The sequence below is a fragment of the Haliotis rufescens genome, unplaced genomic scaffold (genome assembly GCF_023055435.1).
Source record: "Haliotis rufescens isolate VD_foot unplaced genomic scaffold, xgHalRufe1.0.p SCAF_1, whole genome shotgun sequence".
Taxonomy (NCBI): Eukaryota; Metazoa; Mollusca; class Gastropoda; order Lepetellida; family Haliotidae; genus Haliotis; species Haliotis rufescens.
In genome coordinates, this window is record NW_025963779.1 from 51,370,165 (window position 1) to 51,442,253 (window position 72,089).

The 72,089-nt window shown below is 41.5% G+C and overlaps 3 protein-coding genes across 9 annotated transcripts in view; all 3 read left to right on the forward strand.

Moving 5' to 3' along the window:
• Window positions 1-9,645: 9,645 nt before the first annotated feature.
• Window positions 9,646-31,526, forward strand: LOC124131360. Of its 3 annotated transcripts, none has more exons than XM_046494593.2 (7): window positions 9,646-9,775; window positions 15,978-16,133; window positions 21,440-23,047; window positions 23,263-23,664; window positions 23,960-24,562; window positions 24,955-25,557; window positions 25,866-31,526. In XM_046494593.2, the coding sequence occupies exons 1-7, from the start codon at window positions 9,765-9,767 to the stop codon at window positions 29,881-29,883; spliced, it is 7,401 nt and encodes a 2,466-aa protein (XP_046350549.2). In that variant the 5' UTR covers window positions 9,646-9,764; the 3' UTR covers window positions 29,884-31,526. The 3 variants fall into 3 exon arrangements, with proteins under 3 accessions (XP_046350549.2, XP_046350551.2, XP_046350550.2); XM_046494594.2 differs by lacking the exon at window positions 9,646-9,775 and adding an exon at window positions 11,203-11,307; XM_046494595.2 differs by lacking the exon at window positions 24,955-25,557.
• Window positions 31,527-38,507: 6,981 nt separating this feature from the next.
• Window positions 38,508-54,779, forward strand: LOC124131359. Of its 3 annotated transcripts, none has more exons than XM_048397477.1 (18): window positions 38,508-38,880; window positions 39,380-39,476; window positions 40,541-40,689; window positions 42,346-42,476; window positions 45,360-45,495; window positions 45,927-45,995; window positions 47,500-47,612; window positions 48,519-48,600; window positions 49,669-49,836; window positions 50,553-50,639; window positions 50,976-51,070; window positions 51,450-51,557; window positions 52,243-52,303; window positions 52,657-52,764; window positions 52,901-52,965; window positions 53,321-53,392; window positions 53,652-53,821; window positions 54,192-54,568. In XM_048397477.1, exons 2-18 carry the CDS (start codon window positions 39,386-39,388, stop codon window positions 54,209-54,211), a joined length of 1,725 nt encoding a protein of 574 aa, XP_048253434.1. In that variant the 5' UTR covers window positions 38,508-38,880; window positions 39,380-39,385; the 3' UTR covers window positions 54,212-54,568. The 3 variants fall into 3 exon arrangements, with proteins under 3 accessions (XP_048253434.1, XP_048253425.1, XP_048253428.1); XM_048397468.1 differs by having other exon boundaries at window positions 38,512-38,880; window positions 54,426-54,779; XM_048397471.1 differs by having other exon boundaries at window positions 38,512-38,880; window positions 39,380-39,437; window positions 54,426-54,779.
• A 2,843-nt stretch (window positions 54,780-57,622) lies between these two features.
• The window catches only part of LOC124131358, a 17,224-nt gene continuing 2,757 nt past the window's right edge, over window positions 57,623-72,089 (forward strand). Inside the window, exons 1-15 of one of the 3 annotated variants that reach the window (XM_046494584.2) lie at window positions 57,623-57,692; window positions 58,311-58,422; window positions 59,424-59,572; window positions 60,467-60,597; window positions 61,849-61,984; window positions 62,747-62,815; window positions 63,230-63,342; window positions 64,256-64,337; window positions 66,338-66,505; window positions 67,488-67,574; window positions 68,048-68,142; window positions 68,869-68,976; window positions 69,440-69,500; window positions 69,994-70,101; window positions 72,054-72,089. The exon at window positions 72,054-72,089 is cut by the window's right edge and continues 29 nt beyond it. In XM_046494584.2, the coding sequence (XP_046350540.2) occupies window positions 58,371-58,422; window positions 59,424-59,572; window positions 60,467-60,597; window positions 61,849-61,984; window positions 62,747-62,815; window positions 63,230-63,342; window positions 64,256-64,337; window positions 66,338-66,505; window positions 67,488-67,574; window positions 68,048-68,142; window positions 68,869-68,976; window positions 69,440-69,500; window positions 69,994-70,101; window positions 72,054-72,089 (1,395 nt within the window). In that variant the 5' untranslated portion in view covers window positions 57,623-57,692; window positions 58,311-58,370. Of the gene's footprint in view, window positions 57,693-57,813; window positions 57,849-57,945; window positions 58,051-58,310; window positions 58,423-59,423; window positions 59,573-60,466; window positions 60,598-61,848; window positions 61,985-62,746; window positions 62,816-63,229; window positions 63,343-64,255; window positions 64,338-66,337; window positions 66,506-67,487; window positions 67,575-68,047; window positions 68,143-68,868; window positions 68,977-69,439; window positions 69,501-69,993; window positions 70,102-72,053 lie in introns of those variants that run through there. The other 2 variants (XM_046494586.2, XM_046494585.2) reach the window with 2 other exon arrangements.

A 72,089-nucleotide genomic window follows, 5' to 3' on the forward strand; every position in this document is an offset into this window, starting at 1 on the left:
AGAAGGGGAGGTGGAGGCCATTGTTTAGTTAGGCTAGTAGTTTGTATACAGTGTGTAAATAAGCTGAAGATCGGTAAACATTAAAATGAATTGCCTACATTATGTATTTTCTTAATAAAAAATCAGTAAAGGTATTCATTCATACCATGTTAAGGTCAGTTCTAGCATGTCTAGTACAGGAGGTGTAGGCGTGGCTAGAAGGGGAGGTGGAGGCCACTGTTTAGTTAGGCTATTAGTTTGTATACAGTTTATAAATAAGCTGAAGATCAGTAAACATTAAAAAGAATTGCCTACATGATGTATTTTTATTATGAATATTAAAACATCGATAAAGGTTCATTCATATAATGGGGTGTGAGGGTTGCTAGAAGGGGAGGTGAAGGCCACTGTTTGGCTGGACTAGTAGTTTGTATACAGTGTATAAATAACCTGAAGATCGGTTAACATAAACTGTGTCAAATAAATTGTTTGATAGGCATAACTTAAAAGTTGACGAATGACAAGATAGACACAATGTTATGGATAACAACTTCTTTTATACTGTATTAAAGAAGTTGTTATCCATAACATTGTGTCTACCTTGTGTCAAATAAATTGAAAATAGGATAAATTTTGTTATAAATATCAAAACATCAATAAAGATGGAATCATAATTGTTGAATGAAAATATAATTGCATCTTTCTGTTCATTTATGCTTTAAAAATATAAATGTTTCAGAGAAATATATCATAATACTTTTATCTTTCTCCTTTGTTCATTCGTGCTTCACAAACAATCTGTTCAGAAAAATAAATCCTAATATCTAAAGTCTGTGTCTTTTGTTGTCATTGGTGGCACATAACAAACATGTGCTCTGGAGTGAAACTTGTGGTTTATTCCTCTTTTTGACCATTCAATCACCAGAACTGTCGTTTATTGTTTGTTTGTTTGTTTGTTGTATAACCACTGTATCAGTCCAGAAGTCGGCTTCACACACTGTACTCCCATGTGGTGAATCGGCCATCGGCCATCGGCCATCGGCGTGAAGAGCAAACGATTTAACCACCATTCTACCCAACCGTTCTTCTGGCTTTGTTGGCTTCAAGGTGTCCATTTGGGTACCAAGAGTTGTCTCCCTTTAAACTTGCCCCAGTGCGTTTGAGACAGGACATCAGCCTCTCCGTCGACGCAACTTGTCGCGGATGGAATCGGGTGTTCAGGAGCGTGAGAGTATCAGAAGCTTTCGTAAAATCCCATGTGCACGCCTCTCAGGTTTATATTCTATAATTGGTTTATCAAATGCTTATGGAATAGGGTATTCATAAATTAATGTGCTGATATATTACCCAGAGGCCCCTGAGGAGGGATAGTGATATTACCGAAACACCGGACCTATGATATAACTTATCATGTTCCTAACAACCCATAAAATACCTGTATACAATGTACTTGTTTAGTGAAGCAAACCTAGATTAGTCGCTCCTTGTTGACACAGCCGGTCAGGCCTGCTTTGATTCGCGACAGTGCAGTAATGCGTTTGCTTCTCCATCCGTACTCAAGTGAGAACAATCGATTCCAGCAATATGTCCTAACGGCCACAGTAACAACAAGCGAAACAAACAAACGTTGGAGGTCACCGAACTCGGAAATATTCCATCTTTAGACTGGCTTCCTGCTAATTATGTGGGCCTTATCTAGTGGTCGATAGCATTATGACAGTCAGGGATAAAGGGATGCGACATGATGGCTTAATGAGTTAAGCATTGGGCTACCCCACTGCCCCAAAGTTTCATGTTCAGTAGCCACAGTGCTCAGAAACTGCCTGGGATGGGTGGGCACGGTTGGCCCAGTCGTCTAAGACGCCGCGATTAGCTGTGCAGAGTTGCGTCCCTTGGGCACGCCAGAAACCTATGAGTTTTGGTTCGAATCCCGGTTCGCCCCGATTGTGTTTCTAGGTTTGTCAGCCCCATACCCGTGCTCGTGGGTTTCACCGAAGTGGTAAACGTCTGAGACCTGCATCACTTCGGGCTTTCCTCCCACATTTAGCTGACACGCCGCGATATAACTGGAATACTGTTAAAAGCGGCGTGAAACCCAACTTCCTCACACACACTCACTCATGAACTGCCGAGCAAAAGAAAGTATACACTTGGGAAAAGGTGGAATGTGGTTTAAAGTCGCATTCAAGATTGTTGTACTTATATAGCGACGTGCATGCATGTGTGTTTGTGGCTGCTTGTACTTGTCTAGTTGTCTGACTAATTCCGATTTTATAGTGCTAGCTCAATGAGATACCATGCCGCAGTTCATGAATACCCCACTCAGTACACAGTATACTGACTCTGAGCCGATCAGTCCTTGATTTAGCCCTTAATGCCGAGTGTCCGGCAGGGTAACAAGCAGTACCATCTTTTAACGTCTTTTGGGGATCGAACCCCGGACCTTAATTCGGGCGGACGCTCAAGCACTAGACCACGGAGGCGTTCGGTATACACTTCAAAATTGGATTCGACCAAAAATTACAAACGTTATGAAATCGCTACTAGGCTGAAAACACTCGAAACACTGAAAACTTAAAGTCCAAAACACAACAAAAATCCCCACCATCAAATAACCATTTCTTGTTTGTGTAATTTCTAAGCACCATCAAACATGAACATAAACTTTCCTTTGTGCGACAGTTTACCATCAGGTTTTAATAACTTTGATTTTTCGATTGTTTGCTGTTCAACGGCGCACTCAGGAATATTCCAGCTATATGGTCTGTAAATAATCGAGTTTGGACCGGACAATCCAGTGACTGACATCATGAGCATAGATCTACGTAACTGGGATACGATGACATGCATCAACCGAGTCAGCGAGCCTGACCACCCGATCCCGTTACTCGCCTCTTACGGTAAGCATGGGTTGCTGAAGACCAATTCTACCCCGGATCTTATTTTTTCCCCTGATGACTGGACACTTTTGACGACTCTTTCTGACCGATCAAGCTGCTGAAATCTGTTCCCTGTTGATGCTAGTGTATGTTGTTGTGAAACAAGCTCGAATAAAAAATCCATCTCTTTTAAACCGTCCCGGAGAGTATACTAGCACCGCCCGATGCTACTCGTCGCTTGTAGTCAGGCGTGTTACCTACTTGTACAATTCATTTCATTCAACATCCACTAGACACGTCATTCCGATAAAGAATGCCACTTGACTTGTACCTGTCTTTGTTTTAATATGTCATATCGGGTAAACAGTCGCAATCGCAAATCATCTGTTCTGCCTCCACAAACAACTCCGCCCTGACTACGACCAACACATAATCTTTTGTCGTTATGAATAAATCGAAGTTTAAAGAAAAGATGTCCAACATTTATTTGGATTATAAAGCGAACAGGCAACGCGTACACCCACCTCACCTACAGGAACAACACTTTCACCATGACGATCTCCTGTAGCAACGGCGGTAACGGCGACAATAAACACACAACACATCTTTCGATTGCCTATTTGCTGTAGAGCATCGTTATCTGTTGTACTTTACGCTTCAATCTGCTGTCGATCCAGAGTTATCGATCCTATATTGGGAGTTGGCATAATCAGTGACATCGCGTCTCGTGATGACTGCATGTAGGGCAGTGTGAGGAGTTCCTGTTACCACTGGTAATCTCTCGTAACCTGCAGCGCAGACTGGGGAGCTCATGACAGCCCATCTCCATAGGAACATCCTCGGGACTCGAACTTACTGCTGGCAGCATCCAAAATGCTTCCTATGAAATCTGCTTGATTAGCCCGATGTCCCATGATACTACAATCTGATTGATTGTTTCATTATGATTTCGCGCTGTTGTAAAATGATACACATCTCACTGGTTGTCTTGCCTTTGCACTATGATACACATCTCATTGTTGTCTCATTGTTGCATTATGATACACATCTCATTGATTGTGTCGCTGTTGCATTATGATACACATCTCATTGTTGTCTCGTTGTTGCATTATGATACACATCTCATTGGTTGTCTCATTGTTGCATTATGATACAGATCTCATTGGTTGTCTCATTGTTGCATTATGATACAGATCTCATTGGTTGTCTCATTGTTGCATTATGATACACATCTCATTGGTTGTCTCATTGTTGCATTATGGTACACATCTCATTGGTTGTCTCATTGTTGCATTATGATACACATCTCATTGTTGTCTCATTGTTGCATTATGATACGCATCTCATTGATTGTGTCGCTGTTGCATTATGATACACATCTCATTGTTGTCTCATTGTTGCATTATGATACAGATCTCATTGGTTGTCTCATTGTTGCATTATGATACACATCTCATTGTTGTATCATTGTTGCATTATGATACACATCTCATTGTTGTCTCATCGTTGCATTATGATACACATCTCATTGTTGTCTCATTGTTGCATCATGATACATATCTCATTGGTTGTCTCATTGTTGCATTATGATACACATCTCATTGTCTCATTGTTGCATTGTGATACACATCTCATTGTTGTCTCGTTGTTGCATTATGATACACATCTCATTGTTGTCTCATTGTTGCATTATGATACACATCTCTTTGGTTGTCTCATTGTTGCATTATGATACACATCTCATTGGTTGTCTCGTTGTTGCATTATGATACAGATCTCATTGGTTGTCTCCTTGTTGCATTATGATACACATCTCATTGTTGCATTATGATACACATCTCATTGTTGTCTCATTGTTGTCTCATTGTTGCATTATGATACACATCTCATTGGTTGTCTCATTGTTGCATTATGATACACATCTCATTGTTGTCTCATTGTTGTCTCATTGTTGCATTATGGTACACATCTCATTGTTGTCTCATTGTTGCGTTATGATACACATCTCATTGATTGTGTCGCTGTTGCATTATGATACACATCTCATTGTTGTATCATTGTTGCATTATGATACAGATCTCATTGGTTGTCTCATTGTTGCATTATGATACAGATCTCATTGGTTGTCTCATTGTTGCATTATGATACACATCTCATTGTTGTCTCATTGTTGCATTATGGTACACATCTCATTGGTTGTCTCGTTGTTGCATTATGATACACATCTCATTGATTGTGTCGCTGTTGCATTATGATACACGTCTCATTGTTGTCTCATTGTTGCATTATGATACAGATCTCATCGGTTGTCTCATTGTTGCATTATGATATACATCTCATTGTTGTCTCATTGTTGCATTATGATACACATCTCATTGTTGTCTCATTGTTGCATCATGATACACATCTCATTGGTTGTCTCATTGTTGCATTATGATACACATCTCATTGTCTCATTGGTGCATTATGATACACATCTCATTGTTGTCTCGTTGTTGCATTATGATACACATCTCATTGTTGTCTCATTGTTGCATTATGAAACACATCTCTTTGGTTGTCTCATCGTTGCATTATGATACACATCTCATTGGTTGTCTCGTTGTTGCATTATGATACAGATCTCATTGGTTGTCTCCTTGTTGCATTATGATACACATCTCATTGTTGTCTCATTGTTGCATTATGATACACATCTCAGTGGTAGTCTCCTTGTTGCATTATGATACACATCTCATTGGTTGTGTCGCTGTTGCATTATGATACACATCTCATTGCTGTCTCATTGTTGCATTATGATACACATCTCATTGTTGTCTCATTGTTGTCTCATTGTTGCATTATGATACACATCTCATTGGTTGTGTCGTTGTTGCATTATGATACACATCTCATTGGTTGTGTCGCTGTTGCATTATGATACACATCTCATTGCTGTCTCATTGTTGCATCATGATACACATCTCATTGCTGTCTCATTGTTGCATCATGATACACATCTCATTGTTGCATCATGATACACATCTCATTGGTTGTGTCGCTGTTGCATTATGATACACATCTCATTGCTGTCTCATTGTTGCATCATGATACACATCTCATTGTTGCATCATGATACACATCTCATTGGTTGTCTCGTTGTTGCATTGTGATACACATCTCATTGTTGTCTTGCTGTTGCAATATGATAAACATCTCATTATTGTCTCGTTGTTGCATTATGATACACATCTCATTATTGTCTCGCTGTTGACAGATACTTTATATTCGGTTAAAATACAAGATTTTCAAGTCTCATGGTGATGTTTTATTGTGCTCCGCGAGATGCCGAGAGCTTATCGATTTGGTCTTAAGTGACAACCTTGCATTCATTCTCTCATTAACAGGATCAGGAGGTCAGTCTCGGCTGATGCATGTCATTGCATCCCAATTGCGTGGATCGATGCCCATGATGTCAATGACTAGATTGTCTTGTCACACTAGATTCTTTAGAGACCGCCGCCATATAGCTGGAATATTGTGCGGCGTTAAAAACAAACAAACAACAAACAAACAGAAAAGACAATGTGGGTCGCAATGAGTGAGAGGGAGGGCGAGCGAAATCTAACACAGTGAAATTTATTTATCACCTAACCCACAATTTTGTTTCCGATGATCGAAATTAATGCGAAAAGAAAATGTTTTGGAAAGTTACATTTGAACAATGCCTATCTGTTGATTATAACGTGTATGGAGGAAGTGATTATAACACACAAAAATTGCGACAACGAAGAATAATGCACTTGGGTTTGAAACATGAGTTCACTGAGACCCTCTGCTGTTTGAGACAAGTATTCTCTGAGACCCTTTACGATTTGAAACAAGGATTCAATAAGACCCTCTACTGTTTGAAACAAGGGTTCTCTGAGACCCTCTACTGTTTGAAACAAGGATTCTCTGAGACCTCTACTGTTTGAAACAAGGATTCTCTGAGACCTCTACTGTTTGGAACAAGGAGCCGCTGAGACCCTCTACCATTTGAAACAATGATTCAATGAGACCCTCTACTGTTTGAAACAAAGATTCTCTGAGACCTCTACTGTTTGAAACAAGGATCCACTGAAACCATCTGCTATTTGAAACAAGGATTCTCTGAGACCCTCTACTGTTTGAAACAAGGATTCTCTGAGACCTCTACTGTTTGAAACGAGGATCCACTGAGACCATCTGCTATTTGAAACAAGGATTCTCTGAGACCCTCTACGATTTGAAACAAGGATTCAATGAGACCCTCTACGATTTGAAACAAAGATTCTCTGAGACCTCTACTGTTTGAAACAAGGATCCACTGAGACCATCTGCTATTTGAAACAAGGATTCTCTGAGACCCTCTACTGTTTGAAACAAGGATTCTCTGAGACCTCTACTGTTTGAAACAAGGATCCACTGAGACCATCTGCTATTTGAAACAAGGATTCTCTGAGACCCTCTACGATTTGAAACAAGGATTCAATGAGACCCTCTACGATTTGAAACAAGGATTCTCTGAGACCTCTTCGATTTGAAACAAGGATCCACTGAGACCATCTGCTATTTGAAACAAGGATTCAATGAGACCATCTACTGTTTGAAACAAGGATTCAATGATACCCTCTACTGTTTGAAACAAGGATTCTCGGAGACCCTCTCTCTGACACCTCTACTGTTTGAAACAAGGATCCTATGAGACCCCCTTCGATTTGAAACAAGGATTCTCCGAGACCCCTTTTGATTTGAAACAAGGATTCTCTGAGACCTTCAATTTGAAACAAGGATTCTCTGAGACCTCTTCGATTTGAAACAAGGATTCTCTGAGACCTCTTCGATTTGAAACAAGGATTCTCTGAGACCCTCGATTTAAAACAAGGGTTCTCTGAGACCTCTTCGATTTGAAACAAGGATTTTCTGGGACCCTCTACGATTTTCAAATTTATATTCATACATATCTTAAAATCAAATTTCACATTCACCTTTCGATTGAGATAATAATATATACATCCGTCGAACAACCCATACATAAACATTGTAAGATGAAAACACTTTCTTTTTTTTCTAGTCTATTCAGAAATCACGTTCCTTCACCCGTTCGTTGATTTGACAGCTGACTATCAAATCATTTGATAGCATTGACAACAGTCACGAACAAAACTAGCATTGTTGCCGTTGCTGTTTTTTTTCACACATATAATTAGTCGGGCTCAGTTATATATAACAGTAACAGTAACTCAAATCATCAGCAAAGACGGAATGTAACGTACGCACTCACACGTAAGCTGATATAGCGTCGGACGTGATTACATTTGTACACGCACCAAGTACTCGTATGTTGCATGTGATCGCCATAACAACAGGGATAATACAACCTTAATAATATTGACATAATCCATATCAATACCGTTGGATAAGCCGGTGAACTCCCTCCACACAGTATTGTGTTGGTGAAGGGTGTTTGGGTAAGGCGCCTGTGTTATGGTTGTAGATAATCCGGATCTAGCTCGGTACGGGGGATCTGTAAATACTCGATATCCGTTAGAGTGTAGCCGGTGTTAAGTGTATTAGATGTTCTGAGGTTGTGATGTACGTCAATTTGTCGTGATGACATTGAGTGTTAACGCGACATATTTGTACAACTGCTTGACAATGAGTGGCTTTTTACATTCATTTTATTGACTTCATACTGACATTATCGTCACCATATGGCGTTCTTATCACCATCGTACTACACAATACATCATCATCGTCGTCGTCGTCGTCATTATCTGCATCATCAATACAGATGGAACGGTCGTCACCATACTAATGCTATCTTTTCCATTGTCATCTTCATGAGTGTCATAATCATCAGTGCCGTTGTGTCAGGGCGTCGTAGCAATATTTCCGGGTTGGAATAGGCCCCCACACAGCACCCTATGCTTGTCGAACAAGGCAGCTAAATAGATTGGGTGGTCAGGCTCGTTCACTTGGTGGATTTCGTGTCATCGTACCCAGACCGCCATCGATCGTTACTCATAGCATCAATCACTGGTTTGTCTGTGTCAGTCTCGATTATTTACAGGCCGCATTTATATAACCGGAAATAAACAACCTGCTTCAACCATATTATGATCCCCAGCTGTGTCATACCAAAGATGGTACTTGTTGTTACCCTGCCTGACGCTCGGCATTAAGGGGCTCAAACAAGCACTGGTCGGCCCGGAGTCAGTGTATTGTGTCTGAGTGAGGTATGCATGTTAAACTGCGGCATGGTATCTCAGTGGACATTAGTCCGGACTAGTACAAGCAGCCACACACACACACACACACACACACGCATGCACGCACGCACGCACGCACGCACGCACGCACACACACACACACACACACACACCTACATACACAGATAATAATTTAGGTGACAAATGAAAAACACCTTAACCCAGCCACAGCAGCACTAAATTTCTTCCTTAGCATCCATAAAGAAACTGGACATCGGTGATGCGCTCCACGTGACAATCTGATAATGCATGACCAAATTATTGACTATATTGCACGCTTCAGTTAACGGCCATTCGACAGTTTATCAACATGCTGAATATAGAACACTTATAACCAACGTCACGTCCATGTTCGAGAGTCAAACACAAATGAAGTACCGTTGTGTTGTTAGGTTTTAAGTATTGCCCTAATTGAAGAAGAGCGAGATATATTTGTCGGTCGATTTTATGCTGCACTCGTCGCGCTCACAACAAACCTTCCAGCCGTTGCTAAGGAGGGAAATCTAAACACGGAGTCAACGCTTGCTTAGCAACGACACAGTGGTGTCCCTCAATGGATCATTTGCCGCAGTGCTCGGACCGGCGATGTGTTGAACAGGCTTGTTACATAAGTGGGATTTAAGAAAGGGTCAAAATGGCGAGAAGGTAAGCCACTATTAGCATTGGTACATTTCTTTGGGGTAGGGAGAGGTTCTTCTCTATTGGGAATTGTACATGTCGTCTGCCACACAAAGGAAAATAGGGCCGTGCGCAAGTGCCTTCTGCTCTTCAATGCAGAAATATGTTATCGTCAGTGTGTACTGACAATGCCCCTTTGACAACCCATTCATTGGATTATAGTTGTCAAAGAGCCCATTAGAACGCTACATAGACACTCACAAATACTCCTAGTGAGACGTATGTGACACATGACATGCACCGTGAGGTTATATCTTGCTTGAAAGCTTCACAAACACGTATTTCGTTTGCTGTCACAAGTGGAGACATTTCTGACGTTCCATCTATCTGTTTCTATACGCATTAGGACCCGTGAAAATCCAGGGTAGAATAGGTCTTCAGCAACCCATGCTTGCCGTAAAAGGCGACTATGCTTGTCGTAAAAGGCGACTAACGGGATCGGGGGGTCAGGCTCGCTTATTTGTTTGATGCATGTCATTGTATCCCAATTGCGTGGATCGATGCTCAAGATGTCAATCACTGGATTGTCTGGTCCAGACTCGATTATTTACAGACCGCCGTCATATAGCTGGAATATTGCTGAGTGCGGCCTTAAACAACAAACAAACAAACTATATGCATTAGCGTCTCCATGTTCATACGTGTTATATTTCATACAGCATATCATATTTCACATTTATATTGCACACATATATACATTTCATATTTCTATTTCTTGATTAAAATATTTGGTTCATGGAACACACTCTAATTAACTCTTTATAAATATTTACAACCGCTATACAACCGCGAGAATGGCTTTCATTTCCTTTTTGAGTCGGCTGTTGGAGAATATTTATTACATTAAGATTAGGCGGAATTTAATATCAGATCATTGAATTCTGTGACAATGTCAGACAAACTTAAAATTGCAAAGCGCCCGAATATTTAGCGTACGTTGTCTGTTCTTCATTGCAGAATTTAGGTCGAGGTTCATCCTCCGTCAAGTTGAAAAAAAATATTTACGAATTATGACGAATAAGGAGTTGAAATATCCTTTACATCGAAACAAACCCTATATTATACTGAGATATACCTAAAATATATTCTTTTTTTATATATAGAAAAAGTCTATTTAATATACGAACATAAGAATAGACATATATATTAATTAGAATATGCTTTCAAGAAATAATGGAATTGTTTACGACTGATCTGACAGATACTCATAGGAGATCAAATACATATGTAGTTCAAATTGATGAATAAAAAAAAATGATTGAGTAATAATTGAACATAAATCGTCAACACTTTAATTAGACGAAGGAAACAAAAGGCCTCTACGCTAAGGTCGTCATCACACATTTCTTCTAATTAATGACGTCACAAATATCGCGTTCCTTTGTTTATGACGTCACATCATCGCCCATGTTGTCGTAATGGGTGTCGCAACGAGGGAGTAGCGTTGCTCGGTAGCCTGTTCCTCACTGTCTGTCTACGTGGCGTAAATATCAACATTGGTGAGTTTGAGAAAACAACGTTTTTATACATGCGTACTTTACACTATGGGTATATAAACAATACTGCTGTTTAACCTGATGTCCACGAGGCTCCCCCGTCAGAATTATTACCAGGGCCCATGTGCACAAAGCGATCTTAGCACTACGGCTATTGTAAGCCTACGTTAAGGTATGGGAGTTCCGATCATCTGAGCGCTAAGATCGCTTTATGCAAGTTGGCCCTGGAATCCGACTCTTGTCGCCAGACCCGACACAAGAGGAATGGGTGTGTTTACAGAGTGTGACTTCGCTCATTGTGTCACCGTGCCCCGAAGTCGTGGATTTATGCTCGTGCTAATAATCACTGGTTTCCGTGGCCAGGATTCGATTTTTTCCAGGGTGTCGAGACATAGTTGCAATATTACTGACTGCGGTGTAATGCAACAATTACTCACTGTTGACTTGAATACGTCATATACCCAAGTGCATGGTTGAATTAACATTTGTTTTGTGGAATGACGCTTGTCTATTAGGCAGAGTAGGTCGCATATTTCCATCGATACTTTGCCTGACGTTGTTAAAGTCTGCCAAGAACGTCTGAGTGTGAGGCGGGTTGTATCTTCATATACATGTACAGCTGAGGCGGGGTGTATCTCTAATACATGTACACGTGAGGCGGGTTGTATCTCCACATACATGTACGCGTAAGGCGGGTGTATCTCCATATACATGTACACGTAAGGCGGGGTGTATCTCCATATACATGTACACGTAAGGCGGGGTGTATCTCCATATACATGTACAGCTGAGGCGGGTGTATCTCCACATACATGTACACGTAAGGCGGGGTGTATCTCCACATACATGTACACGTGAAGCGGGTGTATCTCCATATACATGTACAGCTGAGCCGGGTGTATCTCCACATACATGTACACGTGAAGCGGGTGTATCTCCATATACATGTACAGCTGAGGCGGGTGTATCTCCATATACATGTACAGCTGAGGCGGGGTGTATCTCCATATACATGTACACGTGAAACGGGTGTATCTCCATATACATGTACACGTGAAGCGGGTGTATCTCCATATACATGTACACGTGAGGCGGGGTGTATCTCCATATACATGTACACGTAAGGCGGGGTGTATCTCCATATACATGTACAGCTGAGGCGGAATGTATCTCCATATACATGTACGCGTAAGGCGGGTGTATCTTCATATACATGTACACGTGAGGCGGGGTGTATCTCCACATACATGTACAGCTGAGGCGGGGTGTATCTCCATATACATGTACAGCTGAGGCGGGTGTATCTCCATATACATGTACAGCTGAGGCGGGTGTATCTTCATATACATGTACACGTGAGGCGGGGTGTATCTCCACATACATGTACAGCTGAGGCGGGTGTATCTTCATATACATGTACACGTAAGGCGGGTTGTATTTCCATATACATGTACACGTGAGGCGGGTGTATATCCATATACATGTACACGTCAGGCGGGATGTATCTTCAAATTCATGTACACGTGAGGCGGGGTGTATCTTCATATACATGTACACGTAAGGCGGGTTGTATTTCCATATACATGTACACGTGAAGCGGGTGTATCTCCATATACATTTACAGGTGAAACGGGTGTATCTCCACATACATGTAGACGTGAGGCGGGTGTATCTTCATATACATGTACAGGTAAGGGGGGTTATATTTCCATATACATGTACACGTGAGGCGGGGATGTATCGATCTCCATATACATGTACACGTGAGGCGGGGTGTATCTCCATATACATGTACACGTGAGGCGGGGATGTATCTCCATATACATGTACACGTGAGGCGGGGTGTATCTCCATATACATGTACACGTGAAGCGGGTGTATCTCCATATACATTTACAGGTGAAACGGGTGTATCTCCATATACTGTACATGTAGACGTGAGCCGGGTGTATCTCCATATACATGTACACGTGAAGCGGATGTATCTCCATATACATGTACACGAGAGGCGGGATGTATCTCCATATACATGTACACGTGAGGCGGGGTGTATCTCCATATACATGTACACGTGAAGCGGGTGTATCTCCATATACATGTACACGTGAGGCGGATTGTATTTTCATATACATGTACACGTGAGGCTGAATGTATCTCCATATACATGTACATGTAAGGCGGGGTGTATCTCCATATACATTTACACGTGAGGCGGGTGTATCTCCATATACATGTACACGTGAGGCGGAATGTATCTCCATATACATGTACACGTAAGGCGGGGTGTATCTCCATATTCATGTACACGTGAAGTCAGCGTATCAGTGTATACATGTACACGTGCGGCGGAATGTATCTCCATATACATGTACACGTGAGGCGGGATGTATCTCCATATACATGTACACGTTAGGCGGGATGTATCTTCATATACATGTACACGTGAGGCGGGGTGTATCTCCATATACATGTACACGTGAGGCGGGGTGTATATCCATATACATGTACACGTGAGGCGGGTTGTATCTTCATATACATGTACACGTGAGGCGGGGTGTATATCCATATACATGTACACGTGAGGCGGGTGTATATCCATATACATGTACACGTGAAGTGAGCTGATCAGTGTATACGTGTACACATGTACACGTGAGGCGGGATGCATCTAACACACCCAGTGATGAATTCTGTAACTCATAAACATAGATATTATTAATGGACCCATATGTCAAATGGTCGGGTATCATTAAGAAATACGCAGACAAATGCAATTAAAACATCGTGAATTTCATCCAGCTAAACGTATCTCGGTCTATTTTCACGCGGAGAATACTCTTGATCGTGTTACCAGGAGCACCGCTAATAACATGTACCGCACTTGTCTGGTATCTATGGACGCTACTTTAGCGGTGACATGCGCCGTGTAACTAGGTTTAAGTGTGATATACTAGTCTTCACAGATGGCACATAATGACAGGGGGTTGTAAATAATTTAAGGCCAGGTGTTGGCTCTTCGTTCCCAAGTACGTTGTTAACGTGAAATACGCAACCTAACGGCTAATAGTGATCGTAATAGCGAGTGGTAACAACGAGCAAAGTCAATAATAATGAAACATATATTAACAATAACGATGACAAAGAACCCAAACAGCGACGACTACAACGATGATGCATAATGTTGTTGTTGTTGTTGTTGATGATGATGATGGTGATGAGGACAATAGTAACACCAACTTTTCCACTTCCAAACCAGCAAAAAGCACTTGGCTTGGCTGGCGACATACATCTTCAGCGTCAGTTGTGGAAATCATGATTAATCATCAACTAAGTACAATGAATGCAAGTGCCCTGGTTTGTTGAAGAGAATGTTATCTGTATATAGTATCAAGTCGTGGATCATTGAGCCTAGGTAATTACTTATCCACGGACATGCCACGACATGCACCTGCACTTGTGTATTTCACACAATGGTTGACAGGTGGTTGGTTGTACGTACAGTTCAGTCCTATGCGACAACTATTGGTTAATTTTAAGTAGGTTTCGTCCATTCATTGCCATTGACAACTATCCCTGTGACAAAAATGAATATCTTATATCGCGGATAGGAAAAATTAATTCCATGGCATGACCTCGTGTATCAATGAAATCGAAACGCTTTGCAATTCAAACTCTTGTACGGCGAGTCGGTTTCACGTTTCACCCGGTCGGTTGTACATGTATGCCTTAATAAGCTGCAACCTACACAATGTAATGCGCTTGACAGCTGTGATATATAGCTATTTATGCCGACGACAGGTTGCTTATATACTACTGTTGCTGTAAACACAGACCTGAATAGTGAACCAGTTTAGAGTTTAGCTCATTGAAATATGGAAGTATTTATAATTCTCTTTGTGAATCTACCATTGTAATCAACAACTGTTAAGTGCAAAATAAAAAAAAGTCAATTTAATCTGAGTCGTACGAAAGCTTTATGGTGCTACTTTGGTAGCACACATATAGTTTTTAATCCAAATTTCTCGTTGTTTCAATTATTTTTTTCTCTTATTACTTCGATTATATTTTTGTAATTTCAATAATGTTTTCGTTACTTTGATCTCTCTCTCGTTATTTCGGGTATTTTCTCGTTATTTCAATTATTTCTCGTTGCTTCGAGTTTTGTCTCGTTACTTCTATTATTTTCTCGTAATCTCGATTATTTTCTCGTTATTTCGATTATGTTCTCGTTATTTCAAGTTTCAAACTCGAAATTTCGAGAAAATAACTGAAATAAAAAAATAATGTTTGAAGTAATGCGAAAGACCTCGAAATTTCGAGAAAATAATTGAAATAACGAGAAATTTCGATTTAAAGGAATTAATAAATGCTTCCAAAGTGGCACCATTGTGCTGACGTAAAATCGAGTGTTTTGGTATAATTGTGCAAGGGACATGGACGAATGAAGACGCTCCACATATCAACACACGTGATGTATTCATCAACACATGCTCATGTTGTAGTGATTACGGTACAACGTCGTGTCAGCGGTTTGTACAGCCTTTAGAATTCCAACGGCAATGTTTGCTCAGCACGGTTTCCATATACTGTAATAGCAAACGTGAGTCTGTCTTTCCGATCACCACCAACCGTCTCAGCGATATTGTCTTAAAAAGTATTATTTAATATTTCAGACAAAATGGTGTGATCGATGTTGACGACAACGCACCCTTTCTGTCCGAGTACTCGAAGCGGTACCCCTCCCACCCGATCCCCCCGCGGGAGAGCTACAAACCCAACTACGAGCCTGTGAGGGCGGACGCGGACATGGAGAACAAGACCACGACCAGGTGAGAGGGGGTAGCGCGGTCACGCCCTAAGGGTGGGGTGGTGGTGCGGTGGGGTGGGGTTGGGGGTTGGGGGTTGGGGTGGGGTGGGGGGGGGGGGGGGGGGGGAGGGAGGTAGGGGTAGGATTTGGGGATTGAAGGTATGTCGGGTGGATGCAGGGACATTGCACTGCTGTGTGACGTACGGGTGGCTAGTTGGAAGGGTTTGAGTTGAGTGGATTAGGCGGTGGGTAGTGAATTATAACACTTGTTACACGGTTTAGCAGTGAGTGAGAGAGCGATGTTTATCGCGGCTTTCAGCAATAATCAAGGTATTTCACAGCCGTGATTAGACTCACTCACGGGCAAATAACGGTAGCTGTATGAGTAGACGAACATCAGGTTTGCTGTAATACGGTCATGGAAAATTGTCATGTGTGTGTTGTCAACTTGTCACATAATGTAAGTGATCCTCATATGTGAGTGTGTGTTGTCATGTGATGTTGGTGATTGTTATATGTGAGTGTGTGTTGTCATGTGATGTGGGTGATCCTTATGTGAGTGTGTGTTGTCATGTGATGTGGGTGATCCTTATGTGTGAGTGCATGTTGTCATGTGGGTGATCCTTATATGTGAATGCATGTTGTCATGTGATATGGGTGATCCTTATATGTGAGTGTGTGTTGTCATGAGATGCGGGTGATCCTTATATGTGAATGCATGTTGTCATGTGATGTGGGTGATCCTTATGTGTGAATGCATGTTGTCATATGATGTGGGTGATCCTTATATGTGAATGCATGTTGTCATGGGATGTGGGTTATCCTTATGTGTGTGAATGCATGTTGTCATATGATGTGATGTAGGTTATCCTTATGTGTGTGAATGCATGTTGTCATATGATGTGGGTGATCCTTATGTGTGAGTGTGTGTTGTCATGAGATGTGCGTGATTGTAATATGTGAATGCATGTTGTCATGTGATGTGGGTGATTGTTATATGTGAATGCATGTCTTCATGTGATGTGGGTGATCCTGATATGTGAATGCATGTTGTCATGTGATGTGGGTGATCCTGATATGTGAATGCATGTTGTCATGTGATGTGGGTGATCCTTATATGTGAATGCATGTTGTGATGTGGGTGATCCTAATATGTGAATGCATGTTGTGATGTGATAAGGGTGATCCTGTTGTGTGAGTGCATGTTGTCATGTGATGTTGGTGATCCTGATATGTGAATGCATGTTGTGATGTGGGTGATCCTAATATGTGAATGCATGTTGTCATATGATGTGGGTGATCCTGATATGTGAATGCATGTTGTCATGTGATAAGGGTGATCCTTATGTGAGTGTGTGTTGTCATGTGATGTGGGTGATCCTTATGTGTGAATGCATGTTGTGATGTGGGTGATCCTTATATGTGAATGCATGTTGTCATATGATGTGGGTGATCCTTATATGTGAATGCATGTTGTCATGTGATATTGGTGATCCTTATATGTGAATGCATGTTGTCATGTGATGTGGGTGATCCTTATGTGTGAATGCATGTTGTCATGTGATGTGGGTGATCCTGATATGTGAATGCATGTTGTCATGTGATATGGTTGATCCTTATGTGTGAGTGTGTGTTGTAATGTGATATGGGTAAGTCCTTATATATGTGTGTTGTCATGTGATGTGGGTGATCCTTATATGTGTGTGTTGTAATGAGATGTGGGTGATCCTTTTGTGTTAGTATGTGTTGTCATGTGATGTGGGTGATCCTTATGTGTTTTGTCATGTGATGCGGGTGATCCTTATATGTGTGTGTTGTCATGTGATGCGGGTGATCCTTATGTGTGTGTGTGTTGTCATGTGATAAGGGTGATCCTTATGTGAGTGTGTGTTGTCATGTGATGTGGGTGATCCTTATGTGTGAATGCATGTTGTGATGTGGGTGATCCTTATATGTGAATGCATGTTGTCATATGATGTGGGTGATCCTTATATGTGAATGCATGTTGTCATGTGATATTGGTGATCCTTATATGTGAATGCATGTTGTCATGTGATGTGGGCGATCCTTATGTGTGAATGCATGTTGTCATGTGATGTGGGTGATCCTGATATGTGAATGCATGTTGTCATGTGATATGGTTGATCCTTATGTGTGAGTGTGTGTTGTAATGTGATATGGGTAAGTCCTTATATATGTGTGTTGTCATGTGATGTGGGTGATCCTTATATGTGTGTGTTGTAATGAGATGTGGGTGATCCTTTTGTGTTAGTATGTGTTGTCATGTGATGCGGGTGATCCTTATATGTGTGTGTTGTCATGTGATGCGGGTGATCCTTATGTGTGTGTGTGTGTTGTCATGTGATGTGGGTGATCCTTATATGTGAGTGGGTGTTGTAATGTGATGTGGGTGATCCTTATGTGTGAGTGGGTGTTGTAATGTGATGTGGGTGATCCTTATATGTGTGTGTGTGATGTCATGTAATGTGGGTGATCCTTTTATATGTGAGTGGGTGTTGTAATGTGATGTGGGTGATCCTTATGTGTGAGAGGGTGTTGTAATGTGATGTGGGTGATCCTTATGTGTGTGTGTGTTGTCATGTGATGCGGGTGATCCTTATGTGTGTGTGTGACGTCATGTAATGTGGGTGATCCTTATGTGTGTGTGGGTTGTCATGTGATGCGGGTGATCCTTATGTGTGTGTGTGTTGTCATGTGATGCGGGTGATCCTTATATGTGTGTGTTGTCATGTGATGTGGGTGATCCTCATGTGTGTGTTGGCGACACACATGTGATGAGGGCGACACTGACGAAACAAAACAGTTCTACCTGATGAGTATGCCCGTGGCATGACGCGTCCATTGTACGCCACTGGAAGTTGTGTTTCTGCACGTTTTAGACATGATCTAGAATTGTTAAGAGACATCGCGGAAGCACAAAGAACTCAACACGTTAACCAATATGGCTAAAATAGCATTCTAACATAAGACAGAATGAAAACAGTCCTTGACTTGTACTATTTATTTTGATCAGGCCAAGAAAATATTACTTCCGAATTCAGCCTTGAGATGGAACAGATTGTTGCGATAGTTTTCGCGGACTAACAAATTAGTATGTCTGCTTCCTAAACACAGTACTAAGTATAGAGTGTTACTTATTCATGAGAACGGCCCATAGTCAAGGCATGAGATTAAGACGAGGTATTGACCTACTGCCGGTAGTGGACAGGCAAGCGAAGCCGCACGCAATCACGCACTACAATCTGTCTTGACACCAGGGCATTTGTGACTGGCGTCATGTGACATACTGCACGTCACTTAGAAGCTTCACTGACTTTGAATATACGATGGTGAAATTTAACTACTCACTGCTTATATTATTCACCGAATGGTAGTTTTATCCATTGATTGAATGCCCCGGTGAGGATTCTTGGTTCATAGGATATATAGACCGACTTCAACCTATGCTAGGCGCAAAAGGCGGCCAAGTGAATCGGGTGGTCAGGCTCGGTGACTTGGTTGATGGAGCGTCATCGTATACATACAGTGTAGATCGTTGTCACAATATCAATCACTTGATTGTCTGGTCGAGATTCGATTATGTACAGGCTGCTGTTATATAGCTGTTATATTGCTGAGCGCGGCGTTAAACAACCAAACATTAATTGAATGGAATATGTTCAGCGTATTAAGATGAAACCGTGTTGTGCATTCGAGGTTCATAGTATTAAGTATTTTAGTTCATTTATCAATGCCCAAATGACGAATCTGATTTTATAAATTATTCTTAACTTGCCATCAATGTTTTATGTTTGACAAAACAGAAGTGTGTGTCGACACAGACACATTTCTCCGAACTTAAATAACCACTTAAAGACGGGCTTTACATACCGTATTGCCTATAAAACTAACTAGATCCAGTGTCTACTTGCCTCAATATTCACGTATGGTCACATATATGGAACTCACTATGTGGAACGCTTCATTAACATACATATGCAACTGGACAAAGTCACGCACCATTTACTTGATATTTCCGCTTATCGTTATATTTACAAAGAGGCATATTGAAGTACATAAACCGAAATCGATTATCCAATGACATGTTTTGTGACTGTTCCATGGAAAAGAGTTATTTGGTTGCCCCTTCCATTTCTTCCCCTGTTACCCGTGAAGATCATGCTTAGAATAGGCCTTCAGTAACCATGCTTATCTTAAGAGGCGACTAACGGGACCAGGACCCACTTGCATAAAGCAATCTTAGTGCTAAGATTATTGTAAGTCTATGTTAAAGTATGGGCGTTACGATCATCTTAGCGCTAAGATCGCTTTGTGCAAGTGGGCCCTGGTGGTCAGGCTCGCTGACTTGGTTGATGCATGTCATCGTATCACACTTTCGTAGACCGTAGCTCATGATGTCCAGACTCGATTATTTACAGACCGCCGTCATATAGCTGGAATACTTCTGAGTGCGGCGTTAAATAACAAGCAAACAAAACCTTCGCCAAGCAGTGATTCGTATGTGTCACTCTCCCTCTCTGTGGGAGACATTGCCAGCAATGATTTCATGCTAAATGAATTTTTTTTCTGTGAACGTTGTTTGAATGCAACACACTGAAAATCGTGTTACAGTATAGTCATGGCGTCAGTGTTTTTCAATATTTAATACGGGGGTTGTCATCGTTACACGCCTCAGTGTTGCATGATGCACCGCTTCACACACGCTGTGGTGACGCAGGAAGCCGGCCTCTTAGACATTCATTGCTATGCTGCCATCAGGTATTGAACCCATTTATAAATCATGGGTGTGTTTTTGCTGGTATAAACGATCATTCGTTTGGTGCTTATGCTTGTCAGAGATAACTTGTATGGGGACTCGTGACCGCAGTGACAATGTGAATATCACATGGGTGGGTAACCGTATAAAAATACCTACCTCAGATGTATCACACCGTCAACTCGTAGATGTTTGCTTAGACCCTCCACCACTGGTTTGCTGGTCAAGACCCATATGTTCTGAATGCGTTGCTCATGGTTTTATATAATTCTGAAGAATGTATTTACTTTTATTAGTTAACTTTTCAAGTCGGGAAAACAGATATTTATTATTAAATCAGCAGTATTTATAATTATTTGTGACCCTCCAAAATGTAATCAGCTGGATATAGCAACAAGTAAATGATGATCAGAACATATATTTCTTGTTTGCTTTGATATTAATAATTAAGATAACTTTGTTATAGAAATGAATTCTGGGTTAATGTAAACGCATCTGCTATGACAATTTAGATAAGTTCTAAATATCGTGTGTTTTATTTCCAATCACAGACAAGACTATCCCGAATGGGAGCTGCCTGAACGGAAACCCAGAGAACGAGCTTTGTGGAACCCTCCGAAAGATCCCTTCTTAGGTTCATCAACAGCTAAAGATGATTTTAAGGGAAGCTATTTACCGAAACAAAAGAGCTATAAACCCAATTCTGACCCATACAGATCTGATGCACCGATTGAAAGTAAGACTACCTCGCGATCTGATTATCCTGAACACAAGATAGAACCCCGTCAAAAGCGACAAATTCAGGCATACCAGAAACCAGAAGTTCGCATGGAAGGAGATACGATCAATCGTTTGAACTATCCTGAACACGAACTGACTCCAAGGCAAAGTTTTAAACCTGCAAATACTGTTCTGAGTTCCAAAGACCCTTTCGATAACAAGACCATCACTCGTTCAGAGTATCCTGAGCACCCAATAGAACCAAGAAAAAGGCGGGATCCTCACCAGTATGTGAAACCAGATGGGAAAATGGATGGAACTTCTACTTCCAAATCTGAATTTCCAGAGCATTCTATACAGCCACGGCAGAGTTACAAACCAGCAAACGCTGCACTAAAGTCTGAGGATCCTTTTGATGGGAGCACAACAAGCCGAAAAGAATACCCTGAGCATCATATTGAGCCAAGGAGAAGACGAGAGGTCCAGCAGTATGTCAGACCAGAAGGTACAATGGAGGGTAATACATCTAACCGTCTTGATTTTCCTGAACATTCAATATCTCCCAGGAAGAGTTATAAACCAACCAGTACTTTTGAGAAATCTGGGGACCCCTTTGATGATAAAACTACAGCAAGACGTGACTTTCCAGAGCATGCAATAGAACCCCGGAAACGACGGGAGGCTCAACTGTATGTTAAACCTCTTGATAAAATGGAAGGTGTATCCACAAGTAAAGCTGAGTTTCCTGAGCATCAGATAACCCCGAGGCAAAGCTACAAACCTTCTCACAGTGTTCAGAGATCTGAGGATCAATTTGAGAAGCAAACGACCACTAAGTTTGATTATCCTGAGCATACAGTCGCACCACGCCAGAAGAGACAGCCAAGGCAATATGTGCAACCTGAAGGTAAGATGGATGGTACTACTACAACTCAGTCTGCCTTTCCCCAGTACGAACTTTCACCTAGGAAGAGCTACAAGCCTGCAAACAGCGTTTTGAAGTCAGAGGATCCATTCGACAATACAACAACTGCGAGGCAGGACTATCCAGAACATGCCATTGAACCAAGACAAAGAAGAGAACAGCAGAAATATGTCAAACCAGAAGGAACGATGGAGGGTCTTTCTACCACCAGATCAGAATTTCCTTTACATGAATTGCAAAAGAGACAGAGTTTCAAACCTGCTAATACTGTCCAACCTGCTACGGATCGATTTGAAGATAAGACCACCTCAAGGCAAGACTTCCCAGAACATACTGTGGAACCCAGGAAGCGCAGAGAATACCAGCAGTATGCCAAGCCTGAAGGTGTCATGGACGGTGTATCAACAAGCCGATCAGAGTTCCCTGAACATCAACTCACCCAAAGGCAAAGCTTCAAGCCTGCTAATAATGTTCAGAAGTCAGATGATCCGTTCAATGATAACACTACCTCTAGGTTAGTATTATCAATCTTCCCACGGGAATATGGACACAAAATATTTTAGTGAAGTGTTTAAATAGTAGTAGTAGTAGTTATTTGCGTGTGTTTGCTGTAACATGTTGTTTTATTTATATAATTGGTAAGGGTTTCATATTTAGTTATAGTTTTGGTTATTCATTTTGCATGACCTCTTGTTTTCCTATAGAACTGTTTTGTCATTCCCTTAACAGGCAAGATTTTCCTGAGCACAGAATTGAACCTAGACAGAGACGCCAACCTCAACAGTACATGAAACCAGATGGAGTAATGGAGAAGAACACGTCCAATCATTTGGATTATCCTGAACATGAACTGTCACCACGAAAGAGTTATAAGCCTTCAAATTCTGTACAACGATCCGAGGACCCATTGGAAGATATAACAACAGCTAGACAGGATTATCCTGAACATAAGGTTGAACCTCGACAGAGAAGAGCGATGCATCAATATGTAAAGCCTGAAGGCAAGATGGAGGGTGTGTCTACAAACCGATTGGAGTATCCTGAGCACCAACTTACTCCAAGACAGACTTTCAAACCTGCAAATGCTGTTGTCAAATCTGATGATCCATTTGAAGATAAAACTACAGCCAGGTTAGTACTGTCTGAAAATAGGCGAGACAATGAGCTGGAGTGCCGCTACTTTCAGCAGTTTATGTCATAATTGTATCATGCTCATGATATTCATGATTGAAGTATTGTATTTGTGTTTTTGTCACAACTAACATTATTAACCAAACTTGTCGTTATATGTTCATATGATTGTTTTGTTGCTGTTTTTATTCTGAAAGAAGTAAGCATCGCTGCATACCATTTCCAAGTTGTGAAGACATGCAACAGGTAGAATCAGTGAGTTCATTGTTAATTTGATGAACTGTTCCCCCTTCAGATCAGACTACCCTGAACATCAAATCGAGCCAAGGGAGAGGCGACAGCCTCAGCAATACCTTAAACCAGAGGGGAAAATGGAGGGGGGCACCACCAATCGCTCAGACTTTCCTGAACATGAAATCACACCCAGGCAAAGTTATAAGCCAGTGAACTCTGTGCAGAGATCTGAAGATCCTTTTGATGATAAGACTACAGCAAAGCAGGATTATCCTGAACACATGATTGAGCCTCGAATGAGGAAACAGCCACAACCTTATGTGAAACCAGATGGTGTGATGGATAGTAACACATCCAACCGTATTGACTTTCCTGAACATGTCCTTTCACCTCGCCAGAGTTATAAACCCAGTAATTCAGTACAGCAGTCAACTGATCCCTTTGAAGATAAAACAACTGCCAGACAGGATTTCCCTGAACACATTATTGAACCTCGGCAGAGAAGAGCACCCGAAACATATGTGAAGCCTGAAGGAAAGATGGAAGGTTTGTCCACAAACCGATTGGAATATCCTGAACACCAACTCACACCAAGACAGAGTTTCAAACCTACAAATGCTGTTCTGAAGTCAGATGATCCATTTGAAGATAAGACAACAGCCAGGTCAGTAAGGAAGGAAAATGATTGGGATATCAAACACAAGGCCCGCTAAGTTTGGAAGTCGAAAAAGCCATTTTAGAAATTTAATGCTTTCTGTGTTTGACAACAATATATTATAAAAAGTAATGTTATGACTTACATAAAGTATCGTATTTGTCATGGTATACAGTTATTTTTAAAGTGTCAAGTAGATTCAATTATTGTGCATGTTTCTGCTCACAGTGTTATGTGCCACACTGATGTTTGCAGTGAATAAATATTCTATTTTGAATGCATTTTCTGAAGAAACCAGCAGATTTGGTGTTTGAGAATCAGGTGTAGATTGTAAATACATCAGTGTACGTTTAACAGAAACGTTGATATCATTGATAATTCGACTAATCATTCACATTCAGATCCGACTACCCTGAACATCAAATCGAGCCAAGGCAGAGGCGACAGCCTCAGCAATACCTCAAACCAGAGGGGAAAATGGAAGGGGCTACAACCAATCATTCAGACTTTCCTGAATATGAAATCACACCCAGGCAAAGTTATAAACCAGTGAACTCTGTGCAGAGATCTGGAGATCCTTTTGATGATAAGACTACAGCAAAGCAGGATTATCCTGAACACATGATTGAGCCTCGAATGAGGAAACAGCCACAACCTTATGTGAAGCCAGATGGTGTGATGGATAGTAACACATCCAACCGTATTGACTTTCCTGAACATGTCCTTTCACCTCGCCAGAGTTATAAACCCAATAATTCAGTACAGCAGTCAACTGATCCCTTTGAAGATAAAACAACTGCCGGACAGGATTTCCCTGAACACATTATTGAACCTCGGCAGAGAAGAGCACCCGAAACATATGTGAAGCCTGAAGGAAAGATGGAAGGTTTGTCCACAAACCGATTGGAATATCCTGAACACCAACTCACACCAAGACAGAGTTTCAAACCTACAAATGCTGTTCTGAAGTCAGATGATCCATTTGAAGATAAGACAACAGCCAGGTTAGTAAGGATCGGACCTGGTCAAGATTTTAGAAAGCAGTATAGATATTAGCATATTTGATGATCTCTTTTTTCATGCTTTCTGTATGATGACACCAGATGTTCTCAGGAAAATGCGGATGATATCAAATCAAGGATTTGAAAGCAACTACATAATGTATATAACAAAGGTACATTTCCATTTCGAATTTGTTAAACACACATATAAGCATATGGTTTGTATACTAACGATACTAATGATAAATATAAGGCCACCATAAAATTCGATGAGTGTTTCATCGATAACTTGATTAATCATTCACCTTCAGATCAGACTTCCCTGAACATCACATTGAGCCAAGGCAGGTACCACAACCCCAGCCATACCTCAAACCAGAGGGGAAAATGGAAGTGGCTACAACCAATCGTTCAGACTTTCCTGAATATGAAATCACACCCAGGCAAAACTTTAAGCCAGTAAACTCTGTGCAGAGATCTGAAGATCCTCTAGAGGATAAAACTACAACGAGGCAGGATTATCCTGAACACATGATTGAGCCCCGAAAGAGGAAGGCGCAACAGCAGTATGTGAAACCGGATGGTGTGATGGAAAGTAACACATCTAACCGTATGGACTATCCTGAACATGCCCTCGCACCTCGAGAAAGTTTTAGACCTTCAGACGCTGTTCAAAAATCAGATGTCCCCTTCGAGGATCAAACAACTGCGAGAATGGACTACCCAGAGCATCAGATTGAGCCTAGACAGAGGAGAGAGCATTTGAAGTATGTGAAACCAGATGGAAAAATGGAGGGGCTCACCACCAACCGATCAGACTTTCCAGAACATGAGCTCACTCCACGTGAAAGTTTCAAACCTGCAGGCACAGCTCTACATTCTGATGTACCATTTGATGGCAACACCACAAATCGGTCTGAATATCCAGAACATGAAATTCAGCGACGGGCCAAACGACTTCCACAGGAGTATGTAAAACCAGACGGGAAGATGGAAGGTGATACAACGAACAGGGCTGATTATCCTGAACATGCCATCTCTCAAAGAGTTAGTTATAAGCCTGTTAATTCTGTCCAGAAGTCTGATGATCCTTTTGATGATAAGACCACCACTCGTGAAGATTACCCTGAACACATTATAGAGCCAAGATTAAGAAGGGAGGCCCAGCAGTACACCAAGCCCGAAGGTGCCATGGAAAGTAACACATCCAATCGACTAGACTACCCTGAACATGCATTATCTCAACGGGAGAGTTTCAAACCCAATGATGCAGTTCAGAGATCAAATGTCCCCTTTGATGATCAAACAACGGCGAGAACGGACTACCCAGAGCATCAGATTGAGCCTAGACAGAGGAGAGAGCATTTGAAGTATGTGAAACCAGATGGAAAAATGGAGGGGCTCACCACCAACCGATCAGACTTTCCAGAACATGAGCTCACTCCACGTGAAAGTTTCAAACCTGCAGGCACAGCTCTACATTCTGATGTACCATTTGATGGCAACACCACAAATCGGTCTGAATATCCAGAACATGAAATTCAGCAACGGGCCAAACGACTTCCACAGGAGTATGTAAAACCAGACGGGAAGATGGAAGGTGATACAACGAACAGGGCTGATTATCCTGAACATGCCATCTCTCAAAGAGTTAGTTATAAGCCTGTTAATTCTGTCCAGAAGTCTGATGATCCTTTTGATGATAAGACCACCACTCGTAAAGATTACCCTGAACACAATATAGAGCCAAGATTAAGAAGGGAGGCCCAGCAGTACACCAAGCCTGAAGGTGCCATGGAAAGTAACACATCCAATCGACTAGACTACCCTGAACATGCATTATCTCAACGGGAGAGTTTCAAACCTAATGATGCAGTTCAGAGGTCAAATGTCCCCTTTGATGACCAAACAACGGCGAGAACGGACTACCCAGAGCATCAGATTGAGCCCAGACGAATAAGAGAACCTGTTCAGTATGTGAGACCAGAAGGCAAGTTTGAAGCCATGTCCACAAACAGATCTGAATTCATCGAACATGAAATTACCCCAAGGGAAAGTTATAAGCCACACAATGCACCTCTTCAAACAGGAGTTCCTTTAGATGATCAAACTACGAACAGGGTGGATTATGGTGAACATAAGGTGGAACCTAGAATAGCTATTCAAAAAGAACCTTACAGGAAGCCAGAAGGTGACATGAATTTCAGCACAACAAACAGAGACAACTACACAGAAAAGGCAGCAGCCAGGGAGCCAGTCAAACGTCCCGAGTCAGCACATATCATAGAAATGAATGGACATTTTGATTCAGGAACAAGCTATGGGTCTGATTTTAAGGGTTATGACATTACCCCTCGTGAACTATTCAATGCGAAGGATAATTACCAGCGACCAACAGTACCCATGGAAACAGCTACTAGTCAACATCTTGACTATCCCCAGCACCAGCTACCATCGAAAGTTCCTCACAAAGTGGTGACCTACACTGCTCCTACTGTGCAGTTTGAGGGGAGTACAACAACCTCTGACAGCTATAAGGGGAATTTTGTACCTAAGCAGAAGAGTTATAAGCCTAGTGGGGAGCCCTATCGATCAAATGTTCCATTAGATGGCACAACCACAGCCAAAAGTGATTACCAAGAACACAAGATTGAACCACGCCAAGTCGTCGTTCCTGAACCCTATAGAAAGCCTGATGGCAAAATGGACTTCAGCACAATAAATCAACAGCAGTTCACTTCCAAAGCATCACCAAGAGAAACTATCAAGAGACCAGAGTCATCCCATGTCATGGAAATGAATGGTAAATTTGAAGGCTCCACTCGGTATAATGCTGACTTTGTATCCCATGGTGTACATGCAAGAGAGGTTGTCAAGAAAAGCCAGAACTATGTACCTCCAGCTGTGAAAATGGAAGGCAATACCACCAATAGAATGGCCTTCACTGAGAAGAACCTTGAACCGAGGCAAAGTTTCAAGCCTCCCTCAGATGTGCAAAAGCATGATATACCTTTTGATGGTAGAACTGGTTACAGTGACACCTTTGTTGGTCACGAAATACAACCCAAACAGGTGAAGGCAAAATCTGAGTATGTTGCTCCAGCCACTAAGTTCTCTGGTTCAACGACAACTGGTGACAGCTACAAAGGAACGTTCGCCCCAAAACAGCAGAGCTACAGACCTAGTGGGGAACCTTACACATCTGGTATTCCATTGGAGGGTACAACTACAGCCAGACAGGATTTCAAGGAACATAAAGTGGAGCCAAGGTGGGTCAAAGAGAGACAGGTTTATACAAAGCCAGAGGGGGGATTTGATTTCAACACAACGAACAAATTAAACTTCACAGCGAAGGACACGCCGAGGCAAACTGTGAGCAAACCTTTGTCATCTGGAGTCATGAAGAGTGGTGGTCAATTTGAGGGATCAACCAGCTATGGTGCTGACTTTAAGACTCATCACATCAATTCCCGAGCTGTGAAGAAGAATCAAGAATATGTGTCTCCAGCAGTACCTATGGCCAGTGATACGACAAGCAGAAGGGACTTCACACAGCATACTCTGACCCAGAGACAGAACTTCAAACCAACACATACTGTTCAGATGTCACAGGAACCATTCATTGGTAGCACGGGTTATAGGGACACATTTAAAGAACATCAGTTATCTCAGAAGACAGTCAAACAGAAGGAAGAATATAATCACCCCAAAGTACCATTCCATGGCGTCACAACAAATATGCAAGACTTCACAGACAAGACGGCCCCCAAGAGGGGAGCATTTAAGCCAGTAGAAAATACAGTCAGGTCAAGTGCTCCTGTGGAGAGTACCACTACAGCAAAGCGTGATTATGGTAGTTACAAAGTTGGGAGTCGACCTGTGAAGAGACAGGAGGCTTATGTCCGACCTGAGGGACAGATGGATCTTAGAACGACAAACAATGAGTACTTTAAACAGCCTGAAGCGACGGGGAGACAGGCTTCTACAAGACCCGCTTCATCAGGGGTACTCAAGTTCGGGGGAAACATTGACTTCAGCACGAACTACAGCAATAGTTTCCAGAAGTCTGAAGCTACAAACCGTCCCGAGCGGAAGGTAAAAGAAGCCTTTGTCCCGAATCCCATACCCTTTCAGGGTATGACGACTCATCAGTCTGAGTTCATTAACCGCCATGGCTCCAAAGCCCTTAGTTTCAAACCTGATCCAGTTCCCTTCTCTAGTAATGCCAAGTTCGATAACTCTACTACATACAGCGCTGATTTCCACAAAGGAACTCCTCCTTGGATGCAGAACGTTCCTGGTCCGGTCACTGTTGGTGCACAAGCATGAAGAAATGAACTGAACTGATCCATAAACTGAACAATTTCGGTGTTTAGCTCAGACTCTTTAACTCACAATGTGTGATGGCCATAACAAACTCACAACATGCTCGCGCTGCTTTTTTTGGTACACTTTGCTTAACAACCGCTTATCAAAAGCAACATGTCTCACTATTAAAATTCTCACCTTACTTCGCAACACACGTTTTATCACCCCAGTTGATAGTAACACTGGTATTAATAACCATAAATTTTTGAGAAATTAATTTTTGCTTTGTTTGCAGTTTTGTTCTTAGTGGTTTAATTCTTCTTTCATTGTTATATTATTTATTTGTTTCTGCTTTTTTAAGATGTTAACGCTCTGACCAACGAAAAAAAGTTTTCATTTTCTCTCCGTAAATAACCGAGAGGTTATTTCAAATATTGCATCATTATATTACTTTATGCATTTTCGTTAGTGTATTGTTTTTATTTTTTATGTGCAGCTGCTTGATATAATATATATGGTGTTGTGAATATTAAGTTACGCAGACTTTTAGTCGTTGTTTTATTGTGCAGTAGGGTTGTTCTCTTCTGTCACCTGTTATTTCAAGGCACATTCTACTTCACTACCATGTGAATGTCTGACCTAAGGGAAGTAACTCTGTATGACATTGCGTTGAACAGTTTCACGATTACCTACTTCATTTCAATTATGTTGCACTAAAGAACTGTTGGGCTCTTATTTTAGAAAAGAATAAATCTTGGTCTCTTTTTAAACAAATATTTTTATAAATGTGACTTTCATATGGGTTATTGGTTTAGTTTTTTGTATTACTGTATGTTTTAACTGACTCTTTATTTTCAAAACGAATGCTTGATGTTCTGCTCTATGTAGCTTTATATTATATATATATGATGGAAATGTGATACGACTCCTTTTGTAAAGTAATATATGAATCATTAAATGGTGTAGATTCTTATACACGTATTTAAAAAAGTGATTTCTATCCAACAGTGCGTGTAAGTACAGACAGGTCTTCCTTTCAGGGGCACGTGCAGCTCTTTAGTCATTACTCACAACCTAGTCTATGTATTGTTCACACTAGGGCTTTGTGGTGCTCAGCACATCGCCATTTAGTTACTGTAGTACTTAGCAGAGTCTGTCAATCTCAGATGATTGTTCGAACTTTTCGTTTTCGATTTCGAACTTTTTGACTGAGAAATCATTGCGCACACTTACTCATTCGGAAATCTTCGGAAATTTCAATATTTGCGGAAATTGACGAACATTACCGAACATTCACGATGGTGCTTTTCCGTCTGAATATGAAATCATGTACATGATATATGTTCATACTGGGTATATTATCATTATATTCCATCGAAACTATCAAATTTTGGGTATACTCATAAAAATGATAAAACATACTCATTAACGACTTTAGAGTTTTTACGGTATATTTTCATACCATGTCATATTTTTTTCTCACGTTTAATGTTATTTTCGAGACTAACATCTTTAATCATCATAAGCTTTTTAATCTCTTTTTGTGCCAAAAGCTTTGTTTTTGATGGAATATTTCTTAATATATTCTCTGAAATCTGTGATAGATATCGATAATAAATGCATTACTGGTTGTTGGTATAATAAATATTAATCCTTGTAGACTTTTTCTTACTTTTTGTTTTCATTGAAAAATAACTAACGCGTAGTAGGTTAGCAAAAGCGAAATTAGAAATTCTAAAGTTACCTATATCAAAGTGACGTAGCAATCACATTGCATAATCTGTATTCCATAATGTGTAGTGAGACTAGAGCCTTCATGCACTGCTTCACAACTCTCTATAGTGCTAGATTAGGCTACACACAGGTAGAACGCCGTACACTGACATGATGGCGGACACACACACACACACACACACACACACACACACACACACACACACACACACACGTTAACACTGGCTCCATAATGTACTTTAAAACAATGTATACAACATTTTTGTCGCAATGTCACAGTCGAGATTAGAAACATGTATATTCAAAATACATCAACAGTATTCTCCAAATTGAGGCCTGTTGGTGTGTAAGAAAAAAGAAAAAACCCTATTAGTAAACATGTCTCATGGTAGAACTCAAAGTAAACGTGTATGCCGCGTATAGTAGTGCTTCTGTTTATCGTAAATGCTTTGTGATAAGCTTTACTAGAATAAATGCTTATTTCAAACAAACCCTGCAATGGAAGGTTGATTTGTCGATCATAATCCTTTTCGGCAGTAAATGTTTTAGAATATAGTCTTCCGTAAACTACCAGATATACGCCGACCATGTTCTGCAGGGTTTGCAAACACAGTCAACTTTCGAAATCAGATGACGGTAATGGCAGACTATATATCTCCCAACACTGTGATTTTAAAGAAAAACAGAAATAACAACTATGGTCTGCTCCAGCTCCATAAAGGATATAAGATTGAGAGAGATTGGCCTCGGAGCTACTGAACCAGATTTCAACGACAGAACAAGTGCAGTCATTTGTATCGGCTTATTTCCCCTACAGTCGTATACAGTCGTATACAGTATATGAAGCACATCCCCGAATCTACAGCCCTAAGAACCGGGTCTACAACACTGGGGACATATGTGGTGTAGTGTATTCCAGGGTCTACAACACTGGGTACATATGTGGTGTAGTGTATTCCAGGGTCTACAACACTGGGTACATGCGTGGTGTAGTGTATTCCAGGGTCTACAACACTGGGGACATATGTGGTGTAGTGTATTCCAGGGTCTACAACACTGGGGACATATGTGGTGTAGTGTATTCCAGGGTCTACAACACTGGGGACATATGTGGTGTAGTGTATTCCAGGTTCTACAACACTGGGGACATATGTGGTGTAGTGTATTCCAGGGTCTACAACACTGGGGACATATGTGGTGTAGTGTATTCCAGGGTCTACAACACTGGGTACATATGTGGTGTAGTGTATTCCTGGGTCTTCAACACTCGGTACATATGTGGTGTAGTGTATTCCTGGGTCTACAACACTGGGTACATATGTGGTGTAGTGTATTCCCAGATCAACAACACTGGGTACATATGTGGTGTAGTGTATTCCCGGGTCTACAACACTGGGTACAAATGTGGTGTAGTGTATTTCCAGATCAACAACATTGGGTACATATGTGGTGTAGTGTATTCCCAGATCAACAACACTGGATACATATGTGGTGCAGTGTATTTCCAGATCAACAACATTGGGTACCTATGTGGTGTAGTGTATTTCCAGATCAACAACACTTGGTACATATGTGGTGTAGTGTATTCCCGGTTCTACAACACTGGGTACATATGTGGTGTAGTGTATTCCCGGTTCTACAACACTGGGTACATATGTGGTGTAGTGTATTCCTTGGTCTACAACACTGGGTACATATGTGGTGTAGTGTATTCCCGGGTCTACAACACTGGGTACATATGTGGTGTAGTGTATTCCTTGGTCTACAACACTGGGTACATATGTGGTGTAGTGTATTCCTTGGTCTACAACACTGGGTACATATGTGGTTTAGTGTATGCCCGGGTCTTCAACACTGGGTACATATGTGGTGTAGTGTATTCCTGGGTCTACAACACTGGGTACATGCGTGGTGTAGTGTATTCCCAGATCAACAACACTGGGTACATATGTGGTGTAGTGTATTCCCGGGTCTACAACACTGGGTACATATGTGGTGTAGTGTATTCCCGGGTCTTCAACACTGGGTACATATGTGGTGTAGTGTATTCCCAGATCAACAACACTGGGTACATATATGATGCAGTGTATTCCCAGATCAACAACACTGGGTACATATGTGGTGTCGTGTATTCCCAGATCAACAACACTGGGTACATATGTGGTGTAGTGTATTCCCAGATCAACAACACTGGGTACATATGTGGTGTAGTGTATTCCCAGATCAACAAAACTGGGTACATATGTGGTGTAGTGTATTCCCAGATCAACAACACTGGGTACATATGTGGTGTAGTGTATTCCCAGATCAACAACACTGGGTACATATGTGGTGTAGTGTATACCCGGGTCTTTAACACTGGGTACATTTGTGGTGTAGTGTATTCCCAGATCAACAACACTGGGTACAAATGTGGTGTAGTGTATTCCTGGGTCTACAACACTGGGTACATGCGTGGTGTAGTGTATTCCCAGATCAAAAACACTGGGTACATGCGTGGTGTAGTGTATTCCTGGGTCTACAACACTGGGTACATGCGTGGTGTAGTGTATTCCCAGATCAAAAACACTGGGTACATATGTGGTGTAGTGTATTCCCAGATCAACAACACTGGGTACATATGTGGTGTAGTGTATTCCTGGGTCTACAACACTGGGTACATGCGTGGTGTAGTGTATTCCCAGATCAACAACACTGGGTACATATGTGGTGTATTGTATTCCCAGATCAACAACACTGGGTACATATGTGGTGTAGTGTATTCCTGGGTCTACAACACTGGGTACATGCGTGGTGTAGTGTATTCCCAGATCAAAAACACTGGGTACATATGTGGTGTAGTGTATTCCCAGATCAACAACACTGGGTACATATGTGGTGTAGTGTATTCCCAGATCAACAACACTGGCTACATATGTGGTGTATTGTATTCCCAGATCAACAACACTGGGTACATATGTGGTGTAGTGTATACCCGGGTCTTCAAAACTGGGTACATTTGAGGTGTAGTGTATTCCCAGATCAACAACACTGGGTACATATGTGGTGTAGTGTATTCCCAGATCAACAACACTGGGTACATATGTGGTGTAGTGTATTCCCAGATCAACAACACTGGGTACATGCGTGGTGTAGTGTATTCCCAGATCAACAACACTGGGTACATATGTGGTGTAGTGTATTCCCAGATCTACAACACTGGGTACATATGTGGTGTAGTGTATTCCCAGATCAACAACACTGGGTACATATGTGGTGTAGTGTATTCCCAGATCAACAACACTGGATACATATGTGGTGTAGTGTATTCCTGGGTCTACAACACTGGGTACATATGTGGTGTAGTGTATTCCCAGATCTACAACACTGGGTACATATGTGGTGTAGTGTATTCCCAGATCTACAACACTGGGTACATATGTGGTGTAGTGTATTCCCAGATCAACAACACTGGATACATATGTGTTGTAGTGTATTCCTGGGTCTACAACACTGGGTACATATGTGGTGTAGTGTATTCCCAGATGAACAACACTGGGTACAAATGTGGTGTAGTGTATTCCCAGATCAACAACACTGGGTACAAATGTGGTGTAGTGTATTCCCAGATCAACAACACTGGGTACATATGTGGTGTAGTGTATTCCCAGATCAACAACACTGGGTACATATGTGGTGTAGTGTATTCCCAGATCAACAACACTGGGTACATGCGTGGTGTAGTGTATTCCCAGATCAACAACACTGGGTACATATGTGGTGTAGTGTATTCCCAGATCTACAACACTGGGTACATATGTGGTGTAGTGTATTCCCAGATCAACAACACTGGGTACATATGTGGTGTAGTGTATTCCCAGATCAACAACACTGGATACATATGTGGTGTAGTGTATTCCTGGGTCTACAACACTGGGTACATATGTGGTGTAGTGTATTCCCAGATCTACAACACTGGGTACATATGTGGTGTAGTGTATTCCCAGATCTACAACACTGGGTACATATGTGGTGTAGTGTATTCCCGGTTCTACAACACTGGGTACATATGTGGTGTAGTGTATTCCTTGGTCTACAACACTGGGTACATATGTGGTGTAGTGTATTCCCGGGTCTACAACACTGGGTACATATGTGGTGTAGTGTATTCCTTGGTCTACAACACTGGGTACATATGTGGTGTAGTGTATTCCTTGGTCTACAACACTGGGTACATATGTGGTTTAGTGTATGCCCGGGTCTTCAACACTGGGTACATATGTGGTGTAGTGTATTCCTGGGTCTACAACACTGGGTACATGCGTGGTGTAGTGTATTCCCAGATCAACAACACTGGGTACATATGTGGTGTAGTGTATTCCCGGGTCTACAACACTGGGTACATATGTGGTGTAGTGTATTCCCGGGTCTTCAACACTGGGTACATATGTGGTGTAGTGTATTCCCAGATCAACAACACTGGGTACATATATGATGCAGTGTATTCCCAGATCAACAACACTGGGTACATATGTGGTGTCGTGTATTCCCAGATCAACAACACTGGGTACATATGTGGTGTAGTGTATTCCCAGATCAACAACACTGGGTACATATGTGGTGTAGTGTATTCCCAGATCAACAAAACTGGGTACATATGTGGTGTAGTGTATTCCCAGATCAACAACACTGGGTACATATGTGGTGTAGTGTATTCCCAGATCAACAACACTGGGTACATATGTGGTGTAGTGTATACCCGGGTCTTTAACACTGGGTACATTTGTGGTGTAGTGTATTCCCAGATCAACAACACTGGGTACAAATGTGGTGTAGTGTATTCCTGGGTCTACAACACTGGGTACATGCGTGGTGTAGTGTATTCCCAGATCAAAAACACTGGGTACATGCGTGGTGTAGTGTATTCCTGGGTCTACAACACTGGGTACATGCGTGGTGTAGTGTATTCCCAGATCAAAAACACTGGGTACATATGTGGTGTAGTGTATTCCCAGATCAACAACACTGGGTACATATGTGGTGTAGTGTATTCCTGGGTCTACAACACTGGGTACATGCGTGGTGTAGTGTATTCCCAGATCAACAACACTGGGTACATATGTGGTGTATTGTATTCCCAGATCAACAACACTGGGTACATATGTGGTGTAGTGTATTCCTGGGTCTACAACACTGGGTACATGCGTGGTGTAGTGTATTCCCAGATCAAAAACACTGGGTACATATGTGGTGTAGTGTATTCCCAGATCAACAACACTGGGTACATATGTGGTGTAGTGTATTCCCAGATCAACAACACTGGCTACATATGTGGTGTATTGTATTCCCAGATCAACAACACTGGGTACATATGTGGTGTAGTGTATACCCGGGTCTTCAAAACTGGGTACATTTGTGGTGTAGTGTATTCCCAGATCAACAACACTGGGTACATATGTGGTGTAGTGTATTCCCAGATCAACAACACTGGGTACATATGTGGTATAGTGTATTCCCAGATCAACAACACTGGGTACATGCGTGGTGTAGTGTATTCCCAGATCAACAACACTGGGTACATATGTGGTGTAGTGTATTCCCAGATCTACAACACTGGGTACATATGTGGTGTAGTGTATTCCCAGATCAACAACACTGGGTACATATGTGGTGTAGTGTATTCCCAGATCAACAACACTGGATACATATGTGGTGTAGTGTATTCCTGGGTCTACAACACTGGGTACATATGTGGTGTAGTGTATTCCCAGATCTACAACACTGGGTACATATGTGGTGTAGTGTATTCCCAGATCTACAACACTGGGTACATATGTGGTGTAGTGTATTCCCAGATCAACAACACTGGATACATATGTGTTGTAGTGTATTCCTGGGTCTACAACACTGGGTACATATGTGGTGTAGTGTATTCCCAGATCAACAACACTGGGTACATATGTGGTGTAGTGTATTCCCAGATCAACAACACTGGGTACATATGTGGTGTAGTGTATTCCCAGATCAACAACACTGGGTACATGCGTGGTGTAGTGTATTCCCAGATCAACAACACTGGGTACATATGTGGTGTAGTGTATTCCCAGATCTACAACACTGGGTACATATGTGGTGTAGTGTATTCCCAGATCAACAACACTGGGTACATATGTGGTGTAGTGTATTCCCAGATCAACAACACTGGATACATATGTGGTGTAGTGTATTCCTGGGTCTACAACACTGGGTACATATGTGGTGTAGTGTATTCCCAGATCTACAACACTGGGTACATATGTGGTGTAGTGTATTCCCAGATCTACAACACTGGGTACATATGTGGTGTAGTGTATTCCCAGATCAACAACACTGGATACATATGTGGTGTAGTGTATTCCTGGGTCTACAACACTTGGTACATATGTGGTGTAGTGTATTCCCAGATCAACAACACTGGGTACATATGTGGTGTAGTGTATTCCAAGATCAACAACACTGGGTACAAATGTGGTGTAGTGTATTCTAAGATCAACAACACTGGGTACATATGTGGTGTAGTGTATTCCCAGATCAACAACACTGGGTACATATGTGGTGTAGTGTATTCCAGGGTCTTCAACACTGGGTACAAATGTGGTGTAGTGTATTCCCAGATCAACAACACTGGGTACAAATGTGGTGTAGTGTATTCCCAGATCAACAACACTGGGTACATATGTGGTGTAGTGTATTCCCAGATCAACAACACTGGGTACAAATGTGGTGTAGTGTATTCCCAGATCAACAACACTGGGTACATATGTGGTGTAGTGTATTCCCAGATCAACCACACTGGGTACATATGTGGTGTAGTGTATTCCCAGATCAACAACACTGGGTACATATGTGGTGTAGTGTATTCCCGGATCAACAACACTTGGTACATATGTGGTTTAGTGTATTCCCAGATCAACAACACTGGGTACATATGTGGTGTAGTGTATTCCCGTGCATTGGGATGAAGATAACGCAATCATACATCATTTATGAACATCTATATATGAAAAATTAACATGCATCGGCATTCCCTATTTCGTTGCAAATGTTCATCTCATTACCAGCTTATCCGTTTGCCACTTCCAACCAGGTATATTGTACAAAACATTGTAATCTGTTCCACTATCGCCCTTTAACAATGAAAACCAGCTACCAGATTCACGTATGGCTTGGGACAGCAGCTGGGACAAACTCGGAACGTTGTGAGAGCGGGACGCCTGCCTGGCCTTCCTATCAGTCACACTGGCTTTGTTTGGGTAGAGCAGACAGGTCAGTTCTTACAGATTCTTATATTCCGTATATTCTCATACAAGTGTTTAGTAACCGTGTATTTATAACGTGACATTGGATATACTTGTCGTGTAGTATTTGGTTTATCACCTTTCAGTCTTTTATATATACTAAGGTAACTGGGCCATGAAACAGTGGGTTAAAATGACATGTTAGGTACGATTCTACGGATTAATATGCTTTCCATAATTACGTTTTTTTCATAGCTGTAAAACAGGTATTTATTTACTTTTCCAAGTAACTGTTTACATAGGGATGCCATCAGAATTTTAAATTGATGATATCGTGAATAGGAAAAAACTCGAACAGACCATATGGTCATGAAATACCTCAATGCGCATGCCTGTCAACATATATCCGATTACTGGTATTATTTCAAGATTATTGTTGACAATGATGCATATAACTTTTCGCGGGATTCAAACCAAGCGTGGAGACTGAATTTGATGGAAGCACGTCATAGTGTTGTCTGTTGCAGGTTGTTATGATGTGGATCTACGTCGCGGTGCTCGCCCTGATCTCGGAGGCCGTTGCAGGTGAGACAGATCTTCATATAGATGTTGTCACACAAAAAGGTCGGTATTCACCTAGCATGCACGAATTTACTCAACTTATTTAGGAAATTCGCGAATCATTTGTGTTAATTTCAAACGCAACATCAAAACATTAAACGGGATTATCAAATCGACTTCAAATAAACATCACATTAACATTATAACAGCAATATTATCACAACATCACATGAACAGCACGCCAACACCACAACATTTCAATAACACTACATCAATATCACATCACGAAACATGAAAGAAATTACATGGTAGCAGACAACATCAAAGCTATTCGCTGTGCAGAGTTGCGTCCCTTGGGCATGCCAGAAACCTATGATTGTGAGTTGGAATCCCGGTTCGCCCCGATTATGTTTCTCGGTTTATCAGCACCATACCCGTGCTCGTGGGTTTCACCGAAGTAGTAAACGTCCGAGACCTGCATCACTTCGGGCTTTCAATAAGCTGACACGCCGCGATATAACTGGAATACTGTTAAAAGCGGCGTTAAACCTAACTCACTCACTCCCTATTGCTTAAAGATTGCATGCCAATCAGAAACAAACTAAGTGACCATCACGGGGGAGGTTAAATACGTCCTACGAGAGGATTTTGTGACGCATCTCTCAGAAGCTTTAATCTGAATCCTGACATAGTGTAACGCTTCCCCAAGGCCAGTTCTCTACAGCCTGACTTGACATTGACACTGTCGCCTGACTCTCCCTCAGGTGACGCGGCCACTTCTCTACAGCCTGACTTGCCATTGACACTGTCTGACTCTCACCTAGGTGACGCGGCCACTTCTCTACAGCCTGACTTGACATTGACACTGTCTGACTCTCACCTAGGTGACGCGGCCACTTCTCTACAGCCTGACTTGACATTGACACTGTCTGACTCTCACCTAGGTGACGCGGCCACTTCTCTACAGCCTGACTTGACATTGACACTGTCTGACTCTCACCTAGGTGACGCAGCCACTTCTCTACAGCCTGACTTGACATTGACACTGTCGTCTGACTCTCCCGCAGGTGACGCGGCCACTTCTCTACAGCCTGACTTGCCATTGACACTGTCTGACTCTCCCCTAGGTGACGCGGCCACTTCTCTTCAGTCACTGTTTGACCAGTTTTACCAGTGGCGACTAAGGGAATCCCCCGAGATGGCCACTGTCCTCAACGTGCACGACTACGACGATGTGTTGGATAAATTTGGATTTGGGGAAATGGACTTCCAAAAGGTTAGCTGTTTAATCATAAAGGGTTCTTCCATCATCAAACCACGACAGCCACTACCTCTACAAATACCACTACCATAGCCACTACCACTACCACTACCACAACCACTACCCCAACCACTACCATAGCAACTACCAAAGACAATACTACTACCACAACTACTACCATAGCAACCACCAAAGAAAAATACTACTGCCACTACCACTACCATAGCCATAAAGACAATACTACCACCATAACTACTACCATAGCAACCACCAAAGAAAAATACTACTACCACTACCACTACCATAGCCACCCAAAAGACAATACTACTACCATTACCACTACCATAGCAACCCAAAGACCACTCTACTACTACTACTACTACTACTACTACTACTACCACAGCCACCCCAAAAGACAATACTACTTCTACTACTACTGCTACTACTACTACTACTACTACTACTACCTCTACCATAGCCACCCCCAAAGACAATACTACTTCTACTTCTACTATAACTACTTCTACTACTACTACAACTACTACTACCACTACTACCACAGCCACCCCAAAAGACAATACTACTTCTACTTCTACTTCTACTATTACTACTACTACTACTACTACTACTACTACTACTACCACTACTACCACAGCCACCCCAAAAGACAATACTACTTCTACTACTACTGCTACTACTACTACTACTACCTCTACCATAGCCACCCCCAAAGACAATACTACTTCTACTTCTACTATTACTGCTACTACTACTACTACTACTACTACTACTACTACTACTACTACTAGTACTACTACTACTACTACCTCTACCATAGCCACCCCCAAAGACAATACTACTACTACTACTACTACTACTACTACTACTACTACTACCCCAAAGACAATACTACCACCACTACCATAGCCACCCCAAAGACAATACTACTTCTACTACTAATGCTACTATTACTACTACTACTACTACTACTACTACTACTACTACTACTACTACTACCTCTACCATAGCCAACCCCAAAGACAATACTACTACCACTACCACTACCATAGCAACCCCCAAAGACAATACTACTTCTACTACTACTACTACTACTACTACTACTACTACTACAACTACCACAGCCACCCCGAAAGACAATACCACTTCTACTACTTCAGTAACTGCTACCCTTACTACTACTACTACTACTTCTATTACTACTACTACTACTTCTACCTCTACCATAGCCATCCCCAAGAGACAATACTACTATCACTACCATGGTCACTTCCAAAGACACTACAACTTCCTACTCTACCACAACGACGAAGGCAATATTTTTATATATACTACCATATCCATTGGCACGACAACATGTTTAAAAACCATCTTCTCGTACAATCTCCACCTCATCCAAATCTACTACCACAAATCATATTACCACTTCCAATCTTCTGTCTTCGGAAAACACGTCCATGCAATTACTGTACAAATAATTAGCTTTGACCTATAGAAACCTTTGTTATCCGCACGCCACCGGCCCCAGTTAAATCATCCGGATGTCCGGCAGAACCAACCATGTAGCAATGTAGATACACATAGTGTGATTTTCTCGGCAGTCACCGTCCGATCTACCTTATTTGTAACTTAAACTATTTTCCTCTTTCCAAGGCAAAGGTTGATGAGTTTCTAGTGAGTCTCGGTAAGATCGACTACAACTCTCTGCCCAGACAACAACGGTACAACTACGCCGTCCTGAACGACACACTCACCACCGTGTCGCAGGGATACCAGTGGAGACTGTGAGCTATTCATTATTACCTAGACCGAAAACAAAGATGCCTATGTTAATTATCTATGGTTACCTTTTTCGCGAAAACCTTGTGTCATCAAGGATTTCAGCGATCCATTCATATACATTTCACCACTATTTTGCCTTTTACGCCAAAAGGCATTTGTTTGGGCGGATAATCGAAACTGGTTTTTCTTTGTGGTTGACGTTTTATATAAACACCCCATACATCAGAATAGCTACAGAAAAAAACACTGTGTGAAGGTTTCAATGCTTTCTTTAGCATTAAACTGTTACTATGCGATATAAACTAAATTCAGTTCAAAGCTGTGTAAACCAACTCACTCACTCACTGCACGTTGTTTTTGCACGGTCTGCTAAAATCCGTCTTGTGATGATTTTTTTAAGTCCCACCAAATCTGCTTACACTTTTGTCATTTAGGACATTTAGTCTCCATCAACAAAACCAAACGCAGAAATATGCTTATATGTAGTTGTATCCAGTTCATCTCTTCTGATTTCTTTCAAGTCAAATTCAAGTTCGAATACAAAGCAAAAGAAAAGTAAATTACATCGAGATCCGTAAAACTGTTGTACGGAAACATATGTCAGTCTCCAGTCCGCGGTAACGCCCCCTCATCTCTCCACTTTAAACGCTTGGTTGAACCATTTTGAAAAACGTGGCCATAAACGTTTCCCGTGCTGCATCCAACGTACACCTACCTACATCGTAGTGTGTGTCCGTCTGGGGACAAGGTGCAGACTAGAAGCTGAATTACACCGTAAATATAATATCTCTCTAGCCACATGAAATATGCATGTTGGTTAACCAACTGTAAGAACGCCTCTCTAAGATCGGTATATTCCCGGCAGAGTCCTGCCAACGGAAGTAAATGACGTTGATTTTCCATGGAATGGCTTGTCGAGATATATGTCTCGTTAAGTGTCTTGAATGTTCGGTAACATGGACCGTCGATCGTTGCGTTGTGACGTGAGTACGCTGCGTTGTATTTTGGTTTGGTATAATTGACACCGCATCAACGACAGAAAAAAAACCAAGTCTTGATTAGATTATTCGAGGCTCTGAAATGGCTCTAGAATAATAAACGACATCTCTTATGGACATCGGCAATGGAGTGCTAGATCAGAATATCAATCCCGGATTGCCCAGTTGTCTAAGGCGCCGCTATTCGCAGACGTGCAAGAAACTGATGATCATGGGTTCGAAGCCCAGACTCGCCCTGGTTGTTTCCAGGTTTGTTAGCACCAGGTCCGTGCTCATGTGTTTCACAAAAGTGTTTAATGTCTAAGACATGCACAGTTTGGGCTTTCAACCCACATCAAGCTGACTCATCCACTCACAAAATACAACTATGTCCACACACACGCTTCATGAACACCCAATCCTTTGTATTATAATGGGATGCTTAGGACTTTATCCTTCCCGGAATCCCATCGCGGACCCTGTAAGATACATATGTCACAAGAATCAAACCAAATACGAGATTGAGTAGGTTGTACGTCGCCTTTGGAAATAGTTCAATGATATTACTTCGTGGCAGACCAAGGAAAGCCGTCGCACATTGTATACTTGTGGGGAATCGAACCAGGGTCTGATGAGCAGGTGCTCATAACCACTAGGCTACTCCATCACGCTGATAATTGTGAGCAGACATTACGCGAGGAATCTTCGCCACAATAGTTGACAGAGTTTCGCCTTCTTCCTTTCTGAAGGAATGCCACGTGAGTTGTGTTTATGCTTTGTTGACACTGCTCGACACCTCAATGATGACCTGTTGTCAGACATGGTAATACTTTGTTGACCCAACTCGACACCTCAATGATGACATATTGTCAGATATGGTAATGCTCTGTTGACCAAACTCGACACCCCAATGATGACCTGTTGTCAGATATGGTAATACTTTGTTGACCCAACCAGACACCTCAATGATGACCTGTTGTCAGATATGGTAATACTTTGTTGACCCAACTAGACACCTCAATGATGACATGTTGTCAGATATGGTAATGCTCTGTTGACCCAACTCGACACCTCAATGATGACCTGTTGTCAGATATGGTAATACTTTGTTGACCCAACTCGACACCTCAATGATGACCGGTTGTCAGAGATGGTTATGCTCTGTTGACCGAACTCGACACCTAAATGATGACCTGTTGTCAGATATGGTAATACTTTGATGACCTAACTAGACACCTCAATGATGACCTGTTGCCTGATATGGTAATACTTTGATGACCTAACTAGACACCTAAATGATGACCTGTTGTCAGATATGGTAATACGTTGATGACCTTACTAGCCACCTTAATGATGACCTGTTGCCAGATATGGTAGTACTTCGTTGACCCAACTCGACACCTAAATGATGACCTGTTGTCAGATATGGTAATACTTTGATGACCTAACTAGACATCTCAATGATGACCTGTTGCCAGATATGGTAATACCTTGATGACCTAACTAGACACCTCAATGATGACCTGTTGTCAGATATGGTAATACTTTGTTGACCCAACTCGACACCTCAATGATGACCTGTTGTCAGATATGGTAATACTTTGATGACCTAACTAGACATCTCAATGATGACCTGTTGCCAGATATGGTAATACTTTGATGACCTAACTAGACACCTCAATGATGACCTGTTGTGAGATAGGGTCATACTTTGTTGACCCAACTCGACACCTCAATGATGACATGTTGTCAGATATGGTAATACTTTGTTGACCCAACTCGACATCTCAATGATGACATGTTGTCAGATATGGTAATACTTTGTTGACCCAACTCGACACCCCAATGAAGACATGTTGTCTGATATGCTTATGTTTTGTTGACACCCTAGCGATGGCCTGTTTTCAGGTATGGCGCTCTAACCCCGATCAACTTCCTGCAGGGCAACCAGGTCAATCCCGGCTTTCTTCTCAAGGTCACACCATTCTCCACACAGAAGGACTACGAGAGCTTCATCTCCCGACTTGCAGCTGAACCCACACAGGTAGTGCTACACACTAGAACTGTAGCAAACACGATGTTTCTGTCGGATTCCATATATGTGCATGTTTGTGCTGATTAAACCCAATGATGTTCCTCTCTACAAACGTCGTTACGTTTTTGGGGGCACGGATCACCAAGTCGTCCAAAGCGATACAATTCGTTGTGCTGAGTTGCACATCTTAGCCAGGATCCGACGATCATGGGTTCGAATCCCATATTCGCCCTGATGATCTTTGGGTTATCAGCACCATGTCCGTGCTGGTGAAGTTCACATTTTCGGAAACTGCTACTCTTGGCTTTGCTCACATATTAAACTGTTACTTTTGAGCAGTGTTAATCCATCTTCTCTCACTCACTGTTACATTCTAACTGTTCGGTGGGTTAAATAATTTGATAGACACCTGTTACAGCGTGTTACTGATTTGTTTCAAGGTGTCGGACAAAATCAGTCTGATGAGAGAGGCTATACGGTTGGGAAGAACCAGCAATGCGGTGTCGATGGTAGGTATATTGAAATTGTTCATGGCGCCTCTGAGCTGGTCGTTTCTGAGGGACCAGGTAGATTGACCCGCACTTAATTTTCCTTCCCTCAAAAATTTGAAAATGTTTTGCGTCATCCTTTATTTTCAAACATCCACTGCTGTTTGTGGAGATTATATTTATGCATTGATAAGACACAGCGTATACTTTCTTAGACGTATTTTACTGCCAAATTGAGTCTCACTTCACCAAGAACGTTGCGCGAACGATGTGCAACTTCAGCCACCCTGAAGAATACTCAGCACGATCACTCTTCTTAATTCATATAGTGAATCTTTGCATACGTTTCCTAGGGAGGAATTTAGTGTCCCTATGTCGAAATTAAGTGTTCTGTCCACCCGTTATTCCGAAGGTAAGTGTAGTGACCACCCGTTATGTCGAAGTTCAGTGAAGTGACCACCCGCTATGCAGAAGTTAAGTGAAGTGACAACCCGTTATGCCGAACTTAAGTGTAGTGACCACCCCTTATGCAGAAGTTAAGTGTAGTGACCACCTGTTATGTCGAAGTTAAGTGAAGTGACGACCCGTTATGCAGAAGTTAAGTGTAGTGACCACCCCTTATGCAGAAGTTAAGTGTTGTGACAACCTGTTATGTCGAAGTTCAGTGAAGTGACCACCCGCTATGCAGAAGTTAAGTGAAGTGACAACCCGTTATGCCGAACTTAAGTGTAGTGACCACCCCTTATGCAGAAGTTAAGTGAAGTGACCACCTGTTATGTCGAAGTTAAGTGAAGTGACGACCCGTTATGCAGAAGTTAAGTGTAGTGACCACCCCTTATGCAGAAGTTAAGTGTTGTGACAACCTGTTATGTCGAAGTTAAGTGAAGTGACCACCCGTTATGCCGAACTAAGTGTAGTGACCACCCCTTATGCAGAAGTTAAGTGTAGTGACCATCTGTTATGTCGAAGTTAAGTGAAGTGACCACCCATTATGCCGAAGTTAAGTGTGGTGGCTACCCGTTATGCCGAAGTTAAGTGTAGTGACCACCTGTTATGTCGAAGTTAAGTGAAGTGACGACCCGTTATGCAGAAGTTAAGTGTAGTGACCACCCGTTATGCGGAAGTTAAGTGTAGTGACCACCCGTTATGCTGAAGTTAAGTGTAGTGGCCACCCGTTATGCCGAAGTTAAGTGTAGTGGCTACCCGTTATGCCGAAGTTAAACCTTTAAGTTGTGGCCAGTGACTAAAGGGGCCATGAGCATTGTTCGCGACGTATGAGATGGAGCCTTACAGCCTAGACCTAGTTTATAAGTTGCAGTTCGACCAATAGATCTATTTTGACATAGATGTATTTGATATGACATGAGTCGCATGTAAGCATACATGGTGTCACCGATATAACGCATGAATAAGTGTAATATAAATTTATTTGAGAAAGTTTAGGAATTTGAATCTCAGTGATAAGATTTCCGAAATCACAAAGTATCTAGCCTTTGTTTTAGGTGGATTGTACTACTCGTTTCAGGACCGGATTCCTGGGCAAATAGATGACTTGGTCAAGGACGATCCGAGCGAGTTTATCTTCTACAGACCATTTAAAACCGATCTCAACAAACTCAATCTGACCGGCATTGAGAAGTAGGCATATCCTAAACTGAATGTGATCGGCATTGAGAAGTAGGCATATCCTAAACTGAATCTGGCCGGCATTGAGAAGTAGGCATATTCTAAACTGAATGTGACCGGCATTGAGCAGTAGGCATATTCTAAACTGAATGTGACCGGCATTTAGCAGTAGGATATCCTACACTGAATGTGACCGGCATTGAGAAGAAGGCATATCCTAAACTGAATGTGACCGGCATTGAGAAGTAGGCATATCCAAAACTGAATGTGACCGGCATTGAGAAGTAGGCATATCCAAAACTGAATGTGACCGGCATTGAGCAGTAGGCATATCCTAAACTGAATCTGACCGGCATTGAGAAGTAGGCATATTCTAAACTGAATGTGACAGGCATTGAGAAGTAGGCATATCCTAAACTGAATGTGACCGGCATTGAGAAGTAGGCATATTCTAAACTGAATGTGACCGGCATTGAGAAGTAGGCATATCCTAAACTGAATGTGACCGGCATGGAGAAGTAGGCATATCCTAAACTGAATGTGACCGGCATTGAGAAGTAGGCATATCCTAAACTGAATGTGACCGGCATTGAGAAGTAGGCATATTCTAAACTGAATGTGACCGGCATTGAGAAGTAGGCATATCCTAAACTGAATGTGACCGGCATTGAGAAGTAGGCATATCCTAAACTAAATGTGACCGGCATTGAGAAGTAGGCATATCCTAAACTGAATGTGACCGGCATTGAGAAGTAGGCATATCCTAAACTGAATGTGACAGATATTCAGGAGTAGGACCATTCATATTTTGAATCGGCATATTTTTGTCATCGTCTTTATGATCAAACTGAATTATTTAATGTTTCATGTTTCCGACTGGATAAAGACAACCTAATCGCTGGCTCTTCTTGGTTCTAGGACAAATCTGAGAGCTCGGGCTCTTAATGCATCCACGCAGTACATCAGAGCTTTGAAGCAACTAAAGGACTTCATTCTACGAGTGAGTTGCATTAATAGTTTCAACATATAATATTCTATTGTTTATATCCACTGGTCGGATTTTGTATGGTTTGCTTGTTTGTTGTTTAACGCCGCAATATTCCAGCGAAACTGTCGGGTAAAGAAAGTATACACCCATATTTGATGGTGGCTAAAGTGAAATAAACAAGAAATGGTTATTAGATGGTGATATATTTGATACGGGTATCATAGTTGTGGTTTGAATCTAGTACCGTTTTCATAAAGTTTGTAATTATTTGGTTAAATCCAATTTTCAAGTGTATACTTTCTTTTTCTCGTCAGTTTATATGACGGCGGTCTGTAACAATCGAGTGTAGAACAGACAATCCAGTGATTATCATCACGAGTATCTACGTAGTTGGGATACGATGACATGTGGTGAGGTGAAATGGGGTTTATTGCACTTATATAGCGACGTGCATGTACGTGTGTGTGTGGCTGCTTGTACTAGTCCGGACCGATGCCGATTTATAGTGCTAGCTCACTGAGATACCAAGCCGCAGTTTAACATGGATACCCCACTCAGACACAGTATACTAACTCCGAGCCGACCAGTCCTTGATTTTAGCCCCTTAATGCCGAGCGCCAGACAGGGTAACAACAAGTACCATTTTTTGACGTCTTTTGGTATGACGCAGCCGAGGATCGAACCCCGGGCCTTCCGCTTTCCGCCGGACGCTCTACCACTAGACCACGGAGGCGGTCACGATGACATGTAATCAACAAAGTCATCGATCCGGACCATCCGATCCATTTAATCGCCTTATACGACCAGCATAGGTTGTCGGGGGCCTCTTCTAGCCCGGAATCCCCATTCAAAACTGTGAAGTAATGAAACCGGAAGGACGATTCTTTTGACACATCATTCACATACAAAGGGTACCAGATTGTAAACATGCGTCATTGGATGACCTCTTGGTTGACCTTGTGTGGTTAACCTTGACGGGGTTGTCCAATGGCCGCAGCGAGAAGCGTTAATTCTAGTTTTACAGTACCATAAAAACCTTTCCACACTATTCTGTAACCCCGGAGGGAACGTGTTTTTTAGGAGTACATCCCCCATGCCCGAGCATCCTACGGTGTTGGTGGACTCAACCAAGGGGCAAACTACTATGCTCAGGTGTTGAAGTGGCACCTCACAGTTGACACCCCTCCTGGGCGGGTTCATCAGATAGGCTTCGATGAAGTTGCACGGATCAGCAAGAACATGAGGCAGGTATGTCATCACCCGTGCTCCCTCGCCTCCCGCATCTTTCCGTCACTTACAAGAAGGCTTGTCCGGGAGTGATCCAGATTCTCACGAATAGTCTAATGGGTTACTGTGAAGCGAGGACGGTGGATGGATGTATTCGTCTCAACCGGGGACAAGTCGGTTTTTTGTAAGTTACGGAGAAGTTCGAATGGTTACGAATGGAATTTTATATGACTCTACTCTCTAATAGAAATATTGTAGCTCTGGTTTCAATATCTAAACACCATGTCTTAATGCATCTTCCCGAGGCAAGAGAGTTAACTGACTTTAAAAGTCCAGTTTCCACCCTTGCCTCGGGAAGATGGTCTTAATGTGGCAGTTTGCATTTAACCTGCGTATTTACACTCGTCATCGGGGCACCTGTGATCAAGTGGTAAATGCACCGCCATTCGCTGAGCGTCCAGTCCAGAATCTACCGTATGGGATCCACTCTTAGATTCGTCGCGATGATCATCCTTGGGTTGTAAAATGGCATTATCGTGCCCATGGTTTCACGAGAACAATAGGTGTACCTCAACATTCAGCTTTCATTTTGGTTTATAACTAAAATAGTGTTCAAGATGGCGTTTAACCCCCTCACTCACTTGTGTTCTTCTCCTCTCCTACTCACTCAAATACTCTACGATATGTATATTTCACAAGCGCCACGATTCGTTTGAATATGTCTTTTCGTTTTCCAGATAATGCAGAAGCAGAATTTTAATGGTACCATCGAAGAATATTTCACCATGCTGAGTAAAGAGCCTCGATTTCATTTCAAAACAGCGGTACGGTTGCGAATCACTTATCATAGACCTCCCCTCCGCTTGCGATATTGCTTTACCGACATCAAAACTACATCAGGTTAAAGCTTAAGTTGTTATCTTCGGGAACATCCCCACAACAACAACACCACTGTAGATAGCGCTCACACTATCAATCACTGGTTTAACTAGTGAACACGGTCTAACGCTCAAACTGTTGTTCACTTGCTTAACTACTGCTCCGGGTCTAACGTACACCAATCAACAGCTGATTTCTCTCACACCTATATTTGAGTACAAACTACAGCTATGTAGTTTCCTATTGTACAACGCTAAGCTGATTATGACATTTCCTTACAGGACGAGATTATTGCCAGATACCAGGACCTAATCTACAACAGATTCTACCCCGCTTTACCAAAGATGTTCAAGAACATACCAACACACAAAGTCAAGTACGTGCCAAGTAGTTCACATGGTAGGATACAAGTTCCTATAGTCCAGTAAACCCTTTCAGTGTGAGACGTTGCTGCGAAGTCTAAAGAGTGAATGTTGTTTTACCACAAACTCAGTAGTATCCTAGGTATATACTTGTATGTCACCTGTGAGTAATTGGAGACCAAGCAAACCGGTGACTGACAGCATGAGGAACGACCCAAGCCAAATAGGTACGATGATACTCGGTCAAAGAGCCTGAACACCCGATCTTAAAAGGAATCTGAAAAATAAAAAGCGTTATCGAAGAGAGATTCCTTTTTCATAACTGTCTTTCAATTGAAAAAGTAGGACACCTAGTCTGTATCATGATGTGTAACACATTTCGTGTTGTCCCAGAGTAACGAAGATGGCTACAGATGGTCCGCCGGCCCAGTACATGCCCGGGTCCTCTGACGGGTCCAGAGAAGGCGAGTTCCAGGCCAATGTCTTCAGGCCCAATGAAACGTGAGTGTTCCGAGGTTAATACTTCTTGACCATTGCACAAGTCCACATGATCGTGTTTTGTAAGGGTCACTTAATTGAGTGAGTGAGTGAGTTGGGTTTTACGCCGTTTTTAACATTATTCCAGTTATATCGCGGCGTGTCAGCTTAATGTGGGGGGAAAGCCCGAAGTGATGCAGATTGCAGACGTTTACCACTTCGGTGAAACCCACGAGCACGGGTATGGTGCTGACCACCTAGAAACCAAATCGGGGCGAACCGGGATTCGAACCCACAATTACAGGTTTCTGGCGTGCCCAAGGGACGCAACTCTGCACAGCGAATCGCGGCGCCTTACACGACTGAGCCAACCGTGCCCCCTAAGGGTCCCTTAAACAAATGATCATTAAAAAATAATACAAACAGTACGGGTATATTATAGAGCAAACATATTACCTGATTACCTGATGACTGATTAAAGATTTGGAGGATTGGTATTAAAGTATGTCTCTGTTACGATCAACAAGAAAAACTTAGCAGTGCAATCAAAAGTCACTGGAGAAAGGAACGAAATCACTTTAGAAGCGGAAAATGAATTGAAGCGCATTCTACGACCATCGTTGTCATGAAATGAAGTGCACGATCGTTTCATAGTATGGCTCTTCCTGAGTCAATTGTATCATTTATAGCTGCTGTTTCGATGTTTCAGTGACAGCTTCACAATGGTGGGATACGCCCTTCACGAAGCAGTACCTGGCCACCATCTCCAGGTAGTCTCTCACCATTCATTGTATGGGGAGATAAATGCATCTGGGGGTTTCATTTTGTTCGTTTGTTATTTAACGTCGCAATAAGCATTATTCCGACTATACGATGGCGGCCTGTAAAAGATCGACTAAAAGCAATGATTGGTTTTATAAGCAACGCTCCGCGCCATCGGGGTTCAATGACTCGCTATCAACCCAGTCGCCGAACCTGCCTACTCCATCTATTAAGTACGACAGGTGTACTAGGTAGCCGGTGACCTGAAACCCCCATGGGGTGGGGATATATAGACTACCATAAATTGCAGGCTTTCGTTGTCATAATTTTATCAAACATGTCTACATGACGTATGTTACAGATAGCCAGACAACAGACCTCAGACTTGCCCGACTTCAGGAAGGAAGATACCGGCGGTGTCAGATATAGTGCGCCTTTCTCCTTCCCCGCATACACAGCCTACATCGAGGTATTACACTTCATTGATTAAAATGTAAAAACACAACATGTGTGACTGTTAAATCATATATGTTGCGTCTTTTACTAACCATACACGTAAACTGGCCATTATTTTCATCGTTTATTGATTCATCTCAATGTTCCAGGGTTGGGCGTTATATGCTGAGTCGGTCGGAGAAGACCTTGGTCTGTATGTCGACGATTATGAACTGTGGGTATTATGGTTATTATTATTGCTCAAAGCATACAGCTCATAATTCATATTATGAGATAAGGAATAACATCATCACGACATTAACACCTTTAGAGGTATTTGAGAAGAGATACGAATAAAATACTGCCTTCTCAACGAATTTGAAACTGCGAAGATGACGACGACGGTGATGATGATGATGATGATGATGATGACGATGATGATGGCGATGAGTGAGTGACTGAGTATGGTTTCACGCCGCTTTTAGCAATATTCCAGCAATATCACGGCGGGGGACTCCAGAAAAGGGCTGGTGGTGATGATGATGATGATGATGATGATGATGCTGATGTTAGTAACTTTCTCATTTTAGAATGGGTCGATATAGTAACGAAATGTTAAGGGCATGCAGACTGGTGGTTGATACTGGAATACACTTTATGGGGTAAGGCATTGCTAAGCGGAACACTCAAATAAACCGATTAATACATCACACTACAAGGGTAATAAGAAATATTTAATCTATGCTTATTTGATATTTTATTTGAAACCAATTCTGCAATATTATTAATGAGCGATAAGATATATAACGGTTACATATGCGATTAAAATATAACTGGATAGTGTCCATATTTATTTCGTACATAAAAAGGACAAGAAATGCCCATCTCTGTTCCGAGAATAGTGTATTTGATCTGTTCCAGGTGGACTAGGGATCGTGCCATTAGCTTCTTTAAACAGTACACGGCATTGAGTGGAGGAAATCTCGTGAACGAGATCGACCGCTACATCACGTGGCCAGGACAGGCATGCGCATACAAGATAGGAGAACTGAAGATCCATTCTCTAAGAGAAACAGCAAAGAATGCCTTAGGTGAGGATTGTAATAACTACATGTATTTCAATTTTGAAATGTTCAAGCTATATGTAAGTTTATATGAAAGCTTAAGCTGACATTGTGTTCGTGACTATCCATGTTCCCATATCCTTGAGCTACACGATGACTACTCGTAAATAGTCATTTTTACTATTGCTCAATCAGCTTGTTTGTTTTAGAGAAAAGTTAGTGTTTTTAAAAATTTCAATCGACCAATCGAAGTATTGAAGGCTTTGTTGATTTAGTTTTGAAGTGATCAAGGTGTTTCAAAACATTGAACATTTTGTTTCAACTAAAACATGAACATGTGCATTCAATTTCACTGAAAATATTAAAAAATATTCATTTTGATCCTTATGTTTCCTAGCTACGACGCAGACGGGTTGATTCAAGCAAAAACCTGCAGTAAACAATGTTTGTTGGGAGCGATAAGCCTGAAACAGGGTTCGGGATAGTTATTCTTGACTGGAAGTGGGGGATTGTGTCATGGTTACAAGGCGGCATAGGTCATTTTATTCGATACAGCGGTGGCTGCCATGTTTGCTACTTCGATGTAAACACAAGTTCCCCTCTCTCTCACTTTCCTCCTTCACGTGTCAAGGCTCCAAGTTTGACATCCGGGACTTCCACGAGGTAATCCTGTCAGCTGGGCCGGTTCCTCTGTCACTGCTGGAAACAATCGTCATCGACTGGATCTCAGACTCTCTTAAAGCGAAACCCAGTCAAATGTCAACATCCGGGCACCGACCTGCTTCTACTTCCGGGCCGAACCAGAACTTACCAGAAACAACACTGCGACATTCTTCCAACGGCCCTGTCCATACGTTCACTGGACAACTGCCCATTCTGCCTAATATTGGATGAAAGCAGAGGTTTGATGTACCCATATGCTTACCCGAATTCACAGCTGGACGGGTGTAACAATAAAACTGTATCAATAAAACTCTGTTGTTTATATCACTATGGTTTGTTGACAAACATGCATTATTCGTATGCATGAAATATATAAAGACCGTTATGAAGTGTACAACGAAATCCCGTTGATACGGACGGTGGCACTCCCACAAAAGTTGTCCAGCTTGACCACTTTCCGGATCAACGAATCATGGATACCATCTTCCCGAGACAAGCGAGTTAATTGACTTTCAAAGTCCAGTTTCCACCCTTGCCGAACTAGGCTGGAATTATGGAGTTATATAATATATTAGCTGGACCAACGAGTCCAATCAAAATCGCGTAACGAAATCAACATCCGTTTCGTAAACTGCCGTGCAGATTTCGGTTAAAGCATGTGCAGCACCAACGTGGCATCAACAGATATTTTCCAAATCTTTTCATGTTTTAATCAAGGTGAATTCACGTGATTTGATGCACTTTGCGAAGTAAGACCCGTTTTATTACAATGTAGATCTTGATCATCGATCAGATCGTCTTGACTGGGCATGTCCATTTGTTTGAAGCAAATGGAAGTGATATGAGAGATGGAATCTGATTGGTCAATAGGAGGGACATAGAAGGGACAAAAAGAGCCACTGATGGCGTATCGATCGAGCACAGAAATTCCAGCCTAGTTCGGCAAGGGTGGAAAATGGACTTTAACAGTCAGTTATCTCCCTGGTAACAGAACAATATAAGGAAGAGAATTTATGGATATCAACTTCTTTATCATGAAGAACATGACATTTCGCAGTATATACTAACTCCTTCATCGGGTGAATAGATGCTATGAAGCAGAGAACATATATGTGTATGCACCTGTAAGAACAACCAAAGTAATAGAGAAGAGACGCCAACAGCTAAATGGCGCTGATAGGTGAATAGCATTGGACAAAAGGAAGCCAACAGTTTGTTATCTTATTTCTGTTGTACTTGCAGGTACATGTATGTTCTCTGCTCTGTTTAAACGTCATCTTCCAGTATGTGAGGTTTCCAGATCAACGAGGCTCGGACTATTGAAGGTTCCATTGTTTATCAAAGTAGACCATGCATACTAAATGAGGATAATAATTTAGATATATTAAGACAAAACATCTGTATCATCCTCATTCAGACACTGATGAAGTGATATTCGTTTTCAATGGCGCCTGGTATTCACAGTCCCACGTACATTCACTTCGCCGACACTTTTCATATAACACCAGCTGATTTATCTGTGTGAATTTCTCGGGCATAGTAAATGAAAATAAAACGCTCACCGCCGCGAATACTTCCCGGGATCCTATCAGGATAATGTAAGCAGACAGCCACGAAATATGATATTGCATTACAAAAGATATACATTTCGCAATCTGGGCTGTGTCTGTTCGGGAACTGGTATGTAAATAAAAGCGACAAAGACATTTCCAAAATCATAATAAGTCTCCACTAAAAGCAGAGTCCATTGTAATATTCGACTATATCATAAGCATGTGTTTATGAATCACAATCAAATAGAGTTGACAGCAGGTGTTGATGTTCAGGAGCGTAGAAAAATAAAATCGAATTCTGATGTCTGATCGAAACACTATGTAGTTATACTAAATGCACATAAATATATTAATATTCTTAATCCACTCAGACATGCCCATTATCCCGTTCAGTGGATCAGTGTGCACTCAAATACATTCTCAGCTCCCTGGGGAGTATACAGCCCAAGCTGCCTTTTAGGCGATGGAAGTGTTTGCTTCACATTGTCTTCTTATCCAGTCGGTTGCCCATGAGGTGGTGAATGGGCAGAGGCTTATTTCGAACAGTTGTGGAATCCTGTCCGCCTTCAGAGAGACAACACGTTTGGTAACCTGTGATTCCGGAGGGAGAAGCCCTATAAAATCGCAAGCATCTTCTAGGCGTGATCACCCATTCACCAACGCGTTGCTTATTTTATACACAGGACCACTTGCCACCAACGCGTTTTTTAATCAGGTGTACATAAAAGCGTATATTTTTCCATTATCATAAAAATTTCTACAATATTGTACGATTCCAATTATACGCATGTGTTTATGAATCACTACCAAATAGTGATCATACCCGGTGTTCGCGAAAAGGTGAGCATATCCTGCCTCACCACTGGCACCTGTCACAAACACATGCAAAGGCAAGTCAATTTTTCACCCAAAACACGGGAACATAATTCAATTTTTTAAACATTTGTGTTTCTGCATTTAAAAATACATAAATTATAAATGTTACATAATGTTCAGATAGGCAGAATTAAATGGTTGCGAACAAAGCCCGTTTGATGACCACTTTCAGCAATATTCCAATGATATTACAGTAGCCTGTATATCTGGACCAGATAAGAATCCACTAATGACAGGCAGTCAACCAGGTCAGCGATCCTGACCACCCGATCCCTAATTTTAGTCGACCATCACGGCATGGAGATTTATTCAGAACCGTTATTCCAACAGTTGAGTGCTCCAGGAGACTGTCCTGAACGTGTAAAGAAATAATGCCGAAATATGTGTCAGCATGGTATGGTGCTGACAAACCTAGACACATAAAAGGGGAGCATAAAATTCTGGCACGGCAAATTGCGACGCCATAGATGAATCACCCAACCCCGACCCCAGCTATTAATTAAGTGATACGAAAGGTCATGAGTGGTGATATACTTTCTTGGTAAATACTAAACAGTAAACAACAAAGCTCCCATTTGTAAGGGATTATGATAAGGTTCGTAATAACAGAATTTCTTGTATCCATAGCAGGATGTATTGTCCAAACATCCTGCTCACTACAAACAGGACCTTAGCGAGATTAGATAAGTCAAGTTTTCGAACTTGTCACACCTGGTATTGTGGGAAATGCACACGTGTTGTGCCGCTTATCAACAGGAATTTGTGGCGGCTGTGTACACAACACTGGAGTGACCACTGCAGTACAGGTATGGCATTTGTAATTAAAAGCCTTTGCATGTGTTTGTGACGAGTGCCACCTGGTTGAGCAGGATACGCTCTCCTTTTCGCGAACACCTGGTATCATCACTAATTGATAGTGAATCATAAGCTTCTGGCAGAGATTCCGTATGAATATGGAAAAGGTTTTGTCGCTTTTATCTTCTACTATCATGAATTTAAGTCAGCTCGTTATATCTGACATGAGCCATTCTCACGAACAGTAAAGCCATACACTGACTTAGTTACTCCTGATTTATATCATAGAACCGGAGATCACCCTCCGGGACAGACCATTTGCTTTTCTGGGGTGGTGTTTGTGTGGGATTTTGTATCGGAATGTAATGTGTACGTTTTTAAGCAGATACTTTCTTTTTTTCAACACTCTGAAGCATAATGATATTTTTCTCGAATTTTCGGGGACAATATATTGTTTGGGATAAAATCTCAGGCCCTCACCAAGATATAAAAAAGTCGGTCTCGAACGTCTGCTATGAAATTTTGTGATTACCTTTTTTTAAAATCCTGGATTCCTTGGAATAAAGTATTTACCAGGGACATAATCGTTGTCTTTATTTCCTTTTTGGCTGAGATGTGTGTTCTTGCAGGAGTCATCGTCCATAAGCTAGAGTTTACCTTCAGGTCCGAGCAACGAGGGTACATCTGCGATGTTGTGTACATGTGTTATCGCTGGTATCTTGTTCATCAGTCAAACTACAGGTAAGTCATATGGTGATTGTTAGAACTGCTAGTCTTGTCAGAATTCATAAACTGGTGAGTCACAAACAGAAAATGACAGGTGAAGAAGAAAGATGTAAAAGAGCGAACATATGTAAGCACACGTTTATAACCTTTTAAATACAAACTCTCTTCAAACGTAACGTGAACACAAATGTCTCTCAAATTTAAGTTCTTTAATTAGATAATGGTCCAGTCGTGGTGAGCATGTTGTACCTATCATTTGTATTGAGATTCTCGTGAGTTATTTCTTTCTGTCTATGTGAACAAATCGGGGATATTGCATTCAGCTGAGCATCATCATTCGTCAACAGTGAAGTTTGTACACGGACGCTTTCATGTTCTGACAGAGGGTTGGGGGTTGGGGGTTGGGGGTAGGGGGTTGGGTTGGGTTTGGCGGGGGGATGAAGTGGGGTTGGGTTGGTGGTTGTTGTTGCTGAGATGGCATGCATTCATCGTTATAAAATTGTTTTCGTCATTAATTACACTTTAATAATACTCTTTTTTATTGATTAATCAAACCACTTTTACATGTCATGTATTCATTGTTAACTGAAAGAAATTATTATCCTTTTCTACTTGTATAAGATAGAACCTTCATCCTTTTTCAAAGAATTAATATGGTCATCAAAATGGGTGCTTGGCACACGGACGCCTAAATTTCTTTCTAAAATTGATTACACGTTTAACTGTCTCCGTAACACCACTAGCCCTCCAATTACTTGACATGGTAGACTGAAATCCTCTGAAAGTACTACTTTGTTTTCGACTCAGTAAATGATATGCTATCATAGGTTCCCAGCCTTGTCGATCAAATACGCGTTGTAAGCAATGCACAAACACATCTCAACATTTGACTCTGACGTGTTGAATGTGTATGCACGCTCTTTCAATGTACTCAGTAAAGCTTATTCCCTATATTTTATATTGTTCCCTGATTTGCTTCAATCAGTATATTACACTTCTTGTCGACTTTCACGTAGGCGATGAGGTCAGCGCCTTGAGGTCAGTGTTTGACCAGTATTACCAGTGGCGACTGAAGGACTCCCCGGAGATGTCCACCTACCTCAACGTGCACGACTACGACGGTAAAGTGGACAGTGTGGGTCTAGCAGAGTTCGATTTCACAAAGGTATCTACTGCTATTTACAATGACGCAAATATCTCTCAAATCTAAGTTCTTTAATAAGATAATGGTCCTAATTAGAAACCCATGGTTGTGGGTTCGAATCTCGGTTCGCACCGATTATGTATCTAGGTTCGTCAGCACCAAACCGGTGCTCGTGGGTTTCACTAAAGTGGTAAATGTCTGAGACGTCCATCACTTCGGACTTTCCTCCCACATTAAACTGAAACGCCGTGATATATCTGTAATACCGTTTCTCACTCACTCACTCACTCTGCCTAACCACCCGATCCATTTCAGTTTCATCCTACGACCAGTTTAGGTTAATGTCGAGCTATTCTACAATCTCATTAAAAATCAGATCTTATAGTTCTTGCTACCGCTAAACAAAATAGGATGACATCCTCACGTCAGAACGACCTTTCATCCGACCAATCAGAGCGTCGCTTACCCGATCGGGAAAGTGACAAACAGAATGTGTTTTCTTTTCGTGCAACCTCGCAATACTTTGCACGGGGTATTCCGAACGACAAGTACGGGCTGTACGTCACTTTGTCGCCTCAATGGGATACAGATTTGAAACGGAAGAGACTTTCCATTGCCCGTGGGAAGTACTGCTATACAGTATCAACAATCTATTTGACATTCCAGAGTTGTTTTGTTCAGTTTTCAAATTTAGAATCAATATTTTTCAAAGCGCTGTCCGGAATGGAAGTAGCAAAATTGAAACAAACGCCGTAAAACTCGAAAAAGGTCGTTCTCACATGACCCGTAATGGGATGTCCTCAAATCTTTGTTTAGTGGTAGCGGGAACTAAGATCTGATTATGATGAAATTGGCTATTCTGATTCTCCTTCCTAGCCATTGAGGTGACTGTAAATCTTGTTTTAACTCCTCAAGGCGAAGGTAGATGAGTTTCTGGTGAGTCTAGGTAAGATCGACTACAACTCTCTGCCCAGACAACAACGGTACAACTACGCCGTCCTGAACGACACACTCACCACCGTGTCGCGGGGATATCAATGGAGACTGTGAGCTATGTCTATTTTACTCTCAAATCAAACAAATCAAAATGTTTAATTAAATTCACGTTGATGCATTGAAATTACACTAATCCTTACAACGGCCATGATAGGTTTTCAATGTTAGCAGAATGAAATAGAAATTAAATTCCTTCACCAAACAACCTTTGTCGGGAAATAAGAAGAAATATTATTTTACAGTAACTATTTAACAGTAATTATTACCAGTGTTAAAAAGACTCCGTACTTAAGCTGACATGTAGGAATCAAAATCACTTTAAAAGCCGACAATCCCACAATGCTATCAATGACGTATCTCAGTATGTATTCGTAGTGTTTTTGCATTCGCATCTTCTGCCAAACCTTTAAAAGACACAACCTCGACAAACAAGTGAAAATGTGAATCAATATGTATTTTTAAAGAAATTTTTCAGTAATTATTGACAAGGTCCAGATTAACAAGGGCATTGTGTGTGCGGGTTTTGTGTTAGACAAAGTGACACAACATGTGTGTTACGTAACTACAAGAGCACGACTGTCCGAAAGGCCTTAGTGCAGCAGTTTCGACCTTGAGTCGGGTTCTGGGTTAGACCTACAACAACGTCACTCCCTCCTTTCCTCATCTTCCCGAGGCAAGGGAGTTAACTTCTATAAAAGTCCAGTTTCCACCCTTGCCGAATTAGGCTGGAAATTCTGGCCTCGATCGTAACTCCACTAGTGGCTATTACTAATGATGTCCCTTCTCTGTCCCTCCTATTGACCAATCAGATTCCATCTCTCATATCACTTGCATTTGCCCTGTCAAGACCACGTGAGGTGCATCAAATCACTTGAGCACCTTGATTCAACACATGAAGAAATTTGCAAAATATCTGTCGACGCCCAGTTGACGGTACACATGCTTGTAAATCCCGCAGTCGATCGTCATATGTACGTTGAAATCCATGTTGTTGACGAACCGGATGTCTAGTTTGTTATGGGATTTTTTATTGGACTATGCATGGACTCGTTGGTCAAGCCTAAATATAACTCCGGACTTCCAGCCTAGTTCGGCAAGGGCGGAAACTGGACTTTTATAGTCAGTTAACCCCCGTGCCTCGGGAAGATGGTCTTTCCTTCCACACTGAGGAGACTCATCACGTTATAATGAAGTAAAGGCCGAAGCCGTGACACATGAATGCACGACTGACAATGTAGGACTTCCAACATTAGCAACGTTCAACGGGGGAAGTGTTGACAAAAATTGCCTCTCTTTACCAGATACGGTGCACTTAACCCTATCAACTTTCTTGAGGGCAATCAAGTAGACCCTGAATCTCTCCTGAAGATTACAAGATTTGAGACCAAATTGGACTTTTTGAACTTCATCAGCAGAATCGACGGCTATCCCCAACAGGTGGGTTTTGATCATCATGTATCAAAGGGATGGGACTAATTAACTACCGGGGCGGTGGGATAGCCTAGTTGTTAAAGCGTTCGCTAGTCACACTGAAGGACCGGGTTCAGATCCCTACATGGGTACGCCCTAATATTGCTGGAATATTGCTAAAAACGGCACAAAACCATCACCAAGATATTAATCTACCGTTATCAACATTATGAACACTTGAAAAATTAAAGTTGATCGTATCATTAATTTAACTTTTGGGGACACGGGTGGCCCAGTGGTCTAAGGATCCATGTTGCGCGATGCAAACTTACGTCACTTTGATGATACAGGATCCGCCAATTTTGTGTTCGAAAATTGAGTCACTTTAAGCTGACAGACCCAACATACTTGAAATTTTACATTGCCTTAATTCTAGCTGTAGGTAAACGGTTAAAGAGTCTGTGTGTCTCCGTTCATCAACGTGATGTTTGGTTTTATTGTTGTTTAACGCCTGAGTCAGCAATAAATCAACTTTATCACAGCGTTCTGTAAATAACGAGTCTCCGCCAGACAAACCAGTGACTGATATCATGAGCAACATCCCACGTCGTCGGCGAAACGCAATCTAGCATGTCACCACCTTACAACCCTATCTACATAATCGCCTCTTAAGACAAGTATATGTTACTGCAAGTCATCAAAATGTAACACATCAGTTCCTAGATACTCAGTTAAAGGTTATATGCTACACATGGTAGGATATGTTCTCTAACTGTTTCATTCCTTCAGATAAGAGACGAGATTACCTTGATGACGGAATCAGCACGACTGGGAAGAACAAACAACATCTATTCAATGGTAAATCATCATACAGTCCTGTGATCAGAGGTTGGGGGGTTGGGGCTGGGACGTTAAGGCGCGGGTGGCCCAGTCTTCTGAGGCGTCGCAATTAGCTGTCCAGAGTTGCGTCCCTTGGGAACGCCAAAAACTTATGATTGTTGGTTCGGATCCCGGTTCGCTACGATTATGTTTCTAGGTATGTCAGCACCATATTCGTGCTCGTGGGTTTCACTAAAGTTGCTAATGTCTGAGACGTGCATCACTTCGAGCTTCCTCCCACATTAAAGTGACACACCGTGATATAACTCACTCACTCACTTACATAGTAAGTACTTTATTTGCTTCATAGTGTAACTGCATAAACTATAATACACAATATCGATGTCACCGTGAAATGACGACAACATAACATCATGCTTTGTTTCTAATAAGACGAAGGTTCCTGGTCAGATCGACGACCTCCTTAAAGAGGACCCCACTGCTTTTGTCTACTACAAACCCTTCCTATCCGATCTGGACAAACTGAGTATTCCTGAATCCGAAAAGTAAGCATGGTTTTCTTTAAACTTCAGTAACGATCATCTGAAATTTCGCAGATAATGTAAGGACAAGGTACCTGTGTGATAATGTAATGACAAGGTACCTGTGTGATAATGTAATGACAAGGTACCTGTGTGATAATGTAATGACAAGGTACCTGTGTGATAATGTAATGACAAGGTACCTGTGTGATAATGTAATGACAAGGTACCTGTGTGATAATGTAATGACAAGGTACCTGTGTGAAAATGTAATGACAAGTTGAAGGTACCTGTGTGATAATGTAATGACAAGGTACCTGTGTGATAATGTAATGACAAGGTACCTGTGTGATAATGTAATGACAAGTTGAAGGTACCTGTGTGATAATGTAATGACAAGGTATCCTGTGTGATAATGTAATGACAAGGTACCTGTGTGATAATGCAATGACAAGGTACCTGTGTGATAATGTAAGGACAAGGTACCTGTGTGATAATGTAATGACAAGGTACCTGTGTGATAATGTAATGACAAGGTACCTGTGTGATAATGTAATGACAAGTTGAAGGTACCTGTGTGATAATGTAATGACAAGGTACCTGTGTGATAATGTAATGACAACGTACCTGTGTGATAATGTAACGAAAAGGTACCTGTGTGAAAATGTAATGACAAGTTGAAGGACCCTGTGTGATAATGTAATGACAAGGTACCTGTGTGATAATGTAATGACAAGGTACCTGTGTGATAATGTAATGACAAGGTACCTGTGTGATAATGTAATGAGAAGTTGAAGGTACCTGTGTGATAATGTAATGACAAGGTACCTGTGTGATAATGTAATGAGAAGTTGAAGGTACCTGTGTGATAATGTAACGACAAGGTACCTGTGTAATGAGATACATGTACCTGAATGTGTAACTAAATCTTTTCCAGGTTAGAAATGAGAGAGAAAGCCAAGAATGCATCCAAAAACCTCATAGATGCCTTCAGAGCGCTAAAACAATTTATCATCAATGTAAGTGCAAATAAATATTTCATTCTTTAGAATTGATTATACGTTCAAAGCAAACCCCTTGTTCCCTATTGTCCTTCCGAATTATCATTCAAGTTCACAGTAAGATGTAGGTGTAGGCATATTGTATGTCCTGTGTAATCTATTATATAATCCAGTGTAGGCATATTGTATGCTTCTGTGTAGTCTATTATATAATCCAGTGTAGGCATATTGTATGCTCCTGTGTAGTCTATTGTATAATCCAGTGTAGGCATATTGTATGCTCCTGTGTAGTCTATTGTATAATCCAGTGTAGGCATATTGTATGCTCCTGTGAAGTCTATTGTATAATCCAATGTATGCACATTGTATGCTCCTATGTAATCTATTGTATAATCCAGTGTATGCACATTGTATGCTCCTGTGTAATCTATTCTATAATCCAGTGTATGCACATTGTATGCTCCTATGTAATCTATTGTATAATCCAGTGTATGCACATTGTATGCTCCTGTGTAATCTATTCTATAATCCAGTGTATGCACATTGTATGCTCCCATGTAATCTATTGTATAATCCAGTGTATGCACATTGTATGCTCCTGTGTAATCTATTGTATAATCCAGTGTATGCACATTGTATGCTCCTGTGTAATCTATTCTATAATCCAGTGTATGCACATTGTATGCTCCCATGTAATCTATTGTATAATCCAGTGTATGCACATTGTATGCTCCTGTGTAATCTATTGTATAATCCAGTGTATGCACATTGTATGCTCCTGTGTAATCTATTCTATAATCCAGTGTATGCACATTGTATGCTCCCATGTAATCTATTGTATAATCCAGTGTATGCACATTGTATGCTCCTGTGTAATCTATTCTATAATCCAGTGTATGCACATTGTATGCTCCCATGTAATCTATTGTATAATCCAGTGTATGCACATTGTATGCTCCTGTGTAATCTATTCTATAATCCAGTGTATGCACATTGTATGCTCCTATGTAATCTATTGTATAATCCAGTGTATGCACATTGTATGCTCCTATGTAATCTATTGTATAATCCAGTGTATGCACATTGTATGCTCCTGTGTAATCTATTCTATAATCCAGTGTATGCACATTGTATGCTCCTATGTAATCTATTGTATAATCCAGTGTATGCACATTGTATGCTCCTATGTAATCTATTGTATAATCCAGTGTATGCACATTGTATGCTCCTGTGTAATCTATTCTATAATCCAGTGTATGCACATTGTATGCTCCTATGTAATCTATTGTATAATCCAGTGTATGCACATTGTATGCTCCTGTGTAATCTATTCTATAATCCAGTGTATGCACATTGTATGCTCCTGTGTAATCTATTGTATAATCCAGTGTATGCACATTGTATGCTCCTATGTAATCTATTGTATAATCCAGTGTATGCACATTGTATGCTCCTGTGTAATCTATTCTATAATCCAGCGTATGCACATTGTATGCTCCTATGTAATCTATTGTATAATCCAGTGTATGCACATTGTATGCTCCTGTGTAATCTATTCTATAATCCAGTGTATGCACATTGTATGCTCCCATGTAATCTATTGTATAATCCAGTGTATGCACATTGTATGCTCCTGTGTAATCAATTCTATAATCCAGTGTATGCACAGTGTATGCTCCAATATAATCTATTGTAAACTCCAGTGTATACATAGTGTATCATCCAATTGTATGATCCAATGTATACACATTATATAGCCCAGTGTATGCATATTAATACAATCCAAATTCATACATATACGGATATAATCCAATGTATACATACCAATATAACCCGGTACATACACATTGATACACTCTAGTGTATGCATATTGTATAATCCCATGTGTATACCTCAGTGTATACATTAGGATACAATCACGTGTATACATATTGTATGATTCAATGTATGCATACCGATACAATGTTCGACAGTCAGTATTTCCGCGGTGCCCAAGTGAGTCTGCTATGTGTTGCAGGGGTACGTCCCTCACGCTCGTGGGTCCTATGGCGTGGGGGGACTCAACCAGGGGGGCAACTACTACACCAACTGTCTCAGATGGCATCTGACAGTTGACAGTTCACCGGGACAAGTGCACCAACTTGGCCTAACGGAAGTTGCCAGGATTAGTAGGAAAATGAAAGACGTAAGAAACTAGTCAAGTTGAATATTTCAAACAATGAAATTGCCTGTTGGGATTCGGGGCAGATTAGATCCCGGGGATTCCATGTTTGTCGTCAAAGTCGACTAATATGGTTTTGGTGGTTTCAAGTTGTGACCGGACTTATTATGTGGCATCGTGCTCAGATCGCATTGTTGTTGTTCATACTGTCGACCACTCGGCTGCATGGTCCAGACCCGATTATCTATAGATCGACACAATATATAGTATGACTCTATATTAGCGGTAAATCTCGTAATTCACAGCCCCTGTCGATCGTTTACTTTTGCAAACCTAAGCACGATATTTCATTGCTTGATAAAACACAGGACTCATTGCGGTATGTCACGGGTGCTCGTAAGGACAAACATTAACCTTTTTATGATAGTTTCTGGAATATTTTTAAAATGAAATTATCCCTACCTTCATTCCAAATTGATTAGAAAAGAACCCCTTGTTTGGACAAAATCCCTTGACCAAACCCACGTCGTATGCATACCGATTATGCATAATCCAAAACAGGAAGCGATGTACAGCACATAATCTACACGTTTCATACTATAATATAGAGACGCCCGCCTTTGAGTCGTTAATGACAGGTACTTTATTTACCGAACTCGTTGGAGAAAATCAGCATCGATCAATCCTAATTGATGTGTCATAAAATGTTGAACAAAGAACAAGAAACATGTTGCGAATGACATATTTAGTTAGTAAGCGTGCGCCATTACGATCCATTATAAATTAACTACCGCGAAAATATAGCGTACCATGCTATACCAATGATTTCACTCACTCAACTCATTCATTTTGCCCAAAATATGTCGGGGATACAGTATATTGTATAAAGTATATGATGTACACATGTATAGTATATAGTATGTACGTGTATATCAAACATCAATGATTGGCATAAACACCAAGGGTAAGTTTCTTGTTAGCAACAATGTTTGTTCTTTTTCTTCAGATTATGATGAAGCAGAACTTTAAAGGAACAATATCTGAATATTTCACCATGTTGAGACGAGATCCGAGGTTTCACTTTAAGACTGCCGTAAGTTCTAAAGCACAATCCAGAGGCCAATACTTCCCCGAAGCATGGTGTCAGATTTGTGATTCATTATTTAAGGACCATGAGCAGTAAGTCAGAAACAGTGTGCCGTGAAAGTGTGCCGGAAAATGTTCACAGTTTAGCAAACGGATATTTTCACTTTCTCATCGAGGGTTTAAACCCTTGATACATATGACACCCAATACTTCCAATAACATCCTCACGTCGGACGTACCTCCCAAGTCTGGTTCAAGTCCTATAAACACTACTTTGGATGTCTGCTGTTTATTATGTATATCGGTCTCGCAGTTAACGACTACCTCAAATACTCGGAAATAATGTCTCGGTTTCAGACATGTCGTTATCATAATGTCTAACCATAGACAGTCAATGGGATCTAAGGCATAAATCGTCTCACCATTTTAGACAAACCCCCTTTCACTCTATACTTAACTAATCAACATTCACTTATTCAGGATGAGATCATTGCCAAGTACAAGGATATCCTCTACAACAGGTTGTACCCTGCTCTGCCCAAAGTCTTCAAGAACATTCCTCAGCATAAAGTCAAGTAGGACATCTTGCCTGTGTTACACGTTGGCTCACACGTTTATGTATTGATAAGAAAGAAGCAATTCAAGTGTTATTGCTGAACATGCATCATATGACATCGGCAGCAAAGCGAGATCGAGAGAGATCGTGTGTATGCCTGTGTGTGAGATGGTTTGTGGGATGGTGTATGTATGTGAGAGGGATTGTGTGCGATCATGTTGTTGGTTGTGCTTGTGTGTGGGGTTGTGTGTATGCACATGTGTGATGTGTTTGATTGTATGTGCAGGTGTGTGAAATTGTGTGTATGAGAGAGAGATAGAGAGAGAGAGAGAAAGAGAGAGAGAGAGAGAGAGAAGAGAGAGAGAGAGAGAGAGAGAGAGAGAGAGAGAGAGAGAGAGAGAGAGAGAGAGAGAGATGCGTGTGTGGTCGTGTGTATGTATGATGGTTCTCGTGTGCATGTCTGTGTAGAATGTTCTAAACAATTATCATCCGGTTTAATGGGGAGTGGCTGTATTGTTATGTTTCTAAAATACAAAGAATATCACAATTCCGCTTCAAACATGACAATTAATTTTTAGAATTTGTAACAGTCAGCGCAAATCAAATGCATACGTCTTAAATAGAGGTCATTTTAAACCTATGTACAGCCACTTTGACCTGGTCAAGCAGTCCCTGTACATCTATATTACTAGGCTGTGTTACTCCGGCTACACATTCTTCATACGGGATTTGCTTTCTCCCCCAGAGTGACAGCGATGGGTAATGACGGACCGCCGGCCCAGTACATGCCCGGGTCCTCTGACGGGTCCCGACAGGCCGAGTTCCAGGCCAATGTCTTCAGGCCCAATGAAACGTAAGGATAGTTTTGTAGTAGTTAGTTAGAGAAAAATATATTTTTCAAACTGTTATCGTAGTAGGAACTTAATACTTCATCAGGTGCGAGTATAAAATAGGGTATTAAATATGTAGATACTAATATATTAACTGCTTTTACGTTGAATCATATGTTTTGATTATGTTCCCGTTTGATGCAACTTTTCTAATACTGACGATACTGAACATTTACATTATGCACAGTATGAATCCGGTACGAATATAAGACCGTATGTAAACAGTTTTGGCATATACGGTATCCTATCTTAAGAAGTCAAGCATTGCTGTGTCGTTTTGCAAGTCGACTGTATTGCTGTCTATGAATTAAACATACCCATTGGACATGTTTTTCATATTTGACATGTCAGTTTAGAAATATAGTCGGTGCCGAGACGTCAAGATGTTAAGCGCCTGAAAGGCTAATGTATTCCTCTCCTCATCAGTGACAGCTTCATCATGGTGGGAGATGCTCTGCATGAAGGAGTCCCTGGACACCACCTGCAGGTACAGATTGTTTATCACTTTAGTTTTCAAACCACTGATCAATGATGATAATTGGGGTAAATCTGGATTTACGACTTGTCGGTCCTTGCAGCAACATTGATGTTGTAACGCCAACATGTTAAAACGTGACAAAGATTCTGCGATAGTGACTCGAAGGTGGCGCAAAGGTGCCGCGAAAGTGACGCGATCTTGTAAAATATTATCACAGAAATTGCGCAATAGTTTCGCGTCAATGCCCCCAAAGTGTCGCGATAATACCGCGTTAGTGCCGCATTAGTGTCGGGAACATTTTGCCAAACTAGGGAAGTTACATATAAAATGTAGTGTGTACCCAGTGAATTGTGGCGACCTGGTCAAGAACGAGCAAGCTACTTGGTAAAATCAGAGAAATATCAGTGTGCTCCTCCTAGGATATTGTATAGTTTGTTTTGTGTTGTTTTGCGAGTCGACTAAAAATGCCACGAGTGAAACGTTGTTTGTGTTGTCTGTACAGTTCATATACCAGCAGACATCAAATCTTCCGGACTTCCGAAAAGAGGACCTGTCCGGTGCCTTCTACCCCATACCGTTCTCCTACCCAGGATATTCCTCGTATGTAGAGGTAAAAACACAGGACTGAATGAGTGAATATTTATATCTGTTACTTTGTGGTGCAGATGTAAACATTTTCTTCCAAATTCCTAGCGGACAAAACCCGTGTGTGTCATCATGTAACAAGCCTCTTTATCAGACGTTGTGTGTCATCATGTAACAAGCCTCTTTATCAGACGTTGTGTGTCATCATGTAACAAGCCTCTTTATCAGACGTTGTGTGTCATCATGTAACAAGCCTCTTTATCAGACGTTGTGTGTCATCATGTAACAAGCCTCTTTATCAGACGTTGTGGTTCATCATGTGACAAGCCTCTTTATCAGACGTTGTGTGTCATCATGTAACAAGCCTCTTTATCAGACGTTATGTGTCATCATGTGACAAGCCTCTTTATCAGACGTTATGTGTCATCATGTAACAAGCCTCTTTATCAGACGTTGTGTGTCATCATGTAACAAGCCTCTTTATCAGACGTTGTGTGTCATCATGTGACAAGCCTCTTTATCAGACGTTGTGTGTCATCATGTAACAAGCCTCTTTATCAGACGTTGTGTGTCATCATGTAACAAGCCTCTTTATCAGACGTTGTGTGTCATCATGTGACAAGCCTCTTTATCAGACGTTGTGTGTCATCATGTGACAAGCCTCTTTATCAGACGTTGTGTGTCATCATGTAACAAGCCTCTTTATCAGACGTTGTGTGTCATCATGTAACAAGCCTCTTTATCAGACGTTGTGTGTCATCATGTGACAAGCCTCTTTATCAGACGTTGTGTGTCATCATGTAACAAGCCTCTTTATCAGACGTTGTGTGTCATCATGTGACAAGCCTCTTTATCAGACGTTGTGTGTCATCATGTGACAAGCCTCTTTATCAGACGTTGTGTGTCATCATGTGACAAGCCTCTTTATCAGACGTTGTGTGTCATCATGTAACAAGCCTCTTTATCAGACGTTGTGTGTCATCATGTAACAAGCCTCTTTATCAGACGTTGTGTGTCATCATGTAACAAGCCTCTTTATCAGACGTTGTGTGTCATCATGTAACAAGCCTCTTTATCAGATGTTGTGTGTCATCATGTAACAAGCCTCTTTATCAGACGTTGTGTGTCATCATGTAACAAGCCTCTTTATCAGACGTTGTGTGTCATCATGTAACAAGCCTCTTTATCAGATGTTGTGTGTCATCATGTGACAAGCCTCTTTATCAGACGTTGTGTGTCATCATGTAACAAGCCTCTTTATCAGACGTTGTGTGTCAGTGTGTCATCATGTAACAAGCCTCTTTATCAGACGTTGTGTGTCATCATGTAACAAGCCTCTTTATCAGACGTTGTGTGTCATCATGTAACAAGCCTCTTTATCAGACGTTGTGTGTCATCATGTGACAAGCCTCTTTATCAGACGTTGTGTGTCATCATGTAACTAGCCTCTTTATCAGACGTTGTGTGTCATCGTGTAACAAGCCTCTTTATCAGACGTATTGTGTCTCATAATGTAACAAGCCTCTTTATCAGACGTTATGTGTCATCATGTAACAAGCCTCTTTATCAGACACTGTGTGTTATCATGTAACAAGTCTCTTTAGCAGACGTTACGTGTCATCATATGACAAGCCTCTTTATCAGACGTTATGTGTCATCATGTAACAAGCCTCTTTATCAGACGTTATGTGTCCTCATGTGACAAGACTCTTTATCAGACGTTGTGTGTCATCATACAAAATGCCTGAAAAGTCTCCATGTGGGCTATTATACTCCATCCAATATTATAATCCGGAAGCACTAGGGTTATATTTAAACTGTATATGTCATCTGATAGCATCAACATTTTTAAGGGCCCTGAAAATAACCTTCCACCTTTTTAAATGACCTACACGATGACGACAGATTTTTGTAAAACCTTTCGTTGACCAAATGTTCAGACAGAGTTGTTCATGTAGATAGTTTCTGTTTATGAAGGGATGGGCTCTCTATGCTGAATCTCTGGGGGAGGAG

Coding starts and splice junctions, on each gene's coding strand:
- LOC124131359 (XM_048397468.1), top strand. CDS start 39,386: ATGATGTGGATCTACGTCGCGGTGCTCGCCCTGATCTCGGAGGCCGTT. Junction 40,690..42,345: donor GGGAAATGGACTTCCAAAAG/GTTAGCTGTTTA, acceptor CCTCTTTCCAAG/GCAAAGGTTGATGAGTTTCT. Junction 52,966..53,320: donor TATGTCGACGATTATGAACT/GTGGGTATTATG, acceptor TTCTCATTTTAG/AATGGGTCGATATAGTAACG.
- LOC124131360 (XM_046494593.2), top strand. Junction 23,665..23,959: donor GAAGATAAAACTACAGCCAG/GTTAGTACTGTC, acceptor TTCCCCCTTCAG/ATCAGACTACCCTGAACATC. Junction 24,563..24,954: donor GAAGATAAGACAACAGCCAG/GTCAGTAAGGAA, acceptor ATTCACATTCAG/ATCCGACTACCCTGAACATC.